This window comes from Cornus florida, unplaced genomic scaffold (genome assembly GCF_030987335.1).
Source record: "Cornus florida cultivar Cherokee Brave unplaced genomic scaffold, ASM3098733v1 CherokeeBrave_3.0.0_Hap2_Chr10, whole genome shotgun sequence".
Taxonomy (NCBI): Eukaryota; Viridiplantae; Streptophyta; class Magnoliopsida; order Cornales; family Cornaceae; genus Cornus; species Cornus florida.
The window spans coordinates 41939422-42011510 of NW_026775580.1; the positions used below are offsets into that span (position 1 = coordinate 41939422).

A 72089-nucleotide genomic window follows, 5' to 3' on the forward strand; every position below is an offset into this window, starting at 1 on the left:
CAATTCTGAAGACAATTTTAAAAAACTTAAAAAATAGAAATATGTTTTCAGATAACTAAATCAAGCAGAATTTTTATACAGTTGTCTCTTTTTCAATTATCTGAAAATAAAAAATTATTTCCAGAATTACAAACTAAACATACCCTAAGTTTCACTGCTAAATTATTCTAAATGAGAAATATGGCCCATCTCAGCATGATAGTGTTTTCTATGGAACAAAAAAATCAACTAGGGATCCAAGTTTTTCCTATGTAAATTGGTGTGGTATCAATTTCACCAGTCAAAATGTTGTACAACCATTGAATGACATTGAATATCTGTTCCAGTCTTGTGTGTGAAAGACAGAGTCCCATGTAATCAATAGTCATAAAGTTATTAAGGAGACTCATTTTTTATTCATATAGGTTTTGAGTTTCCATTATCTTCTCAGTGTGTAGTCAAAGAAGACTCTCATTAAGTTGGTGGGGGCAACCTTTGGGTACATGAAAAGCCAAAAAAAAAAAAGTCATTGCTACAACTTTATGAACACAAATTAAATTGACCAGAAAAGTTTGATCATGGTGTGACCCAGACAGGAGGATTGGGAAATAAAAGAAGGTATAAATTCTACCATATCATAGTAAATGTTAGAAAAAAAAAATTAACGGAAAAAGTAACGAAGAGCACAAGCAAAACAAATAGATTTATGTTGTTCTTTCAAAACTAAAGCCACGTCCACGTGTAGCCAAGATTTCACTATAATGAAGAGCAAAAAATGATTTACGACCTTTCCCCCAACAATACTCCTATAGAATTAGGGCCATGTAACAAGTGTGAAAGTACCAAAATACCCCTAGAAATAATTCGGGTTCAAATGTCTCAAAATTGTTACTTTAACCCAAGAATTATGCATAGAGCCTCAAACTTGGTACTTCAATGTGCATTTTGATATCCTATCATCCAATTTGAAAACTTTAAAGCTAATTATACCATATTATCAATCCTCAACAAGGGAAAAAAACAAAAGAAAAGAAATAGTTACAATGGTCATCACAAAGAAGAGTCTGGTCAATAATTGAGCAATTGGGCTTGGGCCCCTTTTGTAAACATGCCCCCATAACATGTTGGAAATGAAAGAAATCAAGACCTACTGGCAATGAATCAATGCCAAAATGCCAAGCAAATCCAGGTAACATTTGAACAAAACAAAAAATTTACCGCCAACAATATATGACGATCCATCAATAATATTTCACTTTTGCAGCATAGCATCCCGTTTTACCATATTCAGAACCAATCAAGTATTAAATCTTGCAATATAACAGTGCCAATAGTAAAAATGCAGAATGTCAGTAAAACACTTTCACAGGCCTGTAATTTATCTGCATCATCATCTGTGAAGTAAATTTCACCTTCTTTGCACTCCGAATTCTCCAAAGTCTAAAGATAAATCACTCAATTATACCCCCAAGAACAATGCTTGGCCGGACAAGCATTCATCTACCCACTTCTTCTCCTCATCGAATATGCAAACCTGAAACATAACCGTTTGGCCAGAATCTCCATGCACAATCCTGCAAATGTTAAGAAGCTCCCCATGAAACAATTATGCCAAGTAGCATTTACATGGCGGCATTTCATATGTTGGTCCGCTGATTGTGGTCTTTTCTGGAGCATCAACATCTGAAATGCCCCAAGCTGTAGGTTCCCCATAATTGGTAATCATATAGAATATGTTCATATGGTATATAACATCCTCACAAGGTACATGGATTCTTGGTAAATTAGTTCGTTTATCATAGCCGGGTATGCAAAAAGGCCAATGAACAAAAGTCTGTCAGGATATAAATATTAAAGTTACATCCTCTCTAATAGCTTAAGCTTTTAGAGTAGACGGTTGTTAACTTGGTATTAGAGCCAAGTGTCTCAAGTTCGAACCTCATCATCACCCATGGTTGTCAAAATCCAGATCCGGATCGTAGAATCTTACAACCCTACAATCCCAAATTGCCAAATCTATCCCGATCAGTCGAATCATCATTTTAAATATAAAGCCAAACTCTTTAGCCTAATTGTATTAAAAAAAATAAGAATAGAGATGATCCAACTCTGAATTTCAAAGGTATGGCCCAAAACGTCAAAAATTTTCTCTATTTTGCGTTATTCAAGATACTTGGGCTTCTTTATTCTTTTTAATTTCTCTTTTTTTCCTTTCTTTTTCAGAACATGGGGCAGAAAGAACTCCATTTTTCTGCCTAATCTTTATCCATTATGAAACAAAAACAAAGATATACTTCATTTTTTTCCCATTGTTCTTTCTATCTCTGTTTTGTTATTTTATTGAACCAAAAAGTAAACTTTTCAACTAAATTGCCTAGACAATTAGGCAACTAAATTGTACTTTTCTCTCTCTGTTTTTCTGTTCCATTTTTCTATTCGTTTAGGCTTTACTTTCATTTCTTCTGTGAAATTCTGTTTGATTGTTATGTTGATTCTTTTGTATAGAGGAAAATAAGAAATTGATTTACATTAGACCAGGCATTCTACCTTTGTCAAATCGGAACCAACCACCACTGCATTGCACTCGAACAGTTGAGTGGCCACTGGCCAGCTAATTCCGTGCACAGATATAGATACCTAGGCCAGCCTCACAACCCTTTGCGTGTTGGTAAGATGGAATTGGACAAAGAAAAGAGAGTGCTCAACCGGAACAACGGCCAACAAAGACCATAATTACATAGATAACTGCTCCTCCCCTCAAATGCAAGTTAAGGCTTTAAGGCGAACCGTATGGCGGCCAGAACGAAAGACGACCTCACCTTCTTGTAGATGGTGTCAGTGAGGGCAATTTGAATATCCCCTGTAGACCCTATTTGTTGATAGATTCTTCAACGAGTGGAAACAAGCAACCTTACTAATAAGGGTGCTTGTTGAGGAAGACCGGCTTTCAAAGATATTTTTTTTCGATTTAGAAGGTCCAGTGCCTGCCATCTTTTAATGTTAATTGATTTTGTTAGACCGTCTCATGTTCGATATTTAGCCTTATTCTCTACGTATATCGAAGATATTTGATTAAATTTAGTTTAAGTTATTTTTCTATTAGTTTTATAGAAGTTTACGATCCTCGATCCGATCCCGATCCTATGGACCCCTTGTCGATCCTTCATAGAATCCTAACCCTAACAACCTTGCCATCACCCTGATAATTAAATTGAAACATGTTTGGACCAAAAGAAGGGGGGCGTGTTAAAGGATTTAAATATTGAAGTTACATCCTCTCTAAAAGCTTAAGCTGCTTTTAGAGTAGATGGTTGTTAACAACAATCATCACCGGTGATGAAATTGATGGTGAATAACCAACCGAATGAAGAGCCATAACATCACTTGCCATTGAGTTCTGGGATGTGGATTTTGTAGACATTGCCATATGAGAGACTGGAGTTGTCGATGGGGCTGTTTAGGGAGCACAAGTGATCAGAACTCTGTGCAGACACGACCAAATCTGATGTGATTGAGAATGTTTTGGAGCCTTTGAAACATTAGGTCCCAGATTGTCCTGGAAATGTCTAACCATATTAGCCAATTTTCTTTACCTTCTCGGAAATCTGAAACCAAGAAGATGAAGTTTAAAGGCTCTGATAAAGAGACCAGGGGTTTAAGAGAGAAGAGAGGAGTTCAGTAGAGAGAGATGAGGAAGATGGGGCTCTAACGGTATGAAGAGAAGAAACGCTTTTAGCGTGGCTACGCGTACAGTACTTTCAATTCAAAAAACAGCTGAGATCAACGGCCTTAAAATACTTTATTAATGCAATGGGGTGACTAGCTAAGTTCATCCTCTCGACGCCTTTTGGTATTGTAGTGTGCTGTATACGCTGCACAATAAATTAAATTGAGATGCAACAACATTATTTCAAACTTCAAAATAATGGGGTTGCATCTCAATTTAATATCTTGTGTGTGTCCAACACCAAAAGACGTACAATAGAGGATCCAGATCCACACTCCCTCATTACCATTCAATCATGTGACCGACTTCTTCAATTATGTCTCTAAATTATGATGATGCCTTCATCACAGAATTTTCCTATTTTAAACCCAGTAGCTAAGATTAAGACTTTACATTAGTGTATCTTTTCTAAGGTGAAATAAAAAATAATTATTGGATATATTGCAATAAAGGAAATGTATGTTATGTAATTTAAGAAAATGATAGTGTCAACAAATTGTGGTTGAAAATTTGATACTGATTTTTGGAACTACAATTGCTAAATAATAACTACTGGGTGGCTTTAATTCTTGGAAACAACCTTGTTGCTAATCATCATCAATGTGGAGTCGGGATAAAATGGTTTTTTCTTTTTTAAACAAGATTCTATTAGATGTTCAAAAAGATAAGGAAAAAAAAAGGTTTACAACTACATCAAATATTTGAACATATTTTTTAGTTCCCGAATTAACAAGTTAGAAAACACAATTTTGAGTGTTAAAGCAACCATTAATTTTATGAAAAAACATGTCAAAATAAACATTGAAAAAAAAAAACCCTAGGTCTCAAGACTTAAATGAACATCATCGCTTGAGTTTTTAACATTACACCAAGCGATAACCCATATAAAGGTATATGTAAAACTAGAGTAAAAAACTTTGTGGGATAGAAGATACCCACTAATAAATTGGATAAGAGTGGGAGTGTATTGGAGGTATATGTTTTTGCTTCTTCTATACCAATCCTCGAACTCTAGACCTAGAGGTTGGTCTGGCCACACAAACCAACTCCTAAGCCAAAGAGGACACAACAGAACTGGTGTATTGGTGGTATATGTGGTGAGGCTGTTTAACATAATTAATAGTTAGGACTTAGGAGACATTTTCAAAAGAAATAGTTGGGACTTGGGAGATTTCAACCTTGTAATGCAAAATACTTAGCTTAGGATATTCCAGGATTCAAGTAGAATGTTTGTGTATTGCAACAAGGTCAGACTGTTGGTTTTAGAATTTTCTACAGACAAGAACATAGCGCTAGAAGGATGATATATCATTGCAACAAAGGCTGTTTTAACAATCTATGGTTACTGATGCCGAAATATATGCAGAGTAATTAATACATTCACTTACTCAGTTCCTACTAAGCTGTGGTTGAAGAGAAAGGAGATTCATATGCAAAATGTTACCTGGCATGCATACTGATCTGCAAAACAGAATACCAACCTTAGTCCATAAACCAGAGAAGTAAAAATATACGTAGGAAAAGAGAAAATTACCTGAAAAATGGCATCGAGCAGTGGAACATGAATACCTGGAGCAGTACAAATTCATCTCACAAGCTTAAACTTCTAGTATTATTTGATCATTCCCTTCGTTGCTTTTCCTTTTCAATGGAAAGCTCTAACCAGGATCCTGAAGTCTAACAATCAGCCAATATGCAATGAATGGTAGCAGTAAATGAAGGCAAAACATATATCTGTTACCTTCTATCCGCGAGTTATCTTATTTTTCTTTTATTCTTCTTTTGTGCCCTGGGAACTCATTGCCAGCCATTGGACATCATTGGACACCGACTCAACCCGCGGATGTCTTGCTCCTTCTGAGATTGCTAATTACCAGAGGAACCCAAATCCAATAATTATGTTCAGTTCAGAATTCAAATCATTTGACGTGGTGTTTGGAGTTTCCAAGATATTTTCTCTTGAACTAGTTGCACCAAAATAAAAGATAAGGATATAGACAGGTGACAACATTTATAGTGTGATTGCTAATTACCGATGGAACCCTAATAAAATTCACTTAAAACAAATGAAGTTGAGAACATTTTCTGTGATTGCTAATCACTAACAGAACCCCATCATGGTGACACAAAACCCTAATGAATTTGACTGAATGCAATGGGTAATTTTATCTTACCAAAAATCAGGACCGGGATAATTGCTAGCTTGAGGAGGACCTGAAGGTGGGCTGAATGTAGCACTCATTGTAATGCCTAGATCAACTAAAACCAACTTGATTGCAGCCTTAAATCTTAATTGGAGGGGTAAGCTAATTGTCTATTTACAAAAAAATTCTAGATGAGCTTACAATTTAAAAATTATAGCACCCAGAGCAAATTGCCAAACCAAAATGCCTTCACACTAATGCATCACATGTAAATTAACACATAATAATATAAATTATATAATCAACATCATTGTCCTGCAAGCTTCATCAAAAGTGTCTCCATGTCTAGTACACATTTTAGCATCAGTTAAAAATAAATTAGCAGGGGAGATTGTGTGAGCTCTAAAAACCCATATTAAAGCTTCATTTTTTACCTTATCTACCAAAATGATTTGGTCCCCGCCAGATTTAAAGACAGCCCAATTTGGAAAACAAGCAAGTTCATCTCCTTCAGTACTAGATTTTTTATTTAACATTATCGGCTTTTTGTTACATTCAAAGCAAAGCCATGAACCTTCAAAATGATCTCCAAGATATTCGTATAGTCAATCAAGAAATAAAACTATCATATAAAAGCTCATATGGTTCTTTATGAACAATCAGCCTAAAACAAGGAAAATTATTAATTCAACTCAGTTGTTCTTTTTCTCTCTCTTTTCAGGGATAAGAAACCACGAAATATTACCAAAATGCAAGGATGGTTTACAAAGGAAGACAGATGAGGGATCTTTTTCATACGCAGCGAAAGTGCAGCTAATCAAAGAGCGAAAATAACCATACAAAAACAATAACTCCATGTTCTCCTCAAAGGGTAACAATAACATTCTAAACACTTCAACTCATTAATAAGCAATCTAATCATTAATAAGATGGAAACATTTTGGGACCAAGACGCGATATATTAGTTTGGGAATTAAAGAGACACGACACAAGCTAATCCCATAAGATTTAGTATTTGCCTTTGGGAATGTCAAAGAAGGATCAAAATGGTATGCTTTACATCAAGATAAAGTGCTAGCTGGTAGAATTACTTTGATTTTTCAGAAGCTTCGTATGCTCACGTATTTGGACAAGGAACAAACACCTGCTGGCCTTTATACCTTACAAATGGAAGCCTTAGAACCAGATGGTTACGAATGCTGGAATATTAATTCAACCATTTGGGCAATTGTGATGTCTGCCGAAAGAAGTTATAAGCTTATTGACAAAAATGCTAAAAGCCTAATATTGCCAAATGCCAAACAAACCTGATAACAGTTTGAACAGAATAAAAAATTACCATCAACAGTGTATGACAATTTATCTATGATGTTTTACTTTTGCTGCATAAGCATTCCATCATTTGCTATATTCTAAACCAATCTAGTATTAAACAATGCAATTAACAAATCCAATAGTAAAATCTGCAGAATTTCAGTAAGAGCCCCTACAGAGCATATTGCATACTTAAAAAGGAAAACAGAGTCAGATCACTCCTATACCGTGCTTATCACTGTAGAAGTAAACTTGAGATGAACTCCATTTGCCAATTGCCATCTTAAGAAGGATTTATGGATGTAACCCTCAGCCAATTGCCATCTTAAGAAGGAGATGAATGTGGGGTCAATGAAGCACTCATTTTAGATCAACTCAAATTAACTCAGGTGCAGCCATAATTGGTGTGATAAGCCAATAGACAATTTACATAAGGTTCTACACAAGCTAAAAAATTCCTACTTTTAGCACTCCAGTGCAAAATGCCAAACCAAATGCTTCCACACCTATGAAACACACATACAAACACTGGGATTCGGTGATACGACAAAGTATCAAAAAATAGGACACGGAAACAAAGACACAGCAACATCTAATAATATAATACGGAGTATATCTTTATATAATTATTTAACTCCTTTTATCCCCAAATATAATAAATGTAATAACTAATTTGTTCATACATTGGCCATTGGCTTTTGTTTTTTAAAAACTAGTATTAATTTTCTATTAACTCAATATGTTTCAAAATTGCATTGCAGCATTCTTATGTTCTGAAGAAAAAAAAAATTCTAGTGACCCAATTTTTATCCGATTAACTTCATTTCTGAGCTTAAAAAATCAAAAGAAAACGAAATTCTTAAATATAATAATAATTTCTTATTCCCTTTGTTGTATAGCATGCATCTATCATCTTTAAAATGACTAAAGAACCTTTCTTCATTGGCTACCACAAACTAATCAAATTTTGAGCCAAACCTGACACATATAAAATCTTATCAATCAATTTCTTATCAAATTTGGTATTTGTTGCAACTACTCATTTGCCTCGAACTCGATCTTGGCTATCATTCCCCATGCACACCTGAGATGTCAGAGATCCATCAGTTTCTAGAAATAGATTTATCACTAGTCATATAATTACTAAAGCCGCTATCGGTTACCAAATATTTTTTGTAGTGGCAATGAGGTAAGATACAAACAAGTGTTCTTCATTGACATTTCATTGTCACCTTTTTCTTCATGAAAATTAGCTGATTTTTAGGATTGTACCAAAACTCTTTTTCTACGTGTCTATTCTTTATATAGATGGAGCACCAAGGAACATTGGGGTCTTTATTCCTGTACCAACAATGTTTTTCAATAGGGCCCCTTTTTTTTTCAATTATAAAATACGGGTATATCACCATTACTTTGATGACTGCCTCTTTTCCATCAGACTGATTAACTCTTTTGATTCCAACGCTTGATTTTTCCGTCATCCAAGCCTTTTGCTAAAATAGGATAGGGCCTTAGCATTTTTTTTTTTTTTTTCATCTCTGTTCTTTGAGCAAGTGTAATTCTCCCTTACAAATTATCATATTCTACACAATGATTCTGAACTAATTCCCACAAATCAAGATAGATCAACAGTGTTGCCCAATGACCCAAGAGAGAAGGGGGGGGGGGGGGGGGGGGGGGGGGGGATGGGGGAAGACTATTGTAGTTTTTTTTTTTGATATATATAGTAGTTTTTCAATTTTTCTCAAACACTTGGTGTGCAAATGAATATAGCAAATGTAACTATAATAGGGAATGCAAAACTCAAAGATAAAGAGATGGGGTTAGAGAAATGCAAACATAAGGACACCAAATCTTTATGTGGTTCAGCTTCCCCGCCTCTGTCCACGCCTCAAGAGCACCTCTTGAGGATTCCCAAAATCCACTATCTCACTCTCCTTCATAGGTGGAGAGAAAACGTTTACAACTTTTCTTCACGGGTGGACAGCAAACTTTACAAAACTCCTTAAACTTGCATTTCTTTGCTAAGTGAGCACCTCATGTCGACTTCAAGGGTCCACCAACCCTTTACAATCTCTCTCAAAAATAGATAAGAATTTCAGGACAACAATGGAAGTCCATATACAACTCAAAGCTCACTACAATAATTCCTTAATGGATAAATATACAAATCAAAGTACTGTCTCTAGAGTCGGGCGGATCTGGGGCCAGCAGGGGCCATGGCCCCCCAAAACTTTTTTGAAATTTTTTTACTACCCATAAATATTAATTAATTTGCAAATTTTGTCCCTAAATCTATTAAAAATTTTAATTGGCCCCCCCCCAGTATTTTTAACACATATATTGACCAATCAAGTTTTTTTGAAAATTCTTTTAATAGCCCCTATATATTAATGAATTTGTAGATTTTGTCCCTAAATTTATTAAAAATTTCAATTGGCCCCCCAATTATTTTCAAAACAGATATATTGACCCAAAATAAAGAGTTTGAAAATAAATTTAGTTTGTGTCTCCTTGAAATTTAAAAAAAATTCAACTTACACTCTTTTAACCATACTTCTAAAAGCTCAAATATCATGAAACAAAAATTTAAGCTCATTATTATTATAGTCATTTTTTGTTTGGTAAATAATTATTATAGTCGTTATCGCATACACATACAATATCTATAATATTAATTCAAGAGAGAGAAAAAAAAAAAAAGGAATAAAATAACTAATGTTCCCTCATGATTGGAAAAAATGCATGAAGCATTTTTTGTCAAACAATTTTGTAAAATGGTATTTACAAAAAAAATATCTAAAATTATATAACAATCTTTATTAGCAAGTCCTAGGAATATTTGGAAAGAAGATAAACTAATTATTGTGAGACTCTCAATAACAATAATTATATCATATATGCTAATAATACTTTTAGTTATCACTTTCTAAATACCAGATTTTATAACTATTTGTATCTTGTCTAATAACTCAATAATAATCTTGTTGAATTTTAAAAAAAAAAAAAATTGAGTTAAAATTCATTATGTTTATCTAATATTTCATATAGGTATATCTTTCCCAAGTGGAATCTAAGTACTTAATTTTCTTCTTCCAAATATTAGATTTTTGAAAAACTAAAACAATTGATAAAGGAAAATTGATTTTCTAACAATGCTTATTTCTTTACGTTTCTTCTCCATAATTTTCTTTCTAAAATCAATTTTTATTTTTTTGTCTAAGTTGTATTTTTCTCAATTTTGAATTTTCTCAAGATATATATGTGTTATATAGCCACGATTTATAGAATGACTTACCATATTAGCAGAGATTTAAATATGCCATAGAATATGTTTTAGCATATGTTGTGATTTGATTTAGTTTCATTTCTTGTAATATGAGCATGTGCTCTTTTTATCTATAAATACTAGGGCTGTGAATGAGTGATTCATCTCATTCACGCCTTTACACAATTTTCTCATTTTTGTTCGATTTCTGCTTGGTATCAAAGCCAGCACCTTTCCACACCTTTCAACAGCCTTGCTACTTGTGCGACAGCCAGCGTAGGTTGTTTGTGACATCGTGTGACGTTGCCTACACATGTTTTTCTGTGTTGCTGTTTTGTGATCGAAAAGAAGTATTTTTAAGTTTTACAATTTCTTTTTCTCTCTTCTAGGGTTGAGTAAATTGGGATACTTGGTGTTGGCACCAAAACTTGGCAGCCACCTCAGCGGTGACGTGGACTAGTGAGGAGCCGACAAGTGTTCAGTATGGTTCCAAGGAAAGTTGGCCAATAGAGAGACAAAAGGAGAAAATCTAGGGAAATATATTTCAGCCACCTTATCAATAAGGTTGTTGCTGAATATATATATTGTAACAAGGATTTGAATTAATTCAAATTTGGTTATTGATTGAAAAAGAAACACTATAAATCTAGCTAAAATGAAATCCATATGAAATAGGGATTTAGTTAGAGAAGAGAAGGAAAAATACAAAAGGAAGCCGCGTCATGAATATAAAAGCGATAAATGGCTTTTAGGCCATTTAAGAGAAGATACGGTGGCCAAGTATAAGGAAAGAAGTTGCTAAAAATTAGCAACTTTCCAGCAACTTTTTAGCAACTTGCATTTGACTATATCAAGGAGAGTTTTCAGCAAGGATTTTCTATTTGAAGCAAGACGAAGCAAGACGAGATAAGAAGCGGAAAAACACTGGGTTTTGACCTAGTTTGAATTACGAAGTGAAGAAATCAAGGAAAAGAGGATTTTCAGAGCAATTAATTAGGGAATAAGTTGATTTAAAACTTCTATAAATAGAAGTGTTGTAATTTCATTCCAATTGGTCCAGCACCAACCACAAAACATGAATCAAAATTTATTCAATTGACTCTACGTCATTTATCTTTATTTCTTTTGTCTAAATGGCAAATTTCATTCAAAGAATTTAAGTTCCAGTAACTTACTCTTCTCTTGCAATGCTTTAATTATGCTATTTACATTATCAGTCATTTCTTTCATGCAAACGGATTCAATAGTCAATCTTTGATCAGATTCGCGTCATGTTAATTCGGCTATTTTATTTCATTCCTTTACTTTCCATGCAATTTCCATTCTGCCAGTTTTAAATATGCTATTTCAATTCAAAATGTTTTCAATTAAATGGCAATTGATTAAATTCTTGTCATTGCATTTTGTTATGCTATTTTAATTAAAAATGTTTTCAATTAAATGGCAATTGATTAAATTATTGTCATCCATTTTATTGGCAATTGATTAAATTCTTGTCATCCATTTCATTGGCAATCGATTAAATTATTGTCATCCATTTCAATTCAGCCATTTATTTTTCAGTTAATTTTCATTCAGCCATCTTTCTTCAAAGTCAATTTAAATTCAACCAGTTCTCAAATTTCTTTAGTTATTGCATTTTTTTTTTTTATTTCTTTTAACACCTATAATAAAAGTTCTTGTAAACAAGGCAGAAAAAGAACCTTGCTGGGGAGTTCTTACTATTCTCTCTCCCACACATTCGCCTGAAGTCAGCCATCGGAAAAAGGGATAGGCTGGTGTTCATTTCAATATTTTGAGTGTTTTATACAAATACTCTGGCACGCCCGCAAAAGTCCATCGACCGGCATAAGACCAAAAACCACGCGAACATATTTTGGCACGCCCGGTGGGACCACTAGTGGGTGTTGGAAGAAGCAAAAAATGCCATGGCTTATGAAAAATTCTAAGGCCGTAGTTACTGAAGAAGATCTGGAGGAAGGACATCAGCCAGTTCAGGCTGAGAGCTCTGCATTGGGCCCTACGGATGAGTTAGCAGTAATTCAAGCGCAAGTGAGCTCCCTGGTAGACACAATGGAAAGGATGAGTGCACGTCATAATGATATGCATGAAACTATGTCCCAACTCTCAACTGCCATTTTGAACAGACCGAATTAGGCTAGCAGCTCCAATAATCAGGAATCGACTTTTCAGCCGAATCCATCACAATCTAATCGGCCAGAGAAGGCTATTGAATCATCACAGCCATGGCCGCCAATAATGATACTCCAACCAGGTGCAACATTAAGTCACCCGGTGAATACACCACTAGCTTGGGCAGAGAACCATCCGCGGCCTATTGTGTCAGGTTTTAATCAGTCGCCAGTAGCAGCTCCGCAGCCACAGGTAATTATACCAAACCCTCCTCAAGTACCTTTGAACTTGGGGGGCAATCAGATCAGGTGGAGACCCCAAACCCATTGTATAATCATGTACAGCCACAGGTTGGGCTTGGGGGGCAGAATATGGCTAATCAACCACATGATTGGCCGAATTACTATCAACCAACGGCTAATCAGCCGCCAGTTTTTAATCAGGTACTAGTAGTAAATCAGCCACCATAGGTCATGCTAGAGGACAATTAGCTGATTCACTCACACAAGAGTATGGCCTGGAACTTAGAGGTGCCGGCCGACCAATCTATAGAACTCCATATCTAGAAGGGGTAGATCAAGTTGAGTTCCCTAGAGGATATAAAGTCCCTGACTTTGTAACCTTTAGTAGAGAAGGGAATCAATCGACCGTGAAACATATTGGCCACTTCACAGTTCAATGTGGAGAGGCTAGTGTGAGCCCCTGGTTAAAATTAAGACTTTTTCCTAACTCTTTGACAGGGGCAGTTTTTTCATGGTATATTCGTTTACCTCCTAACTCTGTTTTTAATTGGCCACAGATGGAGGAGTTATTTCACATTCAATTCTACCGTACGGAGACAGAACCAACTTTGGCCGATTTATCTAGGCTGAGCCAGTTGCCTGGTGAATCGGTCGAGACATTCATTGCAAGGTTCAGGAGGGCAAGATTGAGATGCCGTGTACCTCTTCCGAAACGGGAGTACATCCGTTTAGCCTTAAACGGCCTTAATTTTGAACTCCGGAAGAGGTTTGAAGAAGTCCCATTTCGTGACATGTACGACCTGGCCGAGAAAGCTACCAGGTATGAGTTGGTTCTCAAGGAGGAGAAAGAACGGAAAAATTCCTCTAAAGGTACGTACTATGGGGACCCGAATTATGAAGTTTTTTCAACTGATGTGATTGAAGAGGAAGATCTTGATGCCAATTTAGCCGAAATTATCATTAAAAAGCCTTATGTGTGTGAGGCTTTAACGAAACCAAAGGCATCTACAAGTGGTACTCAACCATCAACTTCATCGGCCAAGAAGGGCACGGCCGATACTGGTAAGATTTATACGTTTGATCTAGCCAAGACAGAACAAATTTTTGATCATTTGTTGGCCGACAAACAAATTGTTCTGCCAAAAGGACATAACATACCATCAACCATTGATTCTAAAGGCAAAGAGTTCTGCAAATATCATAATTTATGGAATCATTCTACTAACAATTGTTATGTATTTAGAAATGTATTGCAAAAAGCAATTGATGAAGGCATTTTGAAATTTTCTGAAAAGAAGCCAAAAATGATAGGGGTTGATAGCGATCCATTTCCTTATATTGTAAATACCAATGTAATCAGCTTGGCACTTGAAAAAGCCGCTGATAATGGTAAACAAGAAAGATTACCAAAAATTCTTGATAGTTCATCATCAGCCAGTAACGATGAGCAAAGGGTAAAGAACTTGGAAAATCAGTTGAGGGAGGCTCAAATTGCCCTCATCAATCACGGCCATTACGCAAGTTGTAAGGGCCGTGGAAATAATCAAGACAAGAGGAGCTATTTTCAATCGACCAGGAAGCGCAGTGTCCATGAAAGGTCGGGTCATCAGCCTAGACAGTAGCCTGAAGAAGTCAATCGACCAATATTCAGAGAGAACAGGCCAAGGGCAGTAAGAATCACTCGGTCAGAAAGATTTGTGGCCAATTTAGAAGAAAAGAAGGATGCAAAAGAAGAATGTAGAACTTAGAAGAAAAGAGGTTAAAATCGACCAGATTCAAACAGATAAGGAAGATGAACCAGGGAAGGCTAAAGACATGGAGGTTGCTATATCTTTTGGGAATGAGGCATCCTCTTACGAGGAGAAAGATGATCAGCCAGATCAAGATCCAAAACATGCGGCCAAGTACAGAATTCGCTTTGGTTCCCTTCCGGTTAAGGTAAATTGTAATATGGTATTTGTTTTACCTTCTATGTTTGAAGCAAGGACAGAGCCAGTGGTGAACAGGGATGTCAAGTCAGCCGAGCTTAAGGACGTGGCTGAATCATCAGAAATCAAGAATGACTCAAAGAGTTCATCGGCCGGGGTAGGATTGGTCTCTCAAGACCAACCAACTGAGGCCCGATAAAATCATCTTTGAAAAACCACCTCTGGCCATAACACAATAGTTGAGGCCGTTGTATGTTAAAGTATGGGTTGAAGGTTAGCCAATCAATAGAGTGTTGGTCGACAATGGCTCGGTGGTAAATGTCATTCCACAACTACTTTGAAGAAATTGGGCAAAACCATGGATGATGTGGTTCCAACCAACGTGGCCATTAGTAGATTTAATGGAGGATCTAGTAATACTAAAGGTATTCTGCCTTTGGAAATTACTATTGGTGGCAAAACATCCTTCACGGCCTTCTTTATCATTGATTCAACTGCGGCCTATAATCTCCTTTTAGGCCGAGATTGGATTCACCCTAATATGTGTATCACATCAACATTGCATCAAATGTTGATTTTTTGGGATGGTAATGAGGTAAAAATTGTTGAGGCCAATAGTAAACCCTTTATAGCTAAGGTGTATTCGGCCAAAGCTGCACTTTATGATGAAACTGTTGTACCTATCAAATTTGTAGGCATCAATAGAATGGGTCGACCAGCAGTAGCAACAATGAAGAAAAACCTGGTAAATACTGATATTGAAGAGCTATTGACAGAAGTAGTTCAGCTGAAAATTGATATTTTCAGGTCAACCATTAAAGAAATTGAAGACGTTTCTGATGAATCACGCCAATAAGGAAGAAAAGAAGCGGCAAGCTTTCAGGGCCGATTGCATAAGACTGAAAACATATCTGGCTGAAAAGAGATTGGCTAGAGAAGAACAATTATATGAAGAAGTATCGGCCAGCACGGCCGATATAGTTAAAGAAGGTTTGGAAAAGGTAGATGCAATCCAACTTGAAGATCTGGAGTCAAACCCTTCCAGGATGGAAGATAATAAAGCAAAGGTTCAGGTTCCTTTATATGAAATTAATGTTGGTACTGAAGAAGATCATCGGCCATTATTTGTTAGTGCTTTGCTTGAGCCTAATTTCCAGGCGAATTTGATCAAATTATTAAAGGAATATAAGGATTGCTTTGCTTGGAGTTATGAAGAAATGCCTGGCCTAACACGGAAGTTGGTAGAACACAGATTACCCATCAAGAAAGATTTTCAGCCATATAAGCAACCACCAAGGAGGATGTCCATGGAAGTGATGCTCAAAATTAAGGAAGAAATTGAAAGAATTCTCAAGGCAGGATTTATCCGAACGGTCAGGTATGTTGAATGGTTATCTAATGTTGTTCCAGTAATAAAGAAAAATGGCAAACTTAGAATTTGTGTGGATTTTCGCAATTTAAATACTGCCACTCTAAAAGACGAATATCCAATGCTGGTGGCCGATCAACTTATTGATTCGGCCGCCAAGCATGAAATAATGTCTTTTATGGACTGCCATTCAGGTTGTACTCAAATTTATATAGCCGAGGAGGATATTCCCCAAATGGCTTTTAGATGTCCTGGGTCAATTGGTACTTTTGAGTGGGTTGTAATGCCATTCGGCCTAAAGAATGCAAGGGCTACTTATCAAAGGGCAATGAATTCAATCTTTCATGATATGATTGGCCGATTCATGGAAGTCTACATAGATGATGTGGTTGTGAAATCATCGGCCAAAAAATAGCATTTGGAACACTTGAAAAAGGCCTTCGAAAGGATGAGAGTTCACAAGTTGAAAATGAACCCATTGAAGTGTGCATTTGGAGTCTCAACTGGGAATTTCTTGGGATTCTTGGTACACCAACGAGGCATAGAAATTGATCAGAACAAGGCCAAGGCTATTATGAATGCTACGGCCCCAACCAGCAAAAAACTGGTGCAAACGCCAAGTAGGTTTTCTTAGAAGATTTATTGCTAACCATGCTGGCCGAGTACATGCTTTTTCCCCTTTATTAAAATTGAAGTCACATGAAAATTTTCATTGGGATGAATCCCATCAGAAGGCCTTTGACAAAATAAAAGAATATTTAGCAAACCCCCCGGTAGTGATGCCTCCAAGGAAGAAAAGGCCGTTGAAGCTTTATTTATCGGCAGCAGAAGAATCAATTGGCAGCATGCTTGCTCAGAATAATGAACTTGGAAAGGAACAGGCTGTTTACTATTTAAGCAGAGTACTAACTGATGTTAAATGCAGATATTCTTCCATTGAGAAACTTTGTTCATCTTTGTATTATCCAGCTATGAAATTAAGAATATATATGCGGCCGGTTGATGTTTACATTTTTTGTCAAACTAATGTAATTAAATATATGTTGTCAAGGTCATTGATCACTGACCGAATAGGTAAGTGGGCATTGGCCTTGATGGAATTCAATCTTATCTTTGTCCCACAAAAATCAGTTAAAGGAAGGGTTCTGGCTGATTTCTTGGCCGATCATCCTTCGACTGATATTGATCCACAGGTTTATGATGAATTAGAGTCATCAGCCATTTTTCTAACTCCTTGGATATTGATGTTCGATGGATCAAGCACGGTCGATGGAGCAGGAGCAGGAGCAGGTATTGTTATCATCTCACCAGCTGGAAGAAAGACTTCATTTTCATTTTTCTTAGATTTTAAATGGTCAAATAATTAGGCCGAATATGAAGCACTTATAATCAGCCTAGAAATTTGGATTGAAATGGCTGTTGGAGATGTAAAATTTTTGGGAGATTCAAACTTGGTACTTAGTCAAATTACTGAAGATTTCAAATGCTTAAGTTGGCAATTAAGGCCGTTTCATTCTCTGGCTACTTCATTGATAAATCAATTTGATAATGTTCAACTTAAGTTCTGGCCAAGAGGACAGAATAAAGAGGCCAATAACATGGCCAAGCAGCCTCTGGAATCAGAGTACCAGTTGGAATGGAAGATCAGTTGATAAAAATAACACGAAGATCCTTGCCATCGGCCGAATTAAGAAATATCATGTTGGCCGATTCATGGGTAATTGATATAGAAGATCTGGCCGATGATGATTGGAGGATACCATTCATAATGTTTCTACGAAATCCAAACATCAAGGCTGATAGAAGTATCAAGAGAAGAGCAGTCAACTTTCTACTCCTTGATGGAGATCTATACAGAAAAGGCCTTGAAAATGGACTCCTACTACAATGCACAAGTAAAGAAGAGTCACTTTAGGTTATGGCCGAGGTACATGAAGGTAGCTGTGGAGCCCACCAAGTTAGGATAAAAATGAGGTGGCTAATTCAAAGGTATGGATATTATTGGCCGATGATGAGAAAAGATTGCATAGATTATGCAAAAGGGTGTTAGGCCTGTCAAAAACATGGGCTGATTCAAAATGTGCAGCAAGAGAATTACAGCCAATAATCAAATTATGGCCGTTCAGAGGCTGGGGCTTTGACCCTATTGGTAAAGTTAATCCGCCATCAAGCGAAGGCCATTACTGGGTGATTGTGGCTACGGATTATTTTACTAAATGGCTTGAGGCCAAAACTTATAAAACGGTTTATCAACAAACAGTGATTAACTTCATGGAACAACATATTAGCCATAGGTTTAGAATTCCAGAAACACTTGTTTCAAACAATGCAATAGTGTTTAGGGCAGCTGATGCGCTACAATTCGGCCACAATATGAACATCCATATGACAGCCCCTACACCATACTATGGTCAAGCTGAGTCTTCAAACAAAATTTTAATAGAGATCATTGAAAAAATGATCAAAGATAAGCCAAGAAGATGGCATGAGACTTTATCTGAGGCTCTGTGGGCTTATAGAAATTAAAAAAAAACAGGCACAGGAATCACACCATACATGTTAACTTATGGTTATGATGCCGTTCTGCCTATGGAAATGAAGGTTAAATCGGCTAGAGTTGCATTCCAAAATAATCTAACTCTGGCTAATTATACTCGAGCGATGTTGATAGAATTGGAAGACTTGTCATATCATAGCTCACAAGAAAAAGGTAATGAGGATCTACAATAAAAGGGTAAAACCTAAGTCTTTTGCTGAAGAAGATTTAGTTTGGAAAGTTGTTCTACCAGTAGGTAAGGTTGATAGAAAATATGGGAAGTGGTCTCATAAGTGGGAACGGCCATACTTAGTTCATCAAGTCCTAAGTGGAGGAGCATACAGGCTGAAGTATCTAAGTGGCCGATTGCATGATTACCCCATTAATGGAAGTACCTTAAGAGGTATGTGCCGACAATCTTTGAAAGGGAAAATTAGAGTCAGCCAGTACCTTTGGCTGACCATGTGTACTCATATGTAATAAAATTCGGCTTGTTTATAGGCTGATTTAGTTGTTTAAATTTCAATAAAAAGGAAATTCTTGCTGAAATATTGATGTTTGTTTAAAGCAACAAAAGAGGCCATTTATTTATTGAAGTGTAGAAGAATTACATCATCCGAGTTCAGACACTAAAAATGGCCATAAAAAGGGTCCTATTGAAAAAAGATTTATACGTCTGCAAATTTCTTCTTGAAATCGGCCCAAATCACTAAGGACCGATTGAAAGCAAAGATGCCTTGTCTCTGAGTCTTCTAATTTAGGTAACTCTTCATGAAGACTTGCATGCTCATGAGCAAGATCTTGAGCTTCAAACTGCAATGTGGCAGCCTCGGCAAACAAGATGGACTTATAAGCATGAATCTGGTCGATCTCCTGTTGGAGAACTCTCTCTGTCTTCAAGGCTGACGAACTCTTTGTTCACTCTATCAAAGATAGAAGCTTGAGTTAACAACTGTTCACCAAGAGTGTCCTTACTACTTTTGCTTTTGTCAAATTGATTGATCAATTCATTGGCCTGGAAAATCTAATCAGCCAAAGCTGGCAGTTGACCTTTGAAAGTAGCAATGGTGGCTAGAAGGCCGACTGGGAAATTTGGATATTGGCTGAGTGTGGTAAAGACAGCCGTGAGTTCAGTCTCAAATTGAGGAAGATCAGTAGCATCTCGTTGCAAAATTTCAACCAAAGTCTTTTTGGTTCCTTCCATAGTTTGTACTGGAACACTAGCTGAAGTAACTGGAGTTGTTCCTGAAGATTCACGCTCTCTCTCTCTTCAGTCACTGAAGCTACCATATCTTTGAAGAAATTACTCAAGGCCAGAAGGGAGGAAACAGGAGCTTTTGGTGGAGGAAATGAAGGAATTTTTTTATGAAGAACCTGTAAATATGGAAAAAGGTTAGAAGTTTAACTTTTAAAATATGAGTAAAATTACAGGTATAAGGTAGTCAATACTTTGGATGATTCGGCCATAGCTGCATCCAAGGGTGGCTGATTACGAAGAAACTCTGGTTGAAGAGCTATGCTGTCTCCTTGAGATGAAGCTTTGGCAGGAGTGACTTGAACATTAAAAGGTACCTCAATGGGTTCATGAAAATCCTTCAAAGGGCTGAAATTCCTAATTGGGCTATAGACCAAGTCAAGAAGAGGAGATTGCTGCAAAAGAAAGACCAATGATGTTATTAAAAGTGATGAAGGTTAAAAGCTTAGGTAAAATTATCATTACCTCTTTTTCATCTGAGGAATGATCAGAAGGATCATCAGCCACATTAATTACAGGGTCATCGGCAAATTCAATCACAGGGTCATCGGCCACATCTTTTGTAGGTTGAGGACTTGCTTCAACCTCAGGCTTTTTACCTTTGTTAAACTTTGTCCTTTTTAAAGTCCCATGGGCAATGGATTTCTTTCTCTTTCCCTGAAGAAGGAAATTTTATTAAAGATTGTCTCGGTCGATAACAATTTTGGCCGAGAATCAAATATCAATATCGGCCAAGTATTTTGATAATACGGCCGATATGATTATTTTACTAAAAGTAAAAGTTGCTTAGGCTGATAAGTATAATCTTTTACCTTGCTTACAAGAGGAGGAACTTCAGGAGCTTCAGGGATGGTGGCTGATTTAGTTTCTGCAGGCTGATGAAGTTAACTGGAGGAGATCTCATCATCTTGAAGCTCAACATTCTCTGGGTTAAAGGAGGCCGACAAAGTCTCATTATTTGAATCTATAAAAAGGTAAGAAAGTTTAGTCTAAAGCTTTTATTATACCTATGTATGAAAATAAAGGAAGATTACACCTTTAAGTAGGCTGGCTGTGGCCTTGGCTTTAGCTTTTCTTTCTTTATTAATCCTTGTTGGAGCATCTGTTGGCTGAGAGAAAGGAAGTTTCTTGGCTGTTTGTTTCTTGCCTTTGGGAGGATCTTTTTGAGGCACTTTCTTTGGGGTAACAGTACGAGTAATTATAAAAAGGGAACAGATATAAATTTGAATGACTCTAGGATTTTTATAATAAGGGACTGGTAGTCAGCCGTCCTGGTAGAAGCAATGTAAGAAGACCACCATTGGTCAAAACTGGAATCTGAGGCTGGATTTTTTATGAAAGGTTGGAATTTGAAACCAGCTTGCAAACTAGAAAACCGAGAGGATACATTTTGATCATAAGAGTCATCCGGGAATACCACACGCCGATGAAAGTTTTTATTAAAGGAAAGATAAGGGGGCATGGGAATCATTTGGATTAGGCCGAATTGCCTAGCAAACTGACTAGGGTTATAGAATTCAACTCCAACCTTTGAATTCACTGTCCCTAAAGGACCGGTATTAAAATGAAGATCCCTTGAAAGAAGAAAATTGGCCCACATGGCCGAAAGCTCATCAGACGTCTTTTTTGTGGATACTCCTTGATGAGGAGTTAGCCATCGAGGGGCTTGAGAACAATGGGAAAATGGAAGAAATTGACTTATGGTTCTATGCTCGCAGCTAGAATAGAAGAAATTGAAACAATCTCCAAATGAGTGAGATTTGGGAACAGCCGATGCATAACTTACAGAAAGGAGTGGGTCATTGGCCGAAAGCCTCACCACAGGCCCTTACTCAAGAAAATAAACTTGTAACCAAATTTGAAATAGCCAAAGGGGGCCACTATAACGTTCAAAGTTGGAAGTGAGCAGGTCATAAATTCCCGGTATAAATGAGAAAGCACTAAAGGGGCTAAAGCAAGGGGTTTACCTTTGGAAAGAGCAACGGCCACATGGATGTAATCTTTGGTAACTTAAAAGGCCGGTAAACACAGAAGGAACTTGTTCAGTCAAGCCAATAAGAAGGCAATGTGTTCAGCATCATTTACAGGAACACGAGGGTCCATGGTGGAATTTAAGTACTTACCATAAAAAGACTCGGAAGATTTGGTTCCAGTTTGTTTTGAAGGAAAGATGAAGGGAGAATCCTCCTCTACCAACAAATTGCTCACCTCAATCCCAAAAGATTTGAGGTCGGTTAAAAAGCATATATCTTGAATCGTTGGAGCCATCATACCACACTTCAAGTGCAAGGAGTTGGTGGTGGTCGACCAGTTGAACATAGCTGCTATCATTAGGGCCCTGTCTTGAGCGATATTTGTTTTGCTCAGTTGAATGGCATCATAAATGCCGCAAGCCTTCCACGTCTCTCCTTTTACAGCCCTAACTCGATCGACCCAATTGATCCAAGCATCATTGGGAATATGCCATTTCCTAAAATGAAAATGTGGCAAACTGCCATTTTCATTAGGAGGGAAAGTTTGAAGAAACGGAAGCACATCGGCTGAGGGGTAGAATGGCAAAATGAATGCAGGAGCTTCATCAAGAAAGGCAGGACCCAAACCCTTGAAATCAGTGCGAAGATTTATGAGAGAATTGAGACAATACTTGTAAGAAGAAAGGGTTTTTAGGGATTTCTCGATGATATTGCCATGAGTAGAAGGATCTGAAGGTTAAGGGGCTGAGGTAGAATCGGTTGATTTGGTTTTCTTAGGAGCCATGGAAGAGTATCAAGGGAAGGAATTTGGGTTGCCGTGACTTGAGAAAGGGAATTTCAGAGATAGCGATTTAAGGGTAAGAAGAATAATTTCAAGGCTTTAAACACAGAGATAAATACTAGTGGAATGAAGTAGTAGATGTGTCCAATCACCGTTTTAAATGGGAATTGATAACCATTAAGGCAGTTGGTTGGGTGTTGTAAGAATTTATTATTGAAATTTGAAATTCAAGTTTTGACCGATTAAAATTCCAAAAGCCTCATATCATAGGTGATAAGAGCATTTGAAATTTAAGGGGCATTTGTTGGCACCAAAACTTGGCAGCCACCTCAGTGGTGACGTGGACCAGTGAGGAGCCGACAAGTGTTCAGTATGGTTCCAAAGAAAGTCGGCCAATAGAGAGACAAAAGGAGAAAATCTAGAGAAATATATTTTAGCCACCTTATCAATAAGGTTGTTGCTAAATATATATATATATATATATATTGTAACAAGGATTTGAATTAATTCAAATTTGGTTATTGATTAGAAAAAGAAACACTAGAAATCTAGCTAAAATGAAATCCCTATGAAATAAGGATTTAGTTAGAGAAGAGAAGGAAAAATACAAAAGGCAGCCGCGTCATGAATATAAAAGAGATAAATGGCTTTTGGGCCATTTAAGAGAAGATACAGTGGCCAAGTATAAGGAAAGAAGTTGCTAAAATTAGCAACTTTCCAGCAACTTTCTAGCAACTTTTTAGCAACTTGAATTTGACTATATCAAGAAGAGTTTTCAGCAAGGATTTTCTATTTGAAGCAAGACGAGATAAGAAGCGGAAGAACACTGGGTTTTAACCTAGTTTGAATTACGAAGTGAAGAAATCAAGGAAAAAAGAATTTTCAGAGCAATTAATTAGGGAATAAGTTGATTTAAAACTTCTATAAATAGAAGTGTTATAATTTCATTCCAACTGGTCTAGCACCAACCACAAAACATGAATCAAAATTCATTCAACTGACTCTACGTCATTTATCTTTATTTCTTTTGTCCAAATGGCAAATTTCATTCAAAGAATTTAAGTTCCAGTAACTTACTCTTCTCTTGCGATGCTTTAATTATGCTATTTACATTATTAGTCATTTCTTTCATGCAAACGGATTCAATGCCAATCTTTGATCAGATTCGCATCATGTTAATTCGGCCAGTTTATTTCATTCCTTTACTTTCCATGCAATTTCCATTCTGCCAGTTTTAAATATGCTATTTCAATTCAAAATGTTTTCAATTAAATGACAATTGATTAAATTCTTGTCATTCCTTTTACTGGCAATCTATTAAATTCTTGTCACTGCATTTTGTTATGCTATTTTAATTAAAAATGTTTTCAATTAAATGGCAATCGATTCAATTATTGTCATCCATTTCATTGGCAATCGATTAAATTCTTGTCATCCAGTTCAATTCAGCCATTTACTTTTCAGTCAATTTTCATTCAGCCATCTTTTCTTTAAAGTTAATTTAAATTCAACCAGTTCATTCAAATTTCTTTAGTCATTGCATTTTTTTATTTCTTTTAACACCTACAATAAAAGTCCTTGCAAACAAGGCAGAAAAAAAAAAAACCCTTGCTGGGAGTTCTTACTATTCTCTCTCCCACACATTCGCCTGAAATCAGCCATCGGAAAAAAGGATAGGCTGGTGTTCATTTCAATATTTTGAGTGTTTTATACAAATACTCTGGCACACCCGCAAGAGTCCATCAACCGGCTTAAGACCAAAAACCGAGCGAACAATTGGTCTTCAACACCTAGAAAGACTTGGGTAAAAAAAATTTTAGTCTACAGAGAGGTTCCGGATATTAAGAAAGAGGTTGTTTGGCTATATGTAAGCAGGCAACGCTCTTTAAAAAAGTATGTATTTGGATTTTTCGGGAATGGTCTGAGGAGACATTGTTATTGTTTATGGTCTGAGGAGACCCTTTCATTTATTAACAGAATTTGTGGTGTTTTTGGAATTTTTTATTGTCGTGTGACAGATTATTGCAGATTCAAGGTCCTCGACTGTTAATTCTCTTGGCTCAAGTTCCGCGGGTGGTGGTGCCATTTTCCCACCAACTCATCAGAAAATCCAGGACTTGAAATCACCACAATGAAGTTGGATGGCTCCAACTATTTGATTTGGGCACAGTCTGCCAAGATGTTCATTGGTGGCAAAGACAAGATTGGTTATATTACTGGTTCTGAGAAAGAGCCAGTTGAGTGAGAGAAGGCGTATCCATAGTGGTTTGTAGATAACACTATGGTTATGTCTTGGCTAGTCAATTCGATGCAACCAAACATAGTCATTGGCTATATGTTTATGAAGACTACTAAGTAGATTTGGGATTCAGTTCAACGCACTTATTCTCAGAGGCAGAATAATGCACGAATTTTCCAGTTGGGGCGAGATACCACTAAGATTTCTCAGGGTGACTTGACAGTTTCAGGTTGCATCGCCAAGCTTCGTGCTATTTGGGAGGAGATGTCATATTATGATTCCTTCCACTCTTGGAAGAATCCAGATGATTCAGTTCTATATGCAGGGATTGTAGAGAAGAATCGAATGTTCCAATTTCTTGCCAGGTTGAACGACAAGTTTGAGTATGCTTGTGTTCATTTATTGGGCTTATCTTCATTCTCTACTCTTAAGGATGCATACTCCTATGTGTTGTCAGATGAGAGCCGTCGGACTCATCCATTAGGTGTTGCTTCTGTTGATCGTTCTGCTATGGCAGTTCGGGTTCCCAACCTTTCAGGAACTGCACCATCCCAGTCAGTTCAGAGCTCTACCACTTTGGGACGAGAACGTGGACGATGTGACCATTGAGGAAAAATTGGTCACATCAAATCTTGTTGTTTTGCTCTACACGGACGCCCACCACAACAGAAACAACAGTCTCAATCCTCTACACATTCTGTTACATAACCAGTTTCGTTGTAAACTCCTGACAACTTTGCCTCTACATCTTCTGCCACAGTTACCTTGACTCAAGCTGATTTAGACAAGTTCAAACAATTCTTCAACCAAATGGAGGCATCATCTCAACCAATCTCCACTTATGCCCACTCAGGTACTATTGCGCTTGCACATAGCGTATCTACATCTTCAACACCATGGATCATTGATTCTGGTGCTTCAGACAATATGACTGGTATGTCCTCATTCTTCCAATCTTATAGTATCTGTTCTAGCCATCGCAAGGTACGCCTTGCGGATGGCTCTCCATCTTCCATTGCTAGGAAGGGTCACATATCAGTTACTCCTTCATTAACTCTGTCAAATACACTTCATGTTCCACAATTGACTACAAATCTATACTAATATGGTAAATCATTCTATAAATCGTGGCTATTCATATATGCTAACAATATGCTATAACTAGTATTTTAAAAAATTATATTACAATTTGATTTATAAATTTTTGTTACATAGTTCAAATCAACACCACCACCCCCCCCCCCCCCCCCCCCCCCCCCCCCGCGTGGGGGGGTCTAGAGTAATAGATGTAGGAAGTGATGAAAGCTCAGCTTTAGAGGAAAATTATAAAGATCTCTAAGATTTTCAAGTAAGAAGTAAGAGATCTAAGATTTAGCAAGAGGTTTGATGGAGATCAATAGTAAAAATATTTAAAGGTGTATAAAAAGCGCCAAAAGGAGGATTCTAAAATTTGAGCTGGCATAGGCTAGATAATATGGGTCCGCATAGAGTTTTGAATAATTGGGAGATTTAGACAACTTTTAGTTACTTTAATTATGCTATTAGATAAGTATTGATTACCTTAATTATTGGGCAATCCTAGAGTCAAATATCAATTGCCTCAATTATGGGGTGATTACTTTTACTATGTTATAGAGTCGACTTTTGATTACTTTAATTATGGGTACTCCAAAGGTAATGAGCTACACTCACAGAATGTTATAAAAGGGGTATAATGTAATTGTTATGACAAAAGCAACAAACCCAAGTTGAATCAAGAATCAAGATAGAAAAGTAAACATGCCACACAAAGAATACAGATTTATACGTGGTTCGGCAACAGCCTACGTCCACGGTTAGGATCCGGTGAAAGTTTTCACTACGTGTAAAATCGGAGATTACAAGTTTTCAACCCCACTTTGTTTCTGTACGAATTTCAGAGTCTCTCTCTCTCTCCACTCCAAACCCTATACGCCCTTATATATCGGGCTACAAGAGAATAATTAGGGTCCACTACCTATGAGCAAAAAACGGGTCAAAAAATTTCCTTGGGCCCACATAAAGCTCATCCAAGGGGTCGTCGGGTTATAAGTGGCAGCACCAAATTCGGGCCACAATATCCCAGTAATCTTGGTGAGGCAGTGAATGAATGAATAAAAATATCCTTTGAGATTTATTCGTGAGTGATTCACAAATTCTGAGGGTGTTAAGCCTTCTCTAGGTGTGATGCTTAGCCCTGTTGGTGTGATTCCAATAGATTTTTGTTGTTTTCAATCCTTTCTTTCTACCAACACCTCTTGAACCCCAACCCTGTTCATTTGAACTTTCAACTACAACTCTTATTTATTTCAACTATTCGAGGCTGCTCTTTTGGATTGCTGATAGTGAGTTCCAATATCTAGCTCCCAACCTTTATGAGCAATTTCATCCCTTTTACTCGTCGGAGTCGAGTTTTTCCAAGCCGGAGAGAATTGATGGAGATCAATGGCAAAAAATCTTTAAAGGTGTATAAAAGGTGCCAAAAGGAGGATTCGAAGATTCGAGCTGGCATAGGTTAGATAATATGGGTCCATATGGAGTTTTGAATAATTGGGAGATTTGGTCAACTTTCAGTTACTTTAATTATGCTATTAGGTATGTATTGATTACCTTAATTATGGGGTAATCCTAGAGTCAAATATTGATTGCCTCAATTATGGGGTGATTACTTTTATTATGTTATAGAGTCAACTTTTGATTACTTTAATTATGGGGTATTCCAAGGGTAATGAGTTGCACTCGCATAAGTTATAAAAGGGGTAGAATGTAATCTTGGTAAGAAAGTCGATGAATGAATAAAAATATCTTCGAGATTTCTTTGTGAGTGATTCACAAATTCTGAGAGTGTGAGGCCTTCTCTAGGTGTGACGCCTAGGCCCTGTTGGTGTGATTCCAATAGGTTTTTGTTGTTTTCAATTCTTTCTGTCTACCAACGCCTCTTGAACCCCAACCCTGTTCATTTGAACTTTCAGTCATAACTCTTATTTATTTCAACTATTCGAGGCTGGTCTTTTGTCCTACATCAAGGTTTGTAAAGCTTTCAAGAATATACAAGAGCTATGTACAAGAACTGCAAAAAGTTAATCAAAAGGGTAAGGGACCTACTATTTATAGCCTTATTGGAAAATGTGTCCGATAGAGTGTATTCGAAGGCTGTTTGGAAACATGTTTAAAAAATCACGAGTCATGTAGACGTCTAGTCTTCTTTGTATCACTTTCAGCACTTGCCTGTTCCGAATGCATGTAGACGTCTAGAAGACAACATGTAGACACCTAGTTGCAGATTCACTTTTTGACATAGACATCTAGATAAGCTTATGGAGACGTCTGGTCCTTAAGCTCCAAGAATTACGGAGTATGTACTTGCAGTATATTTGCAGGACATGAAGGGGTAGCATCTAGAAAGAACCATGTAGATATCTACTGGCAATTTTCCTGAACTTCTGCACCTGCATCCTTTGCCATTTCATTAAGAAGTAGATGTCTATAGGGATACATATAGATGTCTACAGAGACATTTCCTGAAACCCAGCACTTGCAGTGCTTTGGCCATTTCATTCAGGTCTAGACGTCTACTCACTTTGAAAATCTTTAATTTTAAAATTTAAGTGCTGAAGTGACACCAAGTGGTCAAATGACTCTTTTTATGAAAATCATCTAAGTTCTTGGGCCAAGTCAATTTATCATAGGGACCTTAAAATAATTGGATTTAAATCTCACAGGCTAGGTCCTTGATTTAATTAAAATCCTAGAGTTGAGCTTTCAAATCAAATGCAACATAAATAACTTTACAAAAAATCCTAGCTCTCACCAACCCATAAAAATCCCATGGTCTTGATCTTGATCTTCAAAATTTGAGTTCCATTGGACAAGAGCATAGATCTAAATGAGCTTGTGCATTTATGCATGGATCTACACATACTCAAGTTTATAGAATATCCTGAAAATTATCACATCCAAGTAGAATATCTTGAGCTTAGATCCAAATGAACTTGTGTGTTTATCCATGGATCTACACATGAATTTATAAAATATCCTGAAGATTATCACACGCAGGTAGAATATTGAATTTCCACAATAATAGGTTGTTATCATCAAAATTACCAAGTTACTGTGAAACCTTGGGTTAACAAATAGTGTTTTTCATTCTAATACTCCAAAACTCATAATTTTCACCGTTGAAAATGTTAACCATTGATTAAGAATTACCTGTGGTAGTCATTATTTCTTCCTCACTTTAGTTTTCTGACAAGGCCACTTGAATACCAGTTGATCAATGAATTGCTCTGACCCCACTTTGTTAGCCTATTAGGTATTTTTGTATTTAAATGTCAGGAAGGACAAAGAAAAACACAGTACAAAGTACTAAGATGGCAGGGCTAATTTTACGGTCCTTTCTGCACACCAATCTGATTATAGCTTCTTAAATAGATTAAAAAGAGAAATGAATCTGATTAGATTCGATAGAGTAGCTCAAGACTTAACTTATACTAACAAATTTATTTGAATATGAAAGCTTTAAACTTAGAAATGGAAGGATAATAAGTTTGAATTAACTTCTATTAATGTGTCTGAGTCGAACACCGTCACGCATCCCTTTGAGAAAGTTGTGTCCCTTATAGCTGCACAGTAACACCTCTTGTGTAAAATTCACACATAATAACATGAATTACACAGTCAACATTATCATCCTGCAAGCTTCACCAGAAGTGCTTCCATGTCTAGTACACATTTTAGCATCAGTCCAAAATAAATTAGGGGTCTCAGCATTCATGTTCTGCTCTGGTGGATAAAATAAGCTCCAAATTGGCTTCTTGGGGAAACTTGTATGGTTGGGAGAACTGAGCTGATTAGAGCTGTCATCTACCCAATAATTTTGTACTGGTGCTCAGCATTTCAGTTACCTGCTGCTGTGATATCCATTGAGAGGAAGATAAAAAAATTCCTTGGGGGCTCTACCGATCAAGCTTCCAAGATGCACTATATGAGATGGGACATGGTAGCCAGGCCTAAAAGTGAAAGGGGCTTTGGAATTAGAAGAATCAAGACATATGCTGTGGTGCAGGTGGTTTAGGGACAAGTATGCTAGGGATGCTTCCTACTGGAATGCTTTACAGCCTACCTCCAGCTCTTCTACATGGGAATATAAGCTGTTTGAGGGATCTTGTTCTTCATGCTACCTCATTTAAGATCTTTGATGGACACATGTTTAGCTTGTTCCAAGACCCTTGGTGTGAGGGACTTTGTCTCAGAGGTTTGGGCACATAATGGTGAGATCCATGCCTTTTTCCTAGGGATGCTAATTTGAATGTGCTTACTGCCTGTTGCAAAGCAAAAAAGGGAAGCGAAGAGATAAATAAAACGAGTAGAACACACAGATATTTACGTGTTTCAGCCATTAGGGCATACCTCCACGGCACAAAGAGCCCAAAGGGCTACATCACTTTTATAATACTCTCTCAATTCATATACAATATAATCGTGGAGGCTCCTTTATATAAGAGAAGAAATTATGAGAATGGAAAGAACAAGAAAATAGGAAACAAGGAGGATTTTTCTCCACCAATTCATTTAGTAACACCAAATCTTCAATAATACGAAACAACATCAATTACTGAAAAATTTTCCTCCACTGATTCCTCCATTAAATCTTCAATACTCCCCCTCAAGTTGGAACATGAATGCCCAACTTGCCACTGAGATGACGAGTAATAACATGTGTGAATGATGAAGAGAGATTAGGGAAGACAAAGAACAATGCTACCTAACACACCAGCAACACAAACAAGTCAAACAAAAATTGCCGGAGACACGGCGAAGGCGAAGAATAATACAACCGAACACATCGGCAGTCCAAGCAAGTCACAAATAGCACCAAGAAACACCCTTAGCAACATTTCAGATGCTAAGGGAATACCCCCAAAATAGGGGTCCGAACCTAGGAAGAGAAATTAGGCTCTGATATCATGTTGCAAAGCATAAAACGGAAGCGAAGAGATAAATAAAACAAGTAGAACACACAGATATTTACGTGTTTCAGCCACTAGGGCCTACATCCACGGCAAAAAGAGCCCAAAGGGCTACATCACTTTTATAATACTCTCCCAATTCATATACAATTCAATGGTTGAGGCTCCTTTATATAGGAGAAGAAATTATGAGAATGGAAAGAATTAGAAAATAGGAAACAAGGAGGATTTTTCTCCACTGATTCATCTAGTAACACCAAATCTTCAATAATAGGAAACAACATCAATTACTGAAAGATTTTCCCCCACTGATTCCTCCATTAAATCTTCAATATTGTCAATAACAGATGGTGTCTTGAGGGACTACCTATTTCTGAAATGCAGAATGTTATTCAATAAATTACTGCTGTCCCTCTCTCTTCTGGTGATGACTCTTTCAGATGGAACAATGGGAAATTCTGCTTTAAGAGAGCTTGGGAGACTTGTAGAATGCATAATCCGAGGGTGTCATGGTATATAAATTATGTTGGAATAAGGCTAGACAGAGGTGTTGCTTGACAGTATGCATCATTCTTCAGGATAAGCTATCTTGTCCTAATCTGCAGAAGAGGGGTATATCATTGGCTCCCATATGCTATAATTGTGGAAAAGCAGTTGAGAATACAGATCACTTATTCTTTGGCTGTGTGCTGGCCAGGAAAATATGGGACTGGTTTAGCTCATTTTTTCAGTGGAATTTACACTGCCAATCATTTAGTGATTAATTGAACTGGGCTGAGCTTAGAACTGAAACTACTACTCACTTCTCCATGCTATTCACATCTACTCTGTGGGCCATTTGGAGGGAAAGAAATACCAGAATGCATAGGGACTGCAGTAGGGGTGATGTGGAGATTGTTAGAGCTATCATCTTTGAGGTTCTGGATGTTGCTGCTATTGCTTCTGTTAATGACCTCTCTTGTTGATCTTAGACAGCTTCTGATTATTGTTTTGTTACGGATGCACCCGTAGTGCTTCTCAATTTTGGTTTATGATTTTCTTGTATGAGTTCTCATCCTCAAATATACCATTGTACTGAATGCTTGTCTTTAGAATAATATCATCACATTTATGAAAAATAAATAAATAAATAAATTGGGGGTATAGCTTGTGGGAGCTTACAGGAGCAAATAATAGACTTTTGAAACAAGTAAATAATTTGCAGACACAAAACCAGATAGAGTTTGAACTATCAAAAATTAGTTAAAGACAAAGCAACAGGTCCATTGAGGATGCATCGTGGTTGCTTGATCAAGTGAAAAATGAAATGGTTCTGCTGCATGAGAAACTTCAGAAGCGTACATGGACAGTTTGATCTTGATATGACATCCACAAATCCACACATGAACTTCCAGTTTTTTCACAAAGTATCTAAGATAAAGGTCAACTTCCCTAGTTTCTAGACTAAGCATTTCTTCCTATGTTTTTTTTGGATAAATAAATTATTATTATTATTTTTGGATAAATAAAGCATTTCTTCCCATGTAAAGTAGACAGTTAAATACACAGGCTACTCAGTTGCATAGATATACAGGTAAAATCAACACCATATGACAGATCAACAATCTGGGGCATAGTAGGTCTCCATAAAAAATAAAAACATAAAACTAAATCTGAATTATATTACAATAAACACTCTTTACATGCAAACTTGTGCCAGCAGAAATTAATATTCCCAATTTACAAATTCTATCATAGAGAGAGATTTTACAGGTTTGATATATTAAATAATTAACAACAGATATAACCTTTAAACTAAATTCATTTTAAGTCGCAATCAAGTAAGAGACAGTAACAAAAAAAATGCTGGAATCAAGTTCAATGATTGAATATATTTGCTGGAATCAAAAGGCAAGAGATAAGTTACTGTTTATACCCCTTTTGATCATAGTGATAAACAATTTAGTTAGCAAGGGCCAGCATAAACCTATATTCAGGAAAGTGTTTAGACTATTTGTTGAGGTTTAAACAAAAGGTTATTTGCTGGGGACCTTGTGTAATTTAAGTTCCATTGCTTGTTCTTAAAACAATTGTACAGCAATCGCTCCAAAAGATTATTTGTTGCGTTGATTTTTTATTATATATTCTGGATCAATATGATTTTTAGTCCCAAGTTATCTAATATGTAGCTGTAAGGAATTGTAATAATAAGAAGATGACTAAAGGTGCCTTGAACGGTCATTCCACAGTGTCACACAAATTAAGTTTCAGACCTGTAATATAGTCATGCGTACTTCTTGTTATGTACCACGAAGATCATGTATCAACATAAGGTTTTTGAGTTCCTATAATGATTTCCTAGTCAAAAAGCAAAATTTCGATGTTACTTAAAAGCAAATTCAAGTTCTCATCCGCCAACATACCTGTGAAAGATGTCAACAAACCTTCATTGAAAGGAGCCTAAAATCATTAAACTGGTTGATCCCTTTTCCATCGCAAATCTTCCACCACAAAGCCTGCATGACCAAGCAAAATTATCACATTAACATGTGTAAAAAAAAAAATGCAATTACGAATTTAGATACAACATATAACTGATTGTGAAATGAAGGCAATAAAATGCCCCAAAGGAACTGAATTGGCCCATTTACTGAATTGAGCTGCAATATAAGAGTGTACATCTATAGATATAAGTATATATAAAATGAGGATCAATTTACACTGGTATAAGTGAAGCTATTCGTACACCCTTTTTGCAACAGTTTAATAGTAATAGTATTTCGTCAAGCCCATCATTTACCTGCATTAGTGTTCAATTCATGTGCTCGTGCACAAGCACATAAACCAAAACTCTGATCAACTATTTGTGGTGCAATGTCAATGGGACAGGTACAAAACTCCGATAAACTTGATATTTGACATCCTTGACACAATACAACACACAAACACACGTGCTCGTGCACAAGCACATAAACCAAAGACATGCATGCATCCGTACATACATACAGATAAAAGAAATACCATAATCAACATCTTTCTTTCATCTGTGCAATAACAATGAATGTGAAGTTAAACACAGGTCACTACAGGCAAAATTTACTTCAAATATACAAGAAACAAAATGGAAAGCTGACTGATACTAAATTCACATAAACTAGTACAAAAAGCATCTACATAAATGTTGATTCAAATTTTAATAAAGCTAAGTGTAAGCGGTGAAATTACTGACATCCAACATATGATCAAGAAACAGTTTCTTTGTAATCCGTTTAATAAAGCTAAGCGTAAGCTGTGAAATTACTGACATCCAACATATGATCAAGAAACAGTTTCTTTGTAATCCGTTGGACCTGTCAAACCAAAACAAGTGGGATTAGAGATATTCAAGCAACTTTAACCCTATTAATCGGAGATATTACTGAACTACAAAGGGAAGAGAACAAAAATGAGAACGCACAAATCATTATCAGTTCTTATTTTCTGATCTTCACCTGATTGTTCAAAAAGGAAGGCACCAACTGGTTATCTGTTCATTTGGTTCATTGATTTTAAGAAAAATAGATTTCAATCAAGATTTGGGACCCTTTTCATTTAGATGGAATCTGTACAACAACATTTCTATTATAGCTCTGTGCACTTTCCACTCATTACAAGTTAATTAACAAAACGAGAAAAGGAAAGCAAAAGAAGAGGGTGTCACAAGCCAAATTCACCCCCAATAGAAAATGAAAACTAATAAACAATATCATGGACCATGTTTCTGGAAGTTAGACCTACTAAAGAATTCCTGAGATAGATTAAAATCCTTCTAGAAATTTTGAAAATTGTCTATTCAACAATTTGTATGTTTTCAGTTCCTTAGGACCAAATTTTGTTGCACAATCATTGAACTTCAACTCTAGTGGACACAGGGCATCAAACATGTCTGGTCCATCCATTTCCATTTTGACATTAGAGACAAGCTTCTTCTCAGGTGTTTTAAAAACCAAGGTCGTAAATCTCTCATCTTTAGAAGCAGAATTCTCTGGCATTTTATCCATGCTGGACATCTTCTCAGAGAATGCAACTGGTTCATGTAAAGAGAAAATATTCACTTTTTGGGAGCCATAGCATGAATCTTTTTGGGACCCATAATACATCTCATCTCTGTCATCGCCAAGGTGAACAGCGTGGTCATTTTGAAGATCAGAGCCAGAACCAGACATGGCAATTTCATTGGCTACCTGCATGACCTCGTTGCACTTGAGAGAAAGTTGAGTATCAGCTGACGATACATCTGCTTCTTCTCCCACACGCAGCTTATGTAGAGTGAGCAGAATAGGAAGAGGAAGAACTGGACCCGCAGGTGCATCACCAGGCTGCACTTTTTTTGACCACTTACTGCTACGGCATGAAGGCTTGTGCAAGAAGAAAGGAGGCAACTGGGGTTGGAGGGGAATATTTAAGAATTCCAAGGATACCTTCTTCTTGTCCACAAGAACTTCAAGGAATTCTGAGTAGGTGGAAAAAGCCAACTGTAACAGATCCATAGGCAAGCCTACCCATAAATTCCTCGAAGCAATTTCATGTATGGTGGTCGGCAAGCTGGTGTCTTTAAGCACTTCAGAAACTGTGGAAGTTGATCTTTTTCTACTGAATCCACATGCCTTCAACTTTTCACAAATATATTGATGGCAATCAATACTAAAAGATTCCTTTTCACGAGGACCCTTACAAGGTTTTATCATCTTTTCACCCAGAACTTTGGCAAGATTACCTTTCATATACCCATTTAGGAAATCAAGTTTCAGGTAATAAAAGCTCTTAGAAAAAGTATATTCCGCATCACCCACTGCGTATAGGAGAGAATCTTCAAAATGAAGAGGTGGTTCTTTGTGGGTTTCTTCCCATTTTTTTTGGAATTCCCATGAGGCACAGTATCTCTGTAATTCAAGCTTCCCCGAGGACATCAGTCTAATTAGCGTAAACCCACCAAAACTGTCCTTTTCAAACAACTGGGTAGAAAGGTCTTTGTCAAGGAAGCCAAACCCCAAAACTATTTCTTTCTTTTGCCGCCAATCAATCCATTCAGGAAGAGCATCCTTTGAGAACTCTTCTCTCACTAGACAACTTCCACAGGGACACTCACGACCTGACAGTGAGAGCTCTGAAGGGAGCTCCCATGCATAAAATGATTTGCAACCTTTCGAAATTTCAGCAGCAACAGATCCACTAAGAGGAGGCCCATAGCAAAAGCTACTAAAGTCGCAGTTCCAAAATGACCCCATAACAATGCAATAGCCTGACTCAGAAGCCCACTTATAATTACCATCATTCGAGTGTGACCTCATCACAGATAATGGAAACACATCAATGTAAGACGGGTGATCAAGATCATGTGCCCATCGCAACAATGGCATTAATGGCTTACGCAAGTCGCAAAGCAGCAGCCAATGGCCAGAAGCCACGGCAAAATAAAAACCATCAGATCCTACCTTAGAAAATTCAACAAATGGATCTTTTAGAACAACTGTATCCATAACTAACTTCTCATTTTTCAGCAAACAGCTCACCTTGCCTTCACCAGACCTCAAATCCACTAGAAACACAGCATTAGAATGAGCAACAATCAAAATCCTCGGATGCCAGCTAAATTCACAGCTCAACCATCCACCCTCTTCCAAACTAATTGAATCATCCCATCGAACCCTCAGCCTTTTCCCAATAAATTTAGCACTCAAACCCTGAGTTTTAGAACAAGAATCCAAATCAAATAAGAACAAATCACCATTCTCTAGGAGTACCACACTCTCTTCACACAAATGCGGACTCCAACAAGCATGCGCAACAGAAGAACTCTTAAACAATTTACTACCCACAGTATCTAATACCGGTCTCTCCGAATCCGTACCAAGTCCCCTGATTCTCACTCTAAACCAATGAACAGAGTACATTGTATAAGCTAACAAATACCCAACAGTAGTATAACATAATTTACCAGAACTCGAACACCAATCAGCAACTGGGTTAATAGATAATCTTACAATACGATGATTGAAATTAGTTTTAGCGGTAAAAATCTTACCCCCATCTCCTCTAGCATTCAATTTGCGATCCTGTACTGACAGCAGAAGAAACCCAATTCGATCGGAGTTGTCACCGGTGGGAAAGAAGGCGAGAACTGAATTGCTTTTGGGTCCGCACCGAAGCAATTGAAGGCGGTTGTGGGGCAGCGTGGAAGCACCGGAGTCGGAGAGCTGTGGGCCGAGGCTGCGGCCGACGGAGGTGCTGGTGGAGTGAAGGATGGAGGCTTCAGCGGAGGTCTGGAGGAATCTAGAGAGAGAGAGGCGTGGGTAAGGAGGAGGGAGGAGAGGAGCGAGAGAGGGAGAGGCGAAGAGTTGGGTTAAGGTTTCGGGAACTGGGTTGAAGACGAGAGGTCCCAAGTCTTTGGATTTAGTCGAAGAAGCTCCGCCTCCGCCGCCTACGGAGGAAAGGAGGGATGGGGCTGAGAAAACAGAGGAGATTGGCCACAGAGACTTCCAGTCTTCAGAGAAATCCATCTTTTGTTGTTGGCATGAATTTAAGAACTCGGTTGAGTCCCGCCAGAAATCAGTCTTAAGGAAGATGCACTACGGGTTGTGTGGAAGCCGTCGGTGCGTTCAATTTTGATGCGGCGGCTGTAATAAGCTTGTGACGAACCGACGGTCTCTTTTGGAGATTGGGATCATCAAAATAAAAGCTTAGAACGTAATTGAAAAAAATAATAATAATAAAAAGGGATAATTTCACTTACACCTCCACTAATTTGGCCAAATATCAGTATAAAATATCTTTGAAAAATAACTATCACCCACATTAAAAACTTTTGCTCCGTTTTTCACTCGCAAAAGTAAAAGTACATTTTTACCCTTTGACTTTGATTTAACCCTACCTTCATTTTTTTAATTTAATTTTTTACAAAATATCAATATTAAAAGACAATATGGCCCCTTAAAAATTTGTAAATTTACAAATTATGTTATATACGCCATTATCGAAATATGCCATTGTCCGGCTTCGCCTGATCTCGATTCCCTCGTCGAGCAATTCTCCACTGCGTGTATATACTCCTACACGCGCGCACACACACACACACATATATATATACTCCTAGATATACACACAGAGACATATATACACTCACACACACATAAGCACAACACCACCACCAATCGTCAGCGATCGCCGTAAAGAGGACCTCCAACATGCCTCGACTGCTCTCCTCAAGAAGATGTCGATCGGCACGTGTCGCGCAATTCCAACGATGGGGTGTTGAGCTTGTATTTGCCATGGTTTGATGGTGTCAGCTGTGAAGAAGGCGGCGGTGAGCTTGCGGCGGTGCTAGGAACATTGACGGCAGTGTGCTCGGCAGGTGGAGATGGCTGGTTCGGGACGGTATTGAATCAGCGACTAAAGAAGTCGTGATTCCGGTGATGGGCCATGATTGGGTTTGATAGCGATCGACGGGATTTAACGGCTGCGAGCTTACTTTGGATGATGGTGGGTAGTGGTGGAGAGGATGGCTGTGGATCGGCTGGTCCTCACCGAATAGTTTACTCATCGTCGCCGTTGTCCGGTCCACTCCGTCGCTGGAATTGGAAGTGGAAGGTCACAGATCGCCGCCGTGGTTTTGTGTGGCTTGGTTGATTTGTGATCAATTTTGTGGTTTTATTAGTGGATCTGCGTGTTTGGTGCAAAACCTCTAATTCATCTTAATCTCTTTCTCTCTCTATCACACACACCAATATGAAAACAAAATAATCAATTACAGTGTTTGGGGACTAGATTGGAGGCACCTTTAATCAAAATTTTGTTTTGGTTATTCCAAATTTGGAAAATATATCATTTTTTCTAACACAACAAAAATGGGTTTGGGTTATGCAACCACAGTTGCCGGCGGCACCACCACCACCACCCCCCATCATCGCCGACCACCAACCACCAATCTTTCTTTACACTTTCTCTTTTTCTTCTGCAACACTCAACTTTTGGAGCCACCACCCACCACTACCACGACGGCCAACAGTACCATCTACGCAATGCTCATTCATTGTTAGGGGTATAACTGTCTTTTAACTAATCTGATATTTTGAAATATATGTTATTAAAAAATAGGGGCAAAGTTGTCTTTTCACATGTTTTTAATGGAGACTGTGACGAAAAAGCGAAAATCGACCTAAGTGATAGTTATTTTCGAAAAATATTTTAGACTGATATTTGGCCAAACTAGTGGGGGTGTCAGTGAAATTATCCCTAATAAAAATAAAAATAAAAATTTGTCATCGATTAATAATAAATATATAAATAAATATTTTTTTATTAATTATATATATATATATATATATATATATATATATATATATATTTGATTTGTTTTGAAACTTTTAAATTTTGTAATTAATTTTTTTTAAAAAAAATTTATCTTAAATTTGTTTTACTTTACTGTGTAAATCAAATATCTCGAACCCAGGACGAGGACGGGTGCAGACGGATTTAAAAAATGAAGACTAGTGAAAATGAATTTTTGGAATCAAACCAGGTTGAAATTCCTAGCTCAAACATTTTCAAGTGATGACGGTGAGAGTTTCAAAATTTAATAGCTCTTTGCTAAAAAGATCCAAAATTGATCTTTTAAAACAGTGAAACCACAGACCTCCAATTGTCTGAACAGAAAATAATTCTTATTTTTTTCTTTTCTTTTCTCCAAAACCCTTAGGCTTGTTTTTAAGAGTACGGAATTAGTGTTTTGAAATAAAGATAATAATAATAGTAATTAATTTAAATTTGGAATTAAATTTGATCTAATTTTAAATACAAAGCGTCATACATATTTTAAAACATAATAGTTGATGGGGTTTAAATTTAATGTAATTTGACAAACCTCAATTTAGTACAAAACGAAGGGAGGCATTAGATTATCGACAAAAAATAAATTTCTAGTACATACTCGTAATTAGAGATTTTCCTTAATAGGCAGCGGAAAGGAATTAAAATGTAATAAAAAAACATCGATTCATATAGAAGAAAATATTCTCTATTAATTTAAATACTGTACCTATTGGATAGGGATAAAGGAAGAAGAAAAATCGAAGATTTCACATAGTCCTCTTGATGGAAAAATCAATCTGATTTATTTGGCACCCTTGGCTCAATGAGAAAATGGGTTCTGCCTCTAGAGTAACGAAGGAAGAAGCCACGGTCATAGAGAACTTGGAAAAAGGCAGCGTCAACATTAAGCTTGAGATGGCCCTCACGAGGGAGCACCCAATGAGATGGAGCAGGAGAAATGTGGGGGCGAGCCTGCAAGGAGATGTCCATGGTGGAGAGTTTTGTAGAATGAAGGCACTATCTCGACTACTGAAAAATTGAGAAATGAGGTTCGAGTTCCGCAACATAAGTTACTGGTGAGTTAATGGGAGGATTGGAGGTGATGCAAAAAGAGCTTGGTTGAATGCCTCAATGTCTCTGAAACCTAAGCCCTCCACATCTGCTGCTTTGGAGTCGCAAAGTCCAGACCAACCAAGCCATTTTATTTGGTTACTGCTTTCTTTCCCGCTCCACCAGAAATTCATAAGCTTGCTATTAAGTTTAATTCTGGAGCTTATCCCGGTCGGCAAAGTAGTTGAAAGTGCCGGTGTTGGACCAACTATTCTCTTGGATACCAAGGATTCTAGCACACTGAGTGTCTCGGTAGGCAAGGGAGTGTTAGGGCTGAAGCAAGCGCCTGGTTTCTCAAAATTGATTTTTCGATCGGTAAGGTTTTCATAGTCCTGCAGAATGCTTCTCAAATTGTGGGCTTCGGAAATGGTTGCGTGACAGAAGAGGATAGCATCGTCAGCGAAAAGAAGGTGTGAAAGCGGCGGGAAGGTCTCTGGTTAGAGAGACTCCATGGATTCTGTTGTCAAGAGAAGCAGAGTTGAGGAGTGAAGCGAGGCCTTCAAATAGAATGAAGCTGATCTTAGTAGTTTCAGAAAATTTGAGACTGAATCGAATCGTCGAATAGTCTAAATCGAACCAATTCAAACCATACAAGAATAATTTAGATCAATTCGGATTCACATATTAATGTTACCTAAAATCATCATAGTCAAATAAAAAGTTGGCTTTAATCAAGCCAGTTGTCACGGGCTTAGAGTGTGGTGACCAAAAAATAAATTAATTAATAATAATAATCTCTTTTGTCCATTTGAGATTGCGTTTCTAGTTTGTGATGTAATAAACATTAAGGACTAAGAACATTATTTATGAATGAGGGTCAAGATTAAAAAATAAAATAAGGTATTCGTAAACTTAATTTAACTCTATGCAAGTCAATCAAATGAAAACACAAACATATTTTAAGATTTCAGCTCGACTGAAACGTTTCGATTTTTAACTGTATTCCCCAGCAACCCTGTGCATCTCTCATCCCTCGTCGTTCGATTCACTTGTTGACTCCCTCTTCGATTGCTTCCTCTTTTCTCGTATTAGTTCCCGTTCATCCTGTGAAAGCATACCAAAAAAATAATAATAAATAAATAAATAATGAAGAAGAAGAAAAATATTTTTCAGATGCATGGAATAAAGGTATAAAATAAAGGTTGATCATTTCTAACTTCATCCACCAATATTTATGAGCAGTCACAATAAAGTTAATGAACATCAAACAAAGGTAAAATAATTCTGTGCTGAAACATATATAAAGCTATAGTAGTACTTCACACAAAAGAACATGTAATAGGGCAAAGATAAAAAAATAAAAACAAAAAAACAAAAAATAAAAACCATGCTTACAAATTCTGTTCGCTATTGTATTCTTAATGCCACATGATCTGTTACATCAAAGGTTATAAACTCGTCTATTACTATCTCAAACAAATAGACATTGTTTTTTAACTTCCCTAAGTACCCTAACCTCGAACACCATATTTCTCCTCGATTGTTCTGCCATAAAATCTGGTAGACAAGATGAAACATCTCTAGCTCTCTCATCTTATCATTCATCAGAGCCAATTCTAAGTTCATGAAAGTGATTTCTAGACACCTACCATAACTTTGTCATTCATTCATCTCAGCATATCCTTATTTAAGCCGAGAGTCCAAAATTAGAGGCAATTGCCCACTGCTAGTCTTGCTATCGGTGAGCTTTGCCGTAAGAAGTGTGTATACAGACCTAACTTTAGCATCATTTCCAAAAAGTGAAAGATTTCAAACTTGAATCTTTATTACCAAGCTTGATAGTCTGAACTTTCACTAAAAACCAGGCATTTGCACAAAGTGACAGCTCTCAGGCTTAAACCTGCGTTCTCATGCTTGGTAGTCCAAACTTTCACCAAAGACCAAGCAATGGCACCTAAAACCCATTTTAGTTGTGGTCAACAAACTATAGAATGTTTGTTGGCCGTCTAAGACTATGACATCATACTGCTAGTCCCCTGGAAGTTTCCCCTTCAAGTACGTTAATTACAAAATACTCTTGCTTTTCCCCTTAATACAGTGAGACCATTAGACCTGCCATAAATTTAACCTCCCAAATTGAACCACTACAAGGGGCTCCATGTGCTAATTCTCAATGTTTTTCATTTTTTGTATCATATACTTGGATCATATATCCATATAAATTAAAAAATATGCTAAATCAAATTTGGATAATATCCCGTGCACAATTATGTATTTATTCAACTCAATCAATTGTAACTTTACCTGATATAACTGGTGATCGATATGCCTTCACGCCCAACTACGGTAGCATAAACCACCAGTGGTGAGGCACCAGATGCATTTGGTCTCATTTTCATAGGTGCGGCCCCAGCAGCAGATGCATTCCAGAAGTCCATACCAATATTCAAATTGGTTGTTGGCACAGGCTTCCCTTGAACTGAGGTTCAAGGATTTTCACACTTATGGCGAACAGCAGCGTTACTCTTCACATTACCTTCTGAAGAAAATTTTAGAGTTAAAACTGGTATATTTTATTTCACAAAGAGATAACCAATGTTCTTAAATAAATTAGGACTACCATCAGCGAGCCTCTGGTTGAAGTTTCTCTTCTTAGTTGCAGAAGATGCCTTCAGAAAAAATGAAAATTAAATAAAACTATAAAATCTAACTCACAACATATACCAAGTCCTGCCTAATATTTGAAGTTAGTAATCAGGTTCACTAACTGACCGTTCAGAAGGCGCTCAATACAGTGCAAGTTAGACATTGATTCATGTCCCAATAAGGTCGTATGTTAGGAGGGGATGCAGAGAATTGGAACCAGGTTCCAATTATTTGCATCCCCAGGTTTCAGGTCATACAAAAACTAAAAAATAGTAACATAGTTCGGATAAGGCTTATGCAGCCTGGAGAAAAAATATACCAAACTAAACTTTGATCTATAAAACAAGTTCGTAAAACTGAAATCATGTACAGGTCCAGAATAGAGAGAGAGAGAGAGAGAGAGAGAGAGCAGATTCATACCTGTTGGTTATCATTTTCATCACTTGTTTCTAATGATCCTTCACTAGAACTTTCAGCACTGTAGAAAGGCATTTGTTGACAATAAGAAAAATAACATAGAATGTCAACAGCCAGCAACTAATGAATTTTAAGATATCTCTGCAAATGTGAGGCACCATCATTTCCAGAAGCTGAAGCTGCCTTTTTGCTTTCTCTTGACTTGCCACCTGTCAAACCTGTGATTGCCGGAGTTCCCTTGGAAATTTTCATATACCCTGGTTCTTTTCCATCAGATGCCTTTCCTTCAGCCTCTGTATTTGTCAAAGTCGCACACTGAGGCCTGAGCCCACAAGGAAATAGATAAATTTATCAAATTGTGACCAGGATATTGTAATCTTTTCCAGTAGGGATACAAAGTTTAGCTCCCACTTTGACCGTTCATATCATATTTTCCTGTCTTTGAAATTGGCTGTCTTAAAATTTATAGAAATATCATGAAAAAAGGAAAATTGTGTACGTGCGAGGGGTAGTGGTGGTGGTGGTGGGGAACATCATCAAAGCTAAAATAAATTTCCAATGATAAACTATTGGGTACCACAGCTATCTTAGAATGAGCATAAAGTCCTCCATGTGGATTGAAAGCTGGGTATGGAAGTGGTGTTCCATATGGTGGTACCATAAAAATGCTGAAAAAACACCAACAAGAGACATATTAGATTTTCTCATGAAAGTCAAGGAACAGGCAGTTTTCAGTTTTCACAATATGCAATTTTATTAAATCTCGCACATCGGAAATAATCACCTGACTCCCCCCATAGGTAGCTTGAGATGCAACAGGAGAAGCGAAAAAAGGAGGTGGAGTAGCTCCAGCACCATAGTATGCCGATTGAAGGATATAAGCTAATAAAAGGATTTGCTTACTAAACTAATATATAGTTCAACAAAAAAAGAAACCATATGTGAAACAAACCTGCATAGAAGCCGACCAATCAGGATACTATGGGGTAGTTGGTGCTTCCTGCCGATTAAAAAATAAACAAAAAATATTCAGCCAATTCATACCTGCTTCCCATTAGAATTCTGTGTTGTTGTATCCATGCTGGGCAATTTCTCAGAGAATAGAACTGGTTCAAGTAAAGAGAACAGATTCACTTTTTGGGAGCCATAAGATGTCTCACCTGCCATGCTCATTTTGAAGATCAGACACAACCTGGCATGGCAATTTCATTGGCCACCTGCATTACCTCGTTGGACTCCAGAGTAAGTTGAGTATCAGCTGACAATAAATCTGCTTCTTCTCCCATACACAGCTAATGTAGAGAGAGCAGAATAGGAAGAGGAAGAACTGGATCCAGAGGAGCATGCACCAGGTTGCACTTTTGTGACCACTTACTGGCATGCCACTTTAATGAACCAGACCCAGCTTACCAGTAATCCTTGCATGAACAGGAACCACTTTGAAAGTGATGGAAACGATTTGCATCTCTTATTATAATTTTCCTTTCATAAATTTTTGAAATAAACTTGAAGGCTGAATGACAATCATTGCAAACTCTAAGATTCTTGGTTACATGAATTGCCAATCCTGTTTCAATCTTCATAAGGCCAAAAGCCACAGCCAGCTTCTCACTGTGAAAGTTGAGGATGTGCTCCTTATCCTCCTCTTCTACATCATGCAGAATACATGACCGATCTGGCACATACCCTGCCATCTTCATCTCGATTGCCAAACTCTCTACCTTTCTATAAACCTCTCTTGAATACGGATTCAACTGGTCTGCAGTGTGGAATCCATGAACTTCTTTACCAAACTCAATCACACTGAAGGCTGCAGGTTTTTTCAATCCTCTACGTTTCATATCTTGTCTCAGCTTTCCAACTTCTTGCCACTTACTTGAAACTGCATATATATTTGACATTAGCACATAATATCCAGCATGTTCTGGCTCAAGCTGGAATAGATTGTTGGCTGCAATTTCCCCTAATTCAGTATTCCTATGGATTCTGCAAGCCAAAAGCAACGCACCCCAAACCCCATCAGTTGGCTGTGATGGCATCTTTTTGATCAAATCATAAGCTTCATGCAAAAGACCAGCTCGGCCAAGCATATCAACCATGCAAGCATAGTGTTTCGCCTCGGGTATCACAGAGAATTTTGCCATGGCTGAAAAACACTCCCAACCCTCATTAATAAGCCCAGCATGGCTACAAGCAGAAAGGATGGATGTGAAAGTGATGTGATTTGGCTGTACACCTTCCTCTTGCATTTGCGAGAAGAGTTCAAGTGCCTTTTGACCATGTCCATGCATGCCATACCCTGAGATCAACACATTCCAAGAACTAACATCCCGTTCATTTGAGCACATCCTATTGAAAATTTCAACTGTAGTGTCCAAATCCCCACACTTGGCATACATATCCATAATTGCGTTCCAAAGTGTTGTATCTATTCTTATGTCATTATTAATTATAAAATTGTGGAGTTTTCTTCCAAGCTGCGAAGACCCCAGATAAGAACAGGCCGAGACCATGATCAATGCTGTCACAGGATTAGGTTTAGAACCAGAAGCCTGCATCTGATCAAAAAGTAATAGCGCTTCACTCGCTAGTCCATTCTGGGTATAACAAGAAAGCATGGAATTCCATGATATCCCATCCCTTTCCTCCATTCTATCAAAGACCATACGCGCGTTCTTTGCATCCCCACACTTGGCATACATGGCAACAATCGAGTTACCTACGCAGACATCCCCGAGAAAAGCATTACAAATGACATATGCATGAACTGAATAAGCCTTCTTTGCATCTCCCAACTGACCAACAGCAGAGGCAACAGTCACAGCTGTAACTGAATCCATCGACAAACCCTCTTGCTGCATCTTGTCCAACAAAATCAGCGAGTCCTTGGCTTGCTCAGCCTGCTCATAGGCTGTGATCATTGCAGTCCAGCAGATGAGGTCCCTCTCAGACATTCCATCGAAAACCCTTCGCCCATCATCAATTAAGCCGCATTTAGCATACATGTCAACAAGAGAGGCTTCAACATACATATCAAAATCAAACCCAGTTCTTATAACATCACAGTGAACAAGCTTTCCTTGGACAGATAACAATTTGGAAGCACATGCTTTGAGAATGAAAGGGAAAGTGTAATTGTTGGGTTCAATGCCGGTTCTTCGCATGAGCGAATAGAAATCCAGCGTTTGAGTGAAATGACCTCCATTAGCGTATGCGCGAAGCATTGTGTTCCAGAGGAAAGAATTGGGTCCATGGTGAATATCATCGAAGAGAAATCTAGCACTTTCCGGGTACCTGAACATGGAATACTTGATAATGATCTGAGCACCCAGATGAGGGCTTTGCCTGATGAAGCCAAAAGTAGTGAGAGATGAGTGAATTTGCTTGAGAGTGGTCAAGCTATTACAGGAATGCAGAAGAAGATCGTAATGGCTTTCTAACTCCACAAATGAGGCAATGCCAATATTGGATCTGAGCGAGAGACCTTTGCCAGTATCATTGTTCTTGAAGTCTGGATAACTTAAATTTACCTTACTTTTTATACAATTGTGCAACTCATATGGGTTGGTGGAAAACTCCTGCCACAAATGAGGGTGCTTGTTGTGTATCTCAGAAGTGGTTTCACCTATATTTGCAAAAATAGGAATGTAAATCAACATTAAGTAAATAAATGATATTTTAAAATATATATATATATATATATATAACAGAAGTTTTATTGTTTCCATTGATATAGATACTTCCAAACTGTCAGTCCATGGCCCAACTAAACAAAGTTCTAACAAATCCTAGACAAACTTAAATCAGTTCATGTTGGACAAGCCCAAGTCAGGTAGGGAATGGTAAATTCATCCTTTCTTTTTTTACATTTTTTTTTTTCTTCTCCTCCAGCCAAGACCACACGCAGCACTTCTTCCCCATACACCTCCTTGCCATACAACAACCCATATAGATGGTACACTAAACACCAACACAACCTCGACAAAAAAAAGAAACACAGGAATCATATATCAATAATATTCCTGCAAGCCTTGTCAAGGTTTCTTCTGCGTCTGCTACACGGTCATTTTTGGTGAGTCTCTCCTATTAAAGCCACGTCTTCAATTCATTGACAATTATTCAAATATATCCAGACCATATCCAGCAAAGGAGAAGGGACGATGGGAGATGAGAGGAACTTATCATAACATATATTCTAGCAATTAAATATATGAATTATACCTCCCACCTCGGATTGCTCAGATTTTTGGCAAGTTGAGCCTCGACCATAATGTGCAAAGAAGTTTATTTCATTCACAATTACCTACATAGAACAAATCAAATGGAAATGTGTAAAATAATTAGCTATTAACACCCACATACATGATGCATATGAATGTCTGGTCTACTAAGGTCATTTCTTGCTATTTTATAAATCATGCTATTATAGTTTATCTAGTAAAATTGCTCATATCGTATTAATTGAATTTATTTCATTCACAATTACCTACATAGAACAAATCAAATGGAAATGTGTAAAATAATTAGCTATTAACACCCACATACATGATGCATATGAATGTCTGGTCTACTAAGGTCATTTCTTGCTATTTTATAAATCGTGCTATTATAGTTTATCTAGTAAAATTGCTCATATCATATTAATTGAATTTATTTCATTCACAATTACCTACATAGAACAAATCAAATGGAAATGTGTAAAATAATTAGCTATTAACACCCACATACATGATGCATATGAATGTCTGGTCTACTAAGGTCATTTCTTGCTATTTTATAAATCGTGCTATTATAGTCTATCTAGTAAAATTGCTCATATCATATTAATTGAAAAAATCCATTCCATACAGAAAATTTAAAAAATTCAAATGAAAACTATCAGGTAATGGGTAAATCAAGCCACGCAAAATTTTCAAACCTAAATGCTTAACTAGATTTCACATGAAAATCCAAGTAAGCTTGAAGCAATACAAATACATGCATTCGCACGAGCTGTCACAAAATTACCAATACACAATCATGCACTAGTTGCAAACAATCTCTATATCCAACCTAACAAGCATAGATATTTACATGAAGGAACCTAAATTGTGCCGGACACTACACTTGCCTGACACTCCCACACATGTTTGACCAATCATATACATGTTTAATTTGTGTAGGATGTTTGAGCTTGAATATATCTATACTTGTAATATTCTTATTTTTGAACACATGGTCAATACTTCTGGACTACTACCAAACATGTAAAGATGCAACTTGGGCAGTTCAAGCCTAATCTATGTAGGATCAATCTAATCTTTAAACATACTTGAACAATTCTTTTGTTGCTTTAGTTTATCTTTGGTTGAAAATTTCAACAGAGCTCAGTGCAAGTTGAACTTAAGTAGAGGCCTCAAACAACCTGAGCCCTACTCAAATCTGAGCTATATTATCATTATTTAGCAATACTATGATTAGACTATTAAAAAGCCAAGCTTAATTGAAGCTTAACCCAAACTAAACCAGTGTATAATCTGACCAACCCAAGCCTACCCCGAGTTCAGAGAAATAAACTTGAGTTGGGTTCATCAGTTTGAAGATTGGATTGAACTTCGGCTAGAGTACAAGGTTTTATACTTCAGATTGAGATTGAGTTAACCCTTCAACCTGCCAAAGTTGCACCACTACACACACAGGGCTGGCAAAACCTGGACATTAAGATGTGACTTTCTTTTAATGTGAAAAAGAAAAGAAAAGAAAAAAAAAATTGTTAAAAGGGACCAAATCAGAATTTCTATATAAAATTTATCAGAATAATTGACTACATTTTAAAAGTAATAACCAATTTTTTAAAAGGAGTGAGCAAGGGAGGAAAAGATGATACACTACCATTTTGTGTACACACATATACATATCTAGATACACATGCATAATTGTATATATTGTGTCCTTGTTTTTGTCTTTGTCTATGCAACATAAGTTGATTATTCATTATTATAATTCATAAGTTCAAATTTTCATATTAACGCTATAATTTATAAATTATTATAATTACTAAAAAAAATATCATAACTACTTGTGATAAGGTAATAGAATTCATTATTGGCATGTTCTCACTACGACTACATCCATGCCCTACTTTCTAAAAGAATTTGATGTCATAAATATCCTGTGTGTTGTCGTGTTCATGCTTCATAGCATCAAACACAACAATATCTAGACAATAGTCTTTATCAACTGTAAATAATATCACTCATGCCGCTAAATTGTCAAAAACAATGTCATAGTCATAATATAAAAAAATTAAGTAATGGAATGGGGAAAATAGTGAATAAAACTTAAGATACAAAACGGATTCCTAGTTTGGCACCATAATCTCTATTCTCGAACAACTTCAGACAAGGAAAAGAATCAAAGATCAAGGGATATCCTACTTCATCTTTGTGGGTTATAAAGGTCATGCCTAAACGCTTAATGTTCTAGAAACAACAATCCACATTTTAAACGAGTCGAAAACAGTTGCCTGAACAGTTATAGCAATACTAACCTCAGATTTTGTTCTGAATTTCCCATTTCCATCAGCCTTTGTGTATGATCCTAAATGATCTGAAACATAAATAAATAAAATCCCATTCACAAACTTGTATAATGTAAGTGACTTAGCAGCAGTGATAGCTTGAAACGTCATAAAATTCAAATTAGGAACATACGGGAGCACAAGAACTATAGTAAAAGAAAGTACTACTACTATACATGTTTTCAAGTATAGCACAAAATACCTAAATAAAAAGCAAGAGACATGTTTTTTTTCCATCAAGAACAACAGTGCATGCATATAACTGAAATCATGGAATTGAAATGCGTATGACATGATGCCACAAAAATGTATATATATACATATATAGAGAGAGATGATTAAATGAGTCTCACTTGAACGATTGAATACAGTGACTGGACGTTTTGAAGAAACCGCATCTCTGAATAGGACACGGAGACGACGCGCCTCCATAGACGGCGGCGCGTTGCCGGAACTAATCGCGAGCTATTCTGTAGTGACAATCAGAAATTGGGAAAATGGGCGATTAGACCAATCCGAAATAGTATATTAATACTACTACCACCAGATAGAGCCCGAGATTAAATTTAGGGTTTTTGGTTGGGAATATTGTTCGAAAATGGTACATAGAATGCGTGTATTTGAAGATGGTAAAAAATAAATAACGTAAAGAAATTTTTCTATCAAAGAAAGCGAAAAAAAAAAAACACTACTGTTATTAGTAGGATTTACTTTCATTAGTAACCGGACCGAACTTAGCCTTTAGAACAGGCTGGTTAATTTTAAGGCCCATTTTTATTATCATTCTACATTTTAAAAGTTTAGCCCTTATGTATATAAGTTTGACCCAACCCATATCATCTCATTATTCAGGCTCATGCAGATACAATTCATTAACCCATCATCAAATAAGGTTTAATCTCAGCCATTAGAATTAGAGTAGACCTAGAACTACAAGTCTGTGGGATGTCCTCTTCTTCTGCTCCACTGCATGGTCCACATGATGTAGTCGGCAACCCTCTTCATGCAACACAATTCTCACTCTTTCCTCTTTCTAACTGATCTCAACGCACCGCAGTGCAACATATCAATAGATCAAGTCCAATAATGCCTTGTAAGGTTTGATTTAATCTTGTTTTGTATTATTTTTTCTTTTTCTTTATTGTCGGAGATCAAGATTGGATGAATTTGTTTCTCGGTCGAAGATGAAGATCGAATTTAATGGAAGAGATCAGGTGATTTATTGAATTGGTGGCTATTGAGTAATGTAACGATCCCGACCCGAGCCCGAGCTTGTTGAATCTCTACCGAGTCGAGCTCAAGCTTGACTAAGTCCAAGCTCGCCTGAGCACCTTTGTGGAGTTAATGAGCCGAGCAAGCCAAAGCTCGGCTCGGCTCGGTTCATTTGCCATCATAGGTTGAAAATTTGTGGAGCTCTAATGGGGGATCCTTGTGTATTTGAGTAAATTTACCTATATATAAAAATAAAAATTAATTAATTGGAGGGATTTTTTATTTTGCAATATATGAGTTTTCTCTTGATATAGTATAATTTTATTAATATTTATCATATTTTAAAATAAAATTTTGACTTTAACAAATTTGTTACATTTTAGGTTTCTGTATTCTTTTTCATTTTCATTTTTTTTTTCTTACATTTTGGGTTTCTATTAAGCTAGTCATTGTTTGATGATATCTAGGAAGAACGAATTTAGATACCAAATTGGCGTACATGATACGGACTCGATGACATGGTAAATCTGAAAAGAATAAAAAAAATTATATAGGATACGAGTATTACATAGATACGTTAAAAAATATAATATTATATAAGGTAAAGTGCAAAAAACTCTATAAACTATGTCCGAATTTGTAAATAATCACCTTGAAGTATATATTTTGTGCATAATACCTCCTCAACTATCACATTTTGTTGCAAAATGCCCCGATGCCTAAACTATTTTTCATTAAATGAACATTGATGGGGGAAAAGTAACCCTAAATTTGGCTGTTGCCTTTACCGTACCATTCCCTTCAACTTCCTGGGAAAAGAGTATGATGATACGATATCATTCAGTTGACAAAGATAGGGGAGATCAGTTAGAAAAGATAAACTGAATCTCCCTAATCAATATCTACGTAATCAGACTATCTCGATGCAACCATAAATATGGTTGATGGTCATTAAACAAGGAATGAGGAAAAAACTCTTGAACATTGAATACAAAATTAATTTTTCTGATTCCGATCACTTACTTGATCGTCGGAGGGTCCTCGGCTGGCACCCCACTGGTGCCATCCGAGGTGACGTAATCTCCAATATTTTGTAAGTAAACGTAGTTGTTCCTGGTCGCATACATTTTGGCATCAACATTTGGCGTCATTTATGGGAAACGATTAGTTCCTTGAAGAAATAGTAATTCTGATTCGATCTAGCTTGGACGGTGCGATGAAGGTTTCTGATCATGGAAAACGTCCTGAAAGCATTCGTTGTGCAGTGTCGCAACAACGGGTTCCCCACTTTTATAGAAGGACGAGTCTCCATATCAAGATTTCCCCATCCATCATACTAGGGGTAGAACGATGAGTCATATAATGCCACCCTGTATATGATGACAGTATTCAAAGTTTAGCACATCAGCCCAGACACCAGACCAACGTGTCTGGTGTCTCCCACTTAGCAGTGTTTGGTCCCCTCACTACTGAGGTATGTCGCCCAAGACCAAATCTTATCTCCTATCTGTCAGAAGCCAACTACCAAGGCCAGATTGTCCAATACTAAGGCCTGGTCATTCCACACCTACGTAAACTGGTGGGTCTCTACCCACCAAAGGAGGCCTATACGAACAAGAAGGTCTCTACCCACCAAGGAGGCCGCTACCAACCAGGGGGTCTCTACCTACCAGTGAGGCCTCTACCACCAATGAGGTCTCCAGCAATAGTAAAGTCTCACTGCTCTGTTTTTCTATACAATTATGGTGGCCTTTTACACCCAAGAATGTATCTTAAGGCCCTCGCATCCAAGGTGGTCCAATATCTCTCAAGATCCCATGTCCAAGGAGGTCTATATGCCCAAAGAGGTTCCTAAGTCTAGGGTGATCATTGCACCCAACGAGGTACTAAACTAGTGGTCACCAGGACATCATCAGTTAGATATTGGGCACCACACCTCCATCCACCACTAGGTCTCAAGTTGATCGTTGGACACCAAGCCTTCACCTACCAAACGTAGGTCGTCACTTCTCTTCCCTTGTAGGAAATGCCCATTGACATCAGATTATGCAGAATTTTGGATTGATAATCCATTGCAGATTTTCAATAATCATCCTGAACACAATTTAACATCTTAGACAATCGTAAATTGTTGTAGCACCATGACACCCGGTCCACCGTTATTAAACGTCTACAGAATAGGTCCCCACCCAACATCCCACATTCACCATAATGGAGGCAGAACTGTGAATCACATAATATCAATCGGTCATAATGTCGATCTACATATGATGCCAAGGTTTAGAAAACCAACGCATCAACCTCGATACATCAAGCCAGCCAAATTCCTGGTCTCTCTCTCCCAGCCAGTACCTGACCTACCCCTCAGGCTACTTTGTCTTCTGAGACGAGGCACTAGTTGTCTAAGACCAATGCCTGATCATCCAAAATCATAGCTTGGTAGGTATTTACACATTAGGAAGGAATTTAAGTCCAATAAAGTTTCTACAATCAATGAGCTCGCCACATTATGGTCCCATACCCAATGAGGTATTTGACCATCGAGCACCAATGATGGTCTCTTCTACAAGCAACCAAGCCTGGTCTCATGCACATCAAGCCTGGCGGGACTCAGCCACATCAAGCCAGAGGCAGATCCAAGCCTCTAGAAAAGACTCACCCGCATCAAGCCTTTGGCAAGGCTTCACCCACATTGTGTAATACACCTAATTTTAAAAGGATAGTTTCAAGATTTATTTAATTATTTTTATTGCATTTTTAATTAATTATTTGATTATGTGGCTATTTGTTTATGTGCTTTTAATTGAATTATTTGTTTAAATTAAGTATGTGATTAAATGGTGTATTTTAATTTAATTTATTTGTATGATTTTACTTGCTTAAATGATGTGTAGTTATTTGTAATTAATTGATAGGATTAAATGGATTAAATGTTTATTTTATTTTATTTTGAACGAGTTGGATTTAGATAGTAGTAAATGGATTAAATGTTTATTTTATTTTATTTTGAACGAGTTGGATTTGGATAGTAGTAATGGACCAACCATTTGGGTCACATGGACTACTCGAATAGGAGACTTAATGGGTATGCATAATTACCCTTGGATGGTTATGTGTGTATGTGTGTGTGTGTATATATATATAAGTATATATATATATATATAAGGATAGCTTTATTATTAGTGTTATTATCTGAAAAATTACTAGTAATAATATTAATAAAAGGTTTGGTCAGTAGTGTATATATATATAGTTATATATTATATATAAGTATATCTGTATTCATGTTATATACAGACTTAGCTTTTATATATATACTAAGAAAGGGGTCCATTACTATTATATGTATTCACGTTATATACAGACTTAGCTTATATATATATATATATATATCTTTTCTTTTTCTTTAAAAGAAAAATAAAAGGAAAAGAAAAAGGAAAAGATCTATATATGTGTGTGTGTGTGTGTGTGTGTGTGTGTGTGTGTGTATTGCAGTCTGCAGAAGGGTTACAAAAACCCTTACTCATATAGACTAAGAGATGGGAAGAGAAGAAAGAGAAAATCGAGAGAGGAAAGAGATAACTCGACCAAAGGTTAAGGCTGGACTAGAGAGGAAGGAAGGGAGGCTTGCTCGTGGAGGGGGACAAACCAGCAGAGAGTTCGACGACAACTAAGGTCGCAGGAAAATTAGAGAATGAAGGAGGTTTAAGGTTTCAATCCGAAATCCTTAAAAGCAAGTTCTTCTTTTATCTTTTTCCCTTAGATCACGTGTTCTATACATGCTTAGGATAACTTCAGGACGATTAATTATTATTAATAAACCTGTTTACATGCTTTAAAAGATTAATCACAGTGTATGATTTAATTGTTATGGATTTTCATGTAACTTGTATGATTTGATAAATTAATTCATGATATTTGTTGTAAGTTGATGTAAACATGTTTAAAGGCTTTAAATTAATTATTGGGACTCTTTGGAACCTAAAATTGAAGGTTAGAACCCTTAACAGTAGAGGTTGGATGGAAAAACAGAGGCTGGAAACAAAGAAGACGACCCGCAACAACAACCGAGCTGACTCAGTTGAAACTGAGCCGACTCGATTGGTAAAGGAACCGATTTGGTTGAGAAAGAGCCGACTCGAATTGGAACCGAGCCTGCTCAGTTGGGCTGCGACTTGGATATTTTATTTTAATTGCCATAATTGTTTTAAATCTATTTTAATTAATTTAAATAGGTTTAATGGACTTGGGAAAGTCCCATAATGCATAATATACCTTTATATGCTTAAGGATTGAACAATATGAGATTTTAAATAACTTCTATGTGGTTTAATGGATGCTTTTATTTATTTAATTGTTTTAACAGTTGAAACAAAGTGCTTAATTGATTTTAATCATGACTAAGAAGATGTATATAATTTAATTGAGATATAGGTTAATTACTTTTTATGTAAGTTAACTGCAAACTATTTAAATTGTCATTATTGCTTAAAGTTATGCAAGAAATATCTGTATGATTTATACCATGTTATTTCTAGATTATTTGATGTATGAATATATATATTGCATCAATTGTTGGATTACGGATGTAATACACCATTGTCAGGATATGGAGGCATATTAGAGATGGATTAACTAATAAGTTAAGTCTTACCTATTCGTGTCAGGCCACGGAACCAGTTGGATGATATGCCATGGAAAGAATACTATTGGATAGTTTACTTTTATGTTTTTGGATAGGATAGATTTATATATGTATAGATATGTGCCATGATATGAGCTTGAGTCTCGGGATCAGTGATTAGGGAACATATATTGCCCGAGATGCATAGCTGGATATAATGGATAGTTGTGTACCCTGGTAGATTTAGGTACTCATGCCTACTACTTGTACGTTTTGCATGTTACCTACTATTCAGGTTAAGGCCGCCTTATAGTCCAGTGAGAGTCCTTTAGTGTGTGTGTGTGTGTGTGTGTGTGTATACGGACTGTGTAGTTACTGTTGAGTTGACTAAGATGTATATGTGTATCGGGTCTCTGTTTAGACTGTAGTAAAATAGAACCTTTTAGTGGGTCTGACCCACTATTATTTTATAAGTGTTCATCGGTTCCAGACTTAGAGAGTATTCGTGCTGAGCAGAGGTAGTCTTCATCACTCTTCTACGTAGATTCTTCTTTATATTTTAGTTATTGGATTTCTTTATTTCAGTTATTAGTATTGAGATTTTATTAGGGGTCCACATGGTGGATTCCCGAGTTGTAATCTAATAATTACTGGTATCAGAGAATTCGGATTATTATTGGAGGATTAATTATATTAGATTATTTATTGGAGAATGTTATTATTTAGTTTCTTTTTAGCTTATTTATTTGTTCTTATTTATCTTTTATATTCTATGCTTGTGTATTACCTTAATTGTTTGATATTTCCCTTAATTTTGTGCGCAGACTTGATCGACCTATGTTTCGGAATCAAGGGGTATCATAGTTGGTATAAGAGTACTCTAGGTTCAAGTGTCTTTAGGAATTTATCATTTATCGCCTTCCGCGTAGTGTATTCTTTTATTTCAGAACTTAAGTTTAAGAGTTATTGTATTCATTTACGGTCCGTTCTAATCGTATTGACGTTTATCTTTCTATGTTAACAGAATGGTTAACACTGGAAGAAGATGGGAGAGGCAACAAAGGAAGGCAGAGTGTAAACGTCAAAATCGTTTGCAACGTCGACAAGCTGCAAAAAGGCAGCAAACACCTTTATTTCAGGATGAGGATAATCAGTTGTACATCGAGCAAAAGGAAGTATAGCAAACTCAGAAGTCTCAGGATCAGGGCTACACTCAGGGCAGGAATCCAGAGTATCCTCTTCAGATAGCTGACCTCATTGCTAAGGCTATAGCAGCAGGCGTAGTAACAGCACTTCAGAATCAACAACAGGTTTAACAGGCACCAGCACCAACACCAGGGGTTCAGACTAATCCTTGGGAGAGGCTAGGATTTCTTTCACAAAGGGGAGCCCACCTGAGTTCTCAGGCTCTACCGATGTGAAAGTAGCTCATCAGTGGAAGAAGGTCATCGAACGTCATTTTTGCATGGTTGAGTGCATGGAGGTTCAGAAGTAGATGCTTACTACCTTCAAGCTTGTGGGAGATGCACTCCAGTGGTGGGAGTTAGTTACTTCCGCAGAGGATCGGACTTCATTGACTTATGATTAGTTCAATGCTCGCTTCTGCACCATTAAACCACACTGACTTCATTAACTTATAACAGCTTTTGATGAGCTGAAGAACAAGTTGACTTCTGCACCTGTTTTGTCTACTCCACTGAGCGGGACAGAGTATCTTGTCTACACATACCCTTCTTTGTAAGGTATTGGGTGTGTTTTAATATAAGAGGAACGACCAGTTTCGTATGGATCTTGTAAGCTTAAGCCTCATGAGCTTAATTATCAGACACACGATTTGGAGTTGGCAGCTGTGGTCTTTGCCTTACATTTTTGGAGGCATTATCTATTGGGAGAGTCCTTCAGACTATTTAGTGATCACAAGAGCCTGCAATATTTGTTCACTCAGAGGGAGCTGAATATATGTGATACCCCCGAATTTTCGGATGCGGGTTGGCCAGGCCCACGCCCGACTACCCGAGGATATCAAACAAATTAGCAATAATCGAACACAGAATACAAATAAGAAAAACAAGAATAAATAAATTGCTGAAAAGACTAGAATCATAATCCAAAAACCTCAGAATAAAATTTAATTAACAAAGAATGATTCTGTTACATCCTACTTCTCCATTTCTATTACAACTCGGGAATCCATCTAGTGGACCCCTAAAATATCTCACTGAACTTAAAAGATTGGAAACGAATCCCAAGTCTAAAATATGAAATAAAACCCTAGTCATCGGTGGAGTGAATAACTGTATCTGCTCAGCACGATCCAGCTCTAAGTCTGGAACTAACGAACACCTATAAAAATAAGAGTGGGTCAGGCCCACATGCAAATTCTTCTCTAACTACAATCCAAACAGTGACTCGATACGCAGATACACCCTAGATGTCTCAACAATAGCTATCTAGTCCATACATATAGATATATCCACACTAAGGGACATTCACTGGACTACAGTAGGGGTCTCAACCTGAATAGAAAGCAACATGCGAAAACGCACCCAAAGGTGGGCATGAGTACCTAGACATAACAGGGTACACCTCAACCTACTATAGCCAGCTACGTATCCACTGCATATACGCACCCTAACCAACGAGTCTGAGACTCAAGCTCATCTCATGGTACCATAAACATATATTTAAAATCCATTCATATCCATCCATAGGAAATCCCATAAGTCGTTCAGCTTATTCAGCTACACAGACTTAAATATAAGGAGAATTATGTTTTTATAATTCGAACCCTTAATCCAAAATAGGTAGGACTGAGTTATTTTGAATCAGTCTGTCCCTAGTATGTCACCGTCCCATACCGGTGCATACAATCCACAAAATCCATATAATTGATTGAACAGGTAAAACTGTTCACCAATTAAAATCCATAAGGTAGGAATGAGCGTTTTGAGCTAAACCATACCTAGTATGTCACCGTCCCATATCGGTGCATACAATCCTCCATATCCATGTAAATTACAATATATAAATAATAAGCAAGTAATTTACAGTCCAAAACCAATTATCCATATCATTACAGAATAGTTTATACAATGCCACAACAATTACAGTTCAAAACCATAATCCAATTAACTGTAGAATAATTATAAGATTCCACAATTAACATCCAACCCATGTAAATTACAACACATAATTAACAGTTTAGCAATTTACAATCCAGAATCGTCCCAAATACTTACAGGAGACTATTTATAGTTTCAGCAATTTAAATCCAAGAGTTAAACCATGTATTTACAGGAAACGGTTTAAAAGTTCAACAACTAGCATCTAAAGCATGCGTAGATCACATCTAATATATATATGACTCTATCATGCATTACAAATAAGTTTTATAATCATAGTATAGTCCAATTAATTGCTAAACTAATTTAGGCATTTTAGTTCCTTTCGTCCGATAACAGCGTACTAAGTTGTATACTCGTATTCTGTTTCACCTTTTAGCACGGAGCCATACACTATGCCACAAGTCCAATTGGTTATTAAAATACTTCAACATGCATATAAAATAAGTTTAAATAACTTACTAAATCCCATAACAATTGCTGAAATTTAATTAAGCAATTATTTCTCTTCCATCCGTTAACAGTATAGAAAATTCCTTAATTTTATACTGTTTGTCCCATTGACTTAGAGGTCAACTTTAATCAACTTAAGGTCTTAATTACACCCAAAATAAATTTCTTAATACCTCTGTGTAGACCCAGACCCATCCAAACAGTTTCCATGCTCCAACAGTTGCAAACAGATCGTAAAAAAAAAAAATTCAGAAAATCCCTATTTGAAAGAGCCTGCTCTAAATTCCAAGAGCAGGCTCTTTTTTTTTTTAGCCTGGAGCCGGCTCTAAGAATGTAGAGCCGGCTCAATGAGTATGGGAGCCGGCTCCCACATCCATCGGAGCCGGCTCTCACCTCCTTTGAGAGGCCCTGTCCCCGTTCTACTCTGTTCTGACTTTTTGCTTCTTCTCCGGCATGTTTCTGCCATTCAGTTGGTTTAAAAACTTATCCTAAGGTCTTATTAATACCAAAATAGACTCCCAATAGTTTTAGAACAACAATTTGAAATCATTTACAGAGATTAAACAAAGCCATTAAACCAATTAGTTTGTAGAACAACCCTGAAACTAATTTAAGAAATTTCAGTTCTCTTCCAAACCCTCTGTTCCTCTTCACCACTGAACCTAAGGATCCTATATAAATCCCTATGACATCCCTATGGTTCGTTTGCAGTAGATGAAATAAATTACAAAGTCTAAAGTTACAACAGAGCAACATGCTTAAAGAACTGAAAATTGAAACGAGACATGTAGAAATTGTAACAGTTTTGATTTCAACACAACCAGATCATTAATATAACATATAATGAACATGTAAATTCCAGTTACTAATTGATTAAACCCTAGAGATTATCTAGGTGCACAGAACACGAGCCACAGGGAAGGAGAAAGTAGAAGAACTTGCCTTTCAGTTTCGGTTTGAAACCTTTCAACGTCGTCTTCTTCCTAAACTTTCCGGCGATCATGACCGCCGTAAGGATTCCTCTGCTCCGAACTAACCCTCAAACAGCTCTCAAGCTTCCTCCTTAGTTCGGCTTACAATCCTTGGCTCAAACCCTACCTTCCTCTCCTTTAGTTTTTCCCTTAAACTCTCTGTTTCACTCTCTGTATTTTCACTATTCGTGAATAAGGTTTGTGCTTACAACCCTAAGCAGACCCTTATTGTTTTATTTATAGGCTTAGGAAAAGATATTAACCCTAATTCTACTTTAATCGTAGAGACGGAAATCAACAATTCCTTACATCTCTAAGGCGGCTTAATTAAACAAGGCGGCTTTAATCAAACGTGATGGTAAAGGGACAAAACCCTAATAATTTAACCTATTTAATTAAATAAATAAAAAAAAACCAATTATTCAATCAATTAAAACCCCAATTAAATTACATAAAATAATTAATAACAAAACAATTCAAAAACAACCCAAATGACAATTAAATCAATTAAAGACTAAACAATTAAATAAAATAAAGAACGAACAAATAATTTAATCAATTAAACCTAAACACATATCCACATAAACACTTAAAATAAATAGTAAAATCCCAATTATATCCTTTTTAATTTTAGGGGTATTACAATATAAGACAACGCAAATGGTTAGAGTTTGTGAAAAACTATCATTTCTTTATACAGTACCATTCAGGGAAAGCGAATGTAGTGGCAGATGCACTCAGTCGTCGACCCTATGCGAGTTTTTCTGCATTATTCGCCACTGAGTGGGATGTTTTGAAGATAGTTGATGAGTTAGCCGATACTTTTATGGCATGCATGGTAGTTACACCTTTTATCATTCACAAGGTACTGAAGGCAAAAATTATGGATCAACAATACCTAGATAAAGTTGCCAATATAGCTTCTGCAGATGTTTTATTCTATTATGTTCGGATTGATGGAAGCTTGTGGTACAAAGGGCGTCTAGTAGTACCTTCTGCTAATGATTTGAGAAAGGATGTGATGACTGAGACTTACAGATCTAAGTGTTCTATTCATCCAAGAGGAGATAAGATATATTAAGATATGAAGCGACAGTTTTGGTGGGCAAGTATGAAGAAAGATATTGTTATCTTTGTCTCTAAGTGTAGTACTTGCCAGATGGTCAAGATCGATCATTAGAGACCGCCAGGTTCTTTACAACCACTACCTATACCGGAGTAGAAATAGGAGAGCATTTTAATAGATTTTGTGGAGGGATTGCCTAATTCAATTAAGGATCACAATTCCACTTGGGTTATCGTCGATAGGTTGACCAAGTCAGCTCATTTCTTTCCTATTTACACTGATTACACTTCGGAATAGTTGGCGAGACTTTACATTACAGAGATTGTGAAGTTACATGGCATACCGTTATCCATTATATATGGTAGGGATTATAGCTTTGTGTTAGGATTTTGGAAGAGCTTGCAGGCTCTAGGTACAGAGTTGCATCTTAGCACTGCTTATCATTCTCAGACTGATGGACAGACCGAGAGGGTTAATTAGATCATGGAGGATATGCTTCGTTCTTGTGTCCTTGACTTTAAAGGCCATTGGGAGGATTATTTATCACTCGTGGAGTTTGCATATAACAATAGCTTTTAGAAGACTATTGGTATGGCATTGTTTGAGGCATTATATGGTCGACCATGTAGATTTCATGTTTGTTAGATGGAGGTTGGAGAGAGCAGATTTTTGGGTCCTGGATTCATTAAGGATACCTTTGACAAAATCGCTCTTATTAGGGATCGTATGCGCACTGCCCAGAGTACGTAGGCAGAAGAGTTATGCAAATCATCGTACTCGTGCATTGGAGTTTCAGGTTGGAGATTAGGTTTTGCTCAAAGTGTCTCCTATGAAGGGAGTAATGCGCTTTGGGAAGTTATCACTATAGTTTGTCGGTCCTTTTATAATTACTGATCGAGTTAGAGCTGTAGCTTATCTATTAACACTTCTGGACTATTTACATCGTGTCCACAATGTCTTTCATATTTCCATGTTGTGAAAATTTCTGCGAGATGAGGATTATTATCAGCATATTGATGTTGGTGAGATTGAGTTGCAACCAGATGCAATATATGTGGAGTCACCGTGTCATATTATAGACCGTAAGGGTCAGATTCTTCGCAACAAGGTTATATCTTTGGTGCATGTCCAGTGGAGCCATTATAATGAGGTCGAATCTACTTGGAAATGGGAGGATGTAATTCATTCATAATTTTCATAAATAATGGAAAAAGGTAAAGTGAATTCTGAGAACGAAATTCCTTTTGTTAGAAGGGAAGAATGTAATACCCCTAATTTTAAAATGATAGTCTCGGGATTTGTTTATTTATTTTCATGCATTTTTAATTGATTATTAGATTTTGTGGCTAATTATTTATTTACTTTTAATTGAATTATTTGTTTATTTTAATCATGTATTTAAATTGTTTTATTTTAATTGTCTATCTGAATTGTTTGTTAAAAGATATGTAACTATTTGAAATTAATTTTTTTTTTTTTTATTGTATATTTTAAAAAGAGTTAGATTTAGATAGTAGTAATGGACCAACTATTTGGATCACATGGATTACTTGGATAGGAGTCTTGATCGATACGGATATTTACCCATGGATAGTTGTATATATATATATATATATGGGTATATATGTATATAAGGATATTATATTTATATTTATTATTAATAGTTAGTATTAATAACTATAGTCATTATTATATGTCTAGTTATAATGTTATATATATATAATCACATTTTGGTAAACTTAGTTTAGGTATATATGTATGTATTATATTTTTCTTTTCTTCTTTCTTTGTTATTAAGGTAGAGTTGGGAAGGGATTAGGATTATATAATTTATATATATATATACATAGTTAGTCTGCCAAAGGGTTTAAAAATCCTATTCACGTAATAGTTAGAGGCAGAGGAAAAGGGGGGCGAGAAAAAGAGAGAAAGAAGGAGATTAACCAAGAAATAAGGGCCGATCCAAGGAAGAAGAAAGTAAAAGGCAGTTCGTGGGTTAGGACCGAGCAACAGAGAGTTTCGAAAGCAACCCAAGGGTCGCCGCAAAAGCAAGGAAGAAGAAGGTTAAGGTTTTCAATTCGAAATTCTTAAGGCAAGTTCTTCTTTTATCTTTTTTCCTTAGATCTCGTGTTCTATTCATGCCTAGGACAATTCCAGGATAATTAGACAGTAAATTGAACCATGTATGCATGCTTAAAAAGATAAATTACAGTGTATATGGTTATGTGTGTATCTTTGTTTGCTCTTGATTTTCTATGGATGATTTATTGTTTTATTTTGTCTAAATTATGCATAAAGGATTAAAATAATTGGTAGGGATTGTTTGAGACTTAGTACAGTCAATTAGGACCCTTAACGGAGGAGAACGGAATAAACAAAGGTCGCCGGAGACAAAGAAGAAGACCTACAGTAGGAACAAACCGACTTAGTTCCAATTGAGTCGACTCAGTTGTTAATCGAGCCGACTCGGTTGAGAACGAGTCGACTAGATTGATAACCGAGCCGATTCGGTTGAGAACGAGCCGACTCGATTGGTAACCAAGCCAACTCCCTCTGTGAAGGAGCCGACTCAGTTGGGCTGCGACCTGGAAGTTACATTTAATTACCTAGAATTTGTTTTAAATTTCTTTAATAAGATTTTAAATGATTGAATGGGCTGGGTAAGTTGTCAGAATGCATACTACACCTCTATATGCTAAGGAATTTGACAATATGAGATTTTAAATAACATATATGTTGTTTAATGAATGTTTGATTTATTTAATTGTTTCAACAATTGAAATAAAATGTTTAAATGATTTTAATCATGCTTAGGAGGATGTATATAATTTAATTGAGATGTAGGTTAATTATTTGTGATGTAAGTTAACTACATGCTATTTAAATTGTCAGTATTGCTTTAATTTATGCAAGAAATATTTGTATGATTTATACCATGCTATTTCTGGATTATTTGATGTATAATTATATTTATTGTATCAATTGTTGGATTGTGGATTAAATGCACCATTGTTAGGATATGGGGGCATATAAGGGATGGATTAACTAATAAGTTAAGTCCTACCTATTCATGTCAGGCCACAAAACCAGTTGAATGACGTGCCAGTGAAAGAATATGGCGGATAATTTACTTTTCTGTTTTAGATATGATTGGTTTATATATGTATAGATATGTGCCATGATATGAGCTTGAGTCTCAGGATCAGTGGTTAAGGAGCGTATATTGCTTGGGATGCATAGCTGGATTGAGTGGATAGTTGTGTGCCTTAGTAGATCATGGTATACATGCCCACTATATGTGCGTTTTGCATGTTGCCTACTATTCAAGTTGAGGTCGCCTTGTAGTCCAGTGAGAGTGTTTTAGTGTGTATATTTATATATATACGGATTATATAGTTATTGTTGAGTTGACTAGGATGTATACGTGTATCGGGTCTCTATTTGGAATGTAGTAGAGTAGAACTTATTCATTGGTTTGACCCATTATTATTTTGCAGGTATTCGTCAGTTCTAGACTTAAAGATTGTTCATGCTGAGCAGAGACACTCTTCATCACTCTTTCCATTCTATGTAGGATTCTTCTTCATATTTAGACTTAGTATTTCTTTATTTTAGTTATTTCTAGTTGAGATTTTATTAGGGGTCCACATGATGGATTCCCGAATTGTAATCTAGATGGTTACTGGTATGAGAGGATTCGGATGGTTTATGGAGGATTTATTATTTAGTTTCTTTTCAGCTTATTGATTTATTCTTATTTATCTTTTATATTTCGTGTTCATTTAAATACTTTAATTGTTTGATATTTCCCTCGGTTTTGGGCTTGGGCCTGATTAACCCGTGTTTTGGAGTCGAGGGGTATCACAAGATCCACACTCATAAACCTAGGTGTTCACTTCATAGCTCCTACTACCATTCTTTGTGACAATTAAAGTATCATAGATATCAGTAAAAATCACACACTTCATTGTAGAAGTAGCACATTGATATTAAGTATCATTTTCTGAGGATAATGGTCAAAAGACTAAGGTTCACATTGAGTATGTACCCATTGAACATTAACTTGCTGACATTATGACCAAAGTTCTACCTGTAGTTATATTTGAGACTTTGAGAGCTGCTCTGGGCAGTGGCCCACCCTGTCAATGAATCCCTTTGAGAGTTGGTCTATGTTCTTATTTTTGACTCTCAATGTCAAAAAAGGGGAGAAATAGATCACAAACTCTACTAAATTATAGCAGAATCTAGGGAGTACAGTAATTTAGTTAGTCATTTAGTTCACCTATTTGTCTCCAAGGTTTTTACATTAAAAGGTAAAAGAGGGAGATTATTGGTCTATGTTCTTCATATGATTTGTCTATTTTAGTGTCAAAATGTTATGTGTGTATTGATCCAATGCCTATTCATTATGATGCTTACTGTGTTAGCATATATCATTTCTGATTCCAGTCATACATTCTCCTATTGATTACAAACTTTCTTTGTTGCAAATCAATAATACCAAGCCTGATCATAAATGTATTTAAATTATTTGCTCATGTCTATTTTTAGCTCCTTGTGGTCCTTTATTCAACATTATCAAAAAAGAAATTAATATATGTCTTTTGTGTCACAATCACTATTCAATGCCTATTGTAGCAGGTATACACTAACAGCCCTTCAAGGGCAATTTGGTCATTATGTATGTGAATAAAGGTGTCCAGTCATGTGTTAGTCCATTTTTTCATCAAATTCTAGATTGTTCCAACATTTAGGAAATGTCTATCAAGGCCCTTCACTTATGTCTGTAGAATTTGAATCTTAAGGGAAGTTGTGTCACAAGACCAATGCTGCCAAAATGTAAAGTGAGATAGGCTCCCTTTTTGAGCTACAACAGTCAGAAAAGGTCTAGTAATGAGCTTTCACAACAATATTCTTATCATGTGAGTTATCATTCTCTTAGTTCATATATGAAGGCCTTGATGAACCTAATGGAAATCCTGAGCTGATATTCTGCATTTATGAGTCCATTGAAGAAAGAGTTATTTTCTTTCATCTGTGAATCCTCTTGTGTCTTGAATTTATTTTTTTCAGAGATTGTTCTAGTATTTTATTACAGCTCTCATGATTATAAATTAGTCTCAGTCCAATATCTGAGCTAATTGCATCAACAAAAGGCCTCATTAAGCTTAGTAATATCATTTTGACATTCTTTTGGATCTGAACTTAAAGAATGGTTTAAGCAAGTCATACTTCATCATTTGAAGTTGTTGTAGCTATTTTCAAGGAATGTTTAAGCTGCAGCTCATAGTCTACTTGCCAAATTAGAAATTGAGTACTCACTGTTGTAGAAGGCCTCATATTTATTAAACTGTTTCACCTTGCCTTTTATCATCTAAAAATCCTTCAAAGAAAGTGAGATTCATCGTAATGAAGCTATTCCAACAGTGGTTAAGCATGAACAGAGGTTGAGTCACACTTTCATTATCCAATACTTAGTTATGGAGAAATAGAATTTGTAAGTTCTGTTATTTGTTATATTTGTTCTTCTTAGCTAGATTTAATTGTATATGATCGACATCTTGTAGCTAGAGAGTCTTGTTATTTCTATATTTCCATCTTGTATTGAATGTCTGTGAGTTGTTGGTTCAAGCTAGGGTGTTAAGGATTGGGGGAAGTGCTAAGTGCACTTTTGGTGAGCTTGGGTATGTGCTTGAGAGTAAGACAGCTGAGTGTGTAAAATCTTTGAATCATAGTGAAACAGTTGAGTGAGCTCCCATAGCTTCAAGGTTTTTTAACCCCATGTTGGGATTTTTCCTTATAAAAACCACTGGTGTCATCTTAGAGTTGTTGGTGATATATGAAAACTAGGGTTTGACAGTTTACGTTCAGTCTAGTCCCTTCATCCTTGCCCTCAGTTGTCTACAAGCTTTTCTAGAGTTAATTGTTAATTATACTAAGATTACTTAATCATTTAGAATAACAACAATACACCAATTCACCTCTTCCCCATCTTGGTGAACAACACAACTTCATTTCTGTGTGAAGTAGGTGTGTCCCAAAGACAAGTCCATATTGGATGATTCTCATAAAACTCAAATTCCATGTTATTTGCATATATATTCTCTATAGTTGAAACACAAATTGCTTGATTATACCAAAAAAATGGTTAGTTGCACAAGTATCCACTCATTCAGTTCTTATTCTCCTCAATGAATTTGCAAAGCTAAACCTAACCGTTAGATAGAATTCCACATTCCCACCAACCATACACATTTTTAAAAATTCCCATTAACTAATCATGTCTCGTAATGTTACATGGAATTTCATCTGTTGGTTCAATGGTTGTAGTGTAGCATCAACATCCTAAATGTCCCAAATAAATGACCCAATTGGTGATCACGTAGAATATGTCCTTTAGTACATAACATCCTCACAAGCTACATCGATTCTTCATAAATTAGTCTACTCTTTGTCCTTGGGTTTGCAAAAGGCTAGTGAGCAAAAGTAACTAATGACAGTCATCATAATGAAGTCATTGTTTTCGCGTGGACTCAATGAGATTTTGGCCTTCTCAATGAACCAAATGCCCCTAGGTGCTCTTCGCCTTTGAGCTCAGGTGGGTCAGTGAAAACAGAAAGCAAAATGTCACGATCCTACTCGATATTGAGTGAGCCTAGGGCGGGCCCTGAGACTCCCAAAATTTTGCGAGGCTCTAGCAGAACTTTCAAATGCAAGGCCCTTTATACGTAAGGTTTCACTCGTGTCAAAAATTTATAAGAGTGTGAAATTTTTATTAAAATGAGATGATAAACAAAAAATATATTAATGTTGAAAGCACACAAAACAAAAGCTAATCTTAGTGCTTTATAAAGAGTGCGATCCAGTTTACATAAAAAAAAAAAAAAAAAAAAATATTCAACACAGCTTAGTCACAAAATCAAAATTCAACTTCATATCAAAATAAATGTGATCGTCCTACATTTTGAGCTGCAAAATTGTCAATTAAAATACTCTAATTAAGTTTCTCCAACGTATCGTCAACCGTAGATAAGATTTGATCAGCTTTAACTTTGAAAAGCTTATATCAGAAAATTTAACTATAACTAAGATAGTCGATAATACTCTATATGCAATCCAAACATTTGAAAAATAATATCTTAGCCTTTTTATAACATTCAATACCTCAATTGCCTTTTTTGTTCCTCTTGGTAAAGTTTCTCTTAAGACTTAGTAACTTTAAAAATAATTTTGTCTCATCAATATTAAAAACCATGTCATGTTTTAGGAAATCTTCAAGGTTATTTAAAAAAAAAAATGTGACAGTTGATTGCACACATGAGTTAAAATTTTGGTTGTTTAAGTTGGGGTTAACGGAGTTTGCCATAAGCCCGAAAATAATATAATAATAAAATAAACAAGTTTTTGAGTTTACATATAGAATTTATTTATTTATTTATTTTATTTATTATTATTATTATTATTATTATTATTTTTTATGGGAAGGGACATAAACAAATTATTGTTACCATACAAATTGTTATATTATATATATATATATATATATTATTGTACATATGTTTATTGCCATAATTTTTTTTTTTAAAGTTATTTATTTTTATAAATTTACATGATATATAAATGTGTATTGTCTTTTAATTATGTAAAATATGGTCACATATAAATACTAATATATTTGTATTATAATTCTAAATTTGAGGGGCCCAATCTTGGTGCCCCAATCAAATTCCACTATTTAAGGAAATTGGTCCCACTTGCATTAGAAACTGCTCTCAATGAATAAAAATGGTGGATGTTGATTAGGTGGGCATAGACGTAAGCGCCAAGTGAGTGCTGAGGAGGACTATACAAGCGTCTTTGACAAAGGTAAATAATTAATTTCTATAATCCTCCATAGTTGTGTGGAGTGTTGAAAGATTCTACAATGTTGTAGGATTTTATAAAGTAGAGAAGATTCCAGAGTAGAAATTTTGTAAATAACAAAAAGAGAATTCTAGAGAGTAAATTTTAATAGTTGATTGTAACACATTCTAACGGCTTATTAGAGAGGATGAGATATATAAATAGGGTGGGATAATTTGGAGCCAACAAGCGGTGAACATATGAATGAAGGGTGTAAGTGCTAGGCATTGGAAGGAGTGGTAGTGGATGGGAGTATAATGCCGAATTTGTTAATATTATCCATAATACAGTTTGAAATTTTAGTTCTTATATTCAAACATGCGTGTGAATTGCGATGATAACAATAATCGAAAGAGATGGTGCTAATAATCGAAAGAGATCGAGATAAGTGATTTACATATTGATCGGTGAAAAAAAAAATGTATAGTAATTTTATCCTTTAATTATTCAATACATTTCTTAAGTTTTTATGGCCTCAACAATTTTTTAAGCAAATAGTAACGCCAACAAATACTCGGCAACACTCACCCTATTCTTTCTACCTTCAATGATCAAATGAATACTCATTTTTTAAATTATTAATATTATCAGTTAGTCAATCTATGATCGAAAATATTTTCTTCTTCCTTAATTTGTTTTGGAAGTTTCAAAATTGAAGTCAAATTTTTATTTTATTTTGAAACATAATATATAAAATATCAATTATTTACTTTTCATAGATTTTTATTTACGCACGTGATCATTTTCTAGTATACATATATACTCTTGAAAATGGCTGGCTGTTGTTTATCTACCACGGAAAATGTAAGAAATTCATTTTATAATTTGAATAGTAAGAAATTCTCAAAATATATTTACAAAATGTTGGTAACTTGGCAACAATATTATGCCAGTAAACATTGCTTATTCATTGAATTCCAACAAAAAAATAAAAAAATAATATATATAGGACAATGCTTAGCTACTCATCGGTGAGTAGCTTCACCCTACTTACCCCTTAGGTGTTTCAATAACAAAATAACACACATCAGTTTTAATAAAAAAAAATCAGCAAAATAATAAAAAAGAAGAAGAAGAAAGTAGGATCGACCCGTTTTAATTGGGCAATCACCCTTTCTCTTTTCTCTCTCCTCTTTCATTGAATCCCAACTAGGGGTGTTCAAAAAATCCGGTAAACCGAAAAATTGGACTGGACCATACTGAATTGGGTGGTTTGGACTAGTTGTATAGCGGTTTAATCTGATCCTGGGCCCAAAATTATGGAACCGTAATTTTTCAGTCCGGTCCTGGTTTAGGGTCGTGCTGGACCGGACCAGCCCGGACCAAACCGTTACTATATTATAATATAAATAAATAAATAAATAAATAAATATATATATATATATATATATATATATATATATATATATATATATATATCATAAACCTAAATCGAGTAAAGTTCTCACTTGCCCCTTTCTTTCTTTTGTTCTTTAAATTTCTTAATTTCTTTTTAAAAAGGGTAAAGTATCCTAACTCCCCCTGAGATTTGCAAAAAGGACACACAGATGAAACTTAGCTTGTTTCGGGACAAAGACACCCCCTTGTTATATTTGACAGCCAAACAGACCCTAAAAACATGTGAAAAGTCTAATTTGCTCTACATTATTTGATTAATTTTAATAGTAAAATATCAAAAATAATTAAATGACCTAATTGCCCTTCTCCTTTCTATCTCTATACACTGATATAACATATATATATATATATATATATATATATATATATATGTATTACTCGTAACCGTGAAATTGTCCGGCAAGGCTCTGCTAGGCAGTGATGAACCCACTCATTATGGAGCCGTGGAGGTGATTTGCTTGGCGGTGATGAACCCACCCATGGTGGAGATGCTCTGCTCAACAGCAACAAAAATTATTACGCGCGTGTGTGTATATATATATATATATATATACATAATTTTGTTGCAATGTCCAAATACCAAGTACTGTCTCGATCCACAACCAGAGAGCAGAGAGTTCACGGCGACGCAAGGATTATGTTGGTGAGGAACGACAGTGAATAGCTCGGTCGTGGATAGTTCCTTTATGGAGATGGTGGCATGGGCTGGTAAGCAAAGAGGGTTCAGACGGTGAAGAGCTCAGCTAATGAGATGGCGGCATGGGTCGGTGAGCAAGGAGGCTTCGGACGGTGGTGTGAACTTAGCCGCGATGGGGTGGTTTGCGACGTGATCGGCCGGTGGAGGTAGGGGTGCACACAGTTCCGGTTCTCACAGTTCCGGTCGTAACCGGAACCGGAACCGTTCATGACGGTTCCTTGAAAATGGAACTGGAACCGGAACCGTATAATATGGAACCGGAACCGAAACCGAACCGTAGAACCGGTTCGGTTCCACCAGAACTGTTAACTGTTTGGTTTTTGTGTGTGTGTAAATTAAGATACAATAACAGAAATCAATATTACTTTATGCACGGTAGAGAAACTACACATGTGGGCATCTCAAAGATGAAACTGAACACCATCACATGCGGCACTCGGATAAATTGAGTATATCAGTATAATAAACTCTAACTAAGTCTAATTTATCTCAAAAAAAAAAAGAAAAAAAAAAAATACAAAAGACTTGTTGGGCTGAAATTGTATGCTGATCGAACAACCATTTCCTTCTTCAACCATCATCATTTACCTAGTAAATCAATTCCAAACCTATACCAGATTTTTCAAAGAGAGTAAAAAATAAAATTAAATTAAGAGAGATGACAGAAGTCAGTGCTTTGGATTCTCTCTTGGAGAAGACGATGCAGTTTAATAAACAGCACGATGAATTGATTAGCTTGAGATGAGACTTGAGACTTGGGAAGAGGCAAGGG

At 36.5% G+C, this 72089-nt stretch overlaps 4 protein-coding genes and 1 long non-coding RNA gene across 15 annotated transcripts; 1 reads left to right on the forward strand and 4 right to left on the reverse strand.

Moving 5' to 3' along the window:
• Positions 1-1152: 1152 nt before the first annotated feature.
• LOC132276047 (uncharacterized) lies at positions 1153-8834 on the reverse strand. Its single transcript, XR_009470824.1, has 4 exons — positions 5448-8834; positions 5241-5376; positions 5095-5167; positions 1153-1553 (listed from the first exon to the last, which is right to left on the reverse strand). It is a non-coding gene; the product is annotated as an uncharacterized LOC132276047 (long non-coding RNA).
• A 6259-nt stretch (positions 8835-15093) lies between these two features.
• Positions 15094-16519, forward strand: LOC132277533 (uncharacterized). The gene is made up of 2 exons (XM_059779385.1): positions 15094-15430; positions 15543-16519. The coding sequence occupies exons 1-2, from the start codon at positions 15094-15096 to the stop codon at positions 16517-16519; spliced, it is 1314 nt and encodes a 437-aa protein (XP_059635368.1).
• Positions 16520-34416: 17897 nt separating this feature from the next.
• LOC132276046 (uncharacterized) lies at positions 34417-37575 on the reverse strand. Its single transcript, XM_059777297.1, has one exon. It carries the CDS (start codon positions 37391-37393, stop codon positions 34652-34654), a length of 2742 nt encoding a protein of 913 aa, XP_059633280.1. The 5' UTR covers positions 37394-37575; the 3' UTR covers positions 34417-34651.
• Positions 37576-41064: 3489 nt separating this feature from the next.
• Positions 41065-50518, reverse strand: LOC132276563 (pentatricopeptide repeat-containing protein At3g26782, mitochondrial-like). Of its 11 annotated transcripts, none has more exons than XM_059778044.1 (8): positions 50226-50518; positions 49843-49901; positions 47535-47616; positions 44474-46938; positions 44266-44313; positions 43317-43635; positions 42555-42789; positions 41065-41354 (listed from the first exon to the last, which is right to left on the reverse strand). In XM_059778044.1, exons 1-4 carry the CDS (start codon positions 50302-50304, stop codon positions 44720-44722), a joined length of 2439 nt encoding a protein of 812 aa, XP_059634027.1. In that variant the 5' UTR covers positions 50305-50518; the 3' UTR covers positions 41065-41354; positions 42555-42789; positions 43317-43635; positions 44266-44313; positions 44474-44719. The 11 variants fall into 11 exon arrangements, with proteins under 11 accessions (XP_059634027.1, XP_059634024.1, XP_059634019.1 ...); XM_059778041.1 differs by having other exon boundaries at positions 43317-43981; XM_059778036.1 differs by having other exon boundaries at positions 43317-43981; positions 44098-44313.
• On the reverse strand, positions 41277-43388 carry LOC132277534 (G-box-binding factor 1-like). Its single transcript, XM_059779386.1, has 5 exons — positions 43317-43388; positions 42844-42919; positions 42555-42729; positions 42326-42362; positions 41277-41354 (listed from the first exon to the last, which is right to left on the reverse strand). The coding sequence occupies exons 1-5, from the start codon at positions 43386-43388 to the stop codon at positions 41277-41279; spliced, it is 438 nt and encodes a 145-aa protein (XP_059635369.1).
• Positions 50519-72089: the final 21571 nt, after the last annotated feature.

Coding starts and splice junctions, on each gene's coding strand:
- LOC132277533 (XM_059779385.1), top strand. CDS start 15,094: ATGGATGATGTGGTTCCAACCAACGTGGCCATTAGTAGATTTAATGGA. Junction 15,431..15,542: donor TGTACCTATCAAATTTGTAG/GCATCAATAGAA, acceptor TGATATTTTCAG/GTCAACCATTAAAGAAATTG.
- LOC132276046 (XM_059777297.1), bottom strand. CDS start 37,393: ATGGATTTCTCTGAAGACTGGAAGTCTCTGTGGCCAATCTCCTCTGTT.
- LOC132277534 (XM_059779386.1), bottom strand. CDS start 43,388: ATGCCTTTCTACAGTGCTGAAAGTTCTAGTGAAGGATCATTAGAAACA. Junction 42,920..43,316: donor ATGAAAATGATAACCAACAG/GTATGAATCTGC, acceptor TTTTTTCTGAAG/GCATCTTCTGCAACTAAGAA. Junction 42,730..42,843: donor TAATTTATTTAAGAACATTG/GTTATCTCTTTG, acceptor CTTGAACCTCAG/TTCAAGGGAAGCCTGTGCCA.
- LOC132276563 (XM_059778044.1), bottom strand. CDS start 50,304: ATGGAGGCGCGTCGTCTCCGTGTCCTATTCAGAGATGCGGTTTCTTCA. Junction 49,902..50,225: donor CACTGTATTCAATCGTTCAA/GTGAGACTCATT, acceptor TTTATGTTTCAG/ATCATTTAGGATCATACACA. Junction 46,939..47,534: donor TGAGCAATCCGAGGTGGGAG/GTATAATTCATA, acceptor TTGCAAATATAG/GTGAAACCACTTCTGAGATA.